Source organism: Lycium ferocissimum, chromosome 4 (genome assembly GCF_029784015.1).
Source record: "Lycium ferocissimum isolate CSIRO_LF1 chromosome 4, AGI_CSIRO_Lferr_CH_V1, whole genome shotgun sequence".
NCBI lineage: Eukaryota > Viridiplantae > Streptophyta > Magnoliopsida > Solanales > Solanaceae > Lycium > Lycium ferocissimum.
In genome coordinates, this window is record NC_081345.1 from 19,907,969 (window position 1) to 19,980,057 (window position 72,089).

Sequence of the window (72,089 nt, forward strand, 5' to 3'; positions counted from 1 at the left end):
ACCAAAACCCCAAGGCCCCTTAGGCTTCAAATCCTTCTCCAGTTCCATTTGGATATCATTAGGTAATATATTCTTTTGAAAGCCTCCAATGCTTTGTGTCCTGAGCCACATTACGGCACCTACCGTGTTATTACCTAGAAGGCGAATTCTTACCAACCAACCCAATATTCAAACACGTTTTTATTACCAGTAATAAAATTAATGATCACAAATTAAAAGTAAATACTCATAATGACTCTGTTATCAATACAAGAAAACTGAAAAGTTCCCGAGATCTAATCTAGACAGGTACAAGAGCTCCTATTACACAAGAACAAAATCAAAATAAATGGCACAACCTCTACCTGGAATGAGATGAGCAAGGTTGTACGAAGATGTCCGGTAATCCACTAAGAGAAACTTCAAGTAATAACCTGCAACACATCTACACCCAAAAAAGGTGTAGCAAGAGTAGTATCAGTACACCACCCGACTGGTAAGCATCGTAGGTCGACTAAGATTAGTTCACGCAACACAATATAAAATCAACAAGATAAACATAGAAGTCAACATACGCCCTCAAGTCTCCCAATATAGCCAACTAAGCCGGTACGAACTCACCTCTCTAACTCCTGATTATTCCAGTTCCCTTATTACCACAATAACACCAGCTACTCGACTAGTCAAGAAGTAGTCCTATTCCGTATTTCTTTTAGGGATAAGTAATTAAGCCTTATCTCCTCAATTCCACTAACGTTTACTCTCTAATTATTAGCCTTAGAGTTTTCTATATGGTTCACTCGCTAGGGTATGATGCATCTACGGAGCGTACTCATCACACTTTCACCATACACTGTGGCTCTCTAAATCCATCAGATTTAACACAGGAATTCTGGAACTTAATAATTTGTTTTTATGCCAAAACTTTCATGCATGATCTGAACCCCTTAGGCATTTTAACACACTTATAGTAGATGCATAATGCAATTGCAGTAGAATGACAGCATGCAAGCATGAGTATATGAAGGTATGTAATGCAATGCAAAGGCCCAATACACAAACTGTACATACATGCTAATTGGTGTCTTTGCCCAATAGTCATGACCTGCAGGGGACCCATGATGTCCATGTACCACTCGTTCCGGAACGAACCTCGGACCACGAGCTCACAACTAGGCCACATCTTCACCCCCTGTCAAATGTACCTTTTCATGTATATGTATATATTCATTGTCACATCACTTCCATTGATCAATTATCAAGTAGTACCTCACATTCAACCCAACTCGGCCATAAAATCGGGTGGTGCAACTGATATTTGCCTCAGACTTTCCGCTCCATGCAGTGTTCAATAAATACAAGCAATTATATGCAACGATGCTAATGAATAAACTCAATATCATGGAATGTGCTCTTGACGAGCGAACCACTATTATGCCTTAGCTCCAACCCACCCAATACGACCCTCTTACTGACAAGAACGAACAATCGTACGAATATTGCAAATAACTCAATAATTTATTGCAGAACTAAATATACCTCGGAATAATTATGCTAACCTCCGGGGTAACCTTCCTTAATAGCGACAAGTGATATCTCCTAATCAGTAACACATAGACATCTACAATTTATAGAACTTAGTATCCATTTATACACTCGTTATTACCCTAGTTACTATATATATATATATATATATATATATATATATATATATATATATATATATATATATGTACAACTTCTCTTAAACTATATGTATATCCATCCAAACTCCATGTCCGAAAACCTAATCATGATTTCTCCCATTAATTCTATATGTATATACGACTCACTAATCAAAGTCTAACTCAAGTAAACCGTAACCTACCTCGATGACGAGCAGCTATTTAAACTTCCATGAAGTATCCACTCTCCTAGCTTTTATCTGAAATCTGCGAGAGATGATTGTTCAGAGCGAAGATGTGAAGAATATTGGAGGAGCCTTTTTTTTTCTTGGTGTCAAGGATTTTTCTCAATGTCAAACCTAATAGCAGCCTTGAAGGGTCTTTTATTAGAAAGGAGGGTGAAATATAAAACTAAGTGTGGAAAAACGCGTTCACTGGTCTGTGATGTCCGCTGCGGCTGACATCAGGCTCTCTACGGCGAGACCCTGCAGCAGACCATGTCTTACTACGGCGAGACCCCTGTGGAGGTGACCTGTCCGCTGCTACGGGCCAAGCTAGCCCGGGCCCACGACTTTTAACTATTTTCGAAACTGATTTTTCTATCTATTAACCATTTAGACACCCCATAGGGCTTATCTTTTAATATCTTAGGCCTCGATTTGGTTCGGGCTTTGCGAAGTATTAAATAACGACCAGGCGGGTTGTTACAATTTGTGTAACAAATGTTGGGATATATACTATTAACTATGTGTTTGGATATAGTATTTATTGTAGACCAATTATTTATTCTATTTTTAATAAAGAGTTAAATAGATCATGTACTAGTATGTGTGTCCTTTACTTATATAGTAGATAATTTAGTGTATAGAGTTTAGCTTATACGCGGAAGATTAAATCATCAGTTCTTATAAGTATAAAGTTTATGTACACAATCTAAGATAGAAATTGGACAAATCAATCGGCATGATTGTAGCACAAGATTAAATATAATGTATCTTCATTATGGGAACGGTATAATTTCGATTTCTTATGCTAGTACAATTTGTATGTATTGAACAGACCAAATAGAGACAAGTGTTTTTGTACTGAATATATAAAACAACTTCTCTAGTTCATTGAATGTACTTCTACTCTTAATCTTGATATAATTATTATGATCAATGTGATTTGTTCATTATTTTGATTTATTAAAAGGTACGACTTAATTGCGGGTCCATATATTCCTGGTAAATTAGATAATGATAAAATACATTTGTGAAATAAGAATTAGTTAATAGAATCCATATCTCGACTTTGAGATTGATGATACCCCTTTATATATGCTTATAAGTCTCATCTGAAAACTTGCAGGTGGATTTTATATCCGTCACATGATATAAGTTAAGCGGAAATATAAAGGATTTAATTAGTCAATGAATTAAATCGTCAGTAATTTAATTTAATTGATTGGTATCTGTAATCTTAACATGGGGAGTTAAATAAGATTTAATGAAAGATTTTGAAATTCAACTAAGGAGTGCAGTTACGATTTTTTAGTGGAATAATTAGTAATTTATTTTGGTGGGATTAATTCAGATATTTTGAATTAATTCCATAATAGGAAGCCTCGTTAACTAAATTATGTGGTCCCTGCTGTGCCCGAATAATAAAGAATTAAATGGAATCCGATTTCTTGGTGGAAAAGAAAGACCTAGCAGGTTTGGGAAAAGGGTTTAAACCCTAAAACCTGTAGTTATATAAAGAGCCTTATTCCATAAGGAGGCAAAGGTTAATAGAAGTTTTACACTTTTTTCATAGAAATTCGTCCACACGAATTTCACAGATTCTGGTATTATTCGGGTTACACAGTAGAAGACTGTGAAACTGGAGTATGATCATGTGGATGGTTTTTGCTCATGCTTAAAGGCTAGATTCGTGGTTGTATTCACGCTTCAAGAGATAAGTATGAATTTTATGTTTGATTAAAATCTTGATTATGTATTATCTATATTACATGCAAGTTCGATTCTGACTATTTGCTTCCGTTATTTATGCTTGTATTCCATCAATGTGCTTCTGAGCTTGATATGGTAAATCATGTGGTTATTCTTGTGTTGGCATGATGGAATAATCCCATGTTAGATTTGTTTTCAGTATGTAAAATGTTAGTAGTTCTTTTGCTATTGATGATGACTATCTTTTTGTGGTGGTGTTTAATGTGTGTTAGACTAGATGATGAAAGCCCGTGCTAGCACGGGCTTAACACAAAAAATAGTACCACATTTTTTTTTTTTAGTTTGTCTTAAAAAGAATGATATAATTTTATATTTTGAAATCATTTAACTTGAAACTTCCCCTTTTACCTTTAATGAAATGATTTAATCCACACAAATATCTATGACTTGTTTTAGACCACAAGTTTCAAAGATCTTTCCTTTCTTTTTTAAACTTCGTGCCTAGTCAAACTATGTCACATAAATTAGAACAGAGTGAGTACCTTTTAGTAATATAATTATGAAATTTTTATTATAGGAAATATTATAATTCAATTAATTGAAAATATCAATAAATTATTTTACTTAGTCCGCTTCTCCTATATATGACTTTCCTGGTTTGGTTCTCCAATTGAAAGATTTGAAATACACCTTCTCCTACCGAGTTTCATGCCATCATCTCTTTCTACTCAACAACACTGAAAAGTGCTTTCATGTGTTAGCATCTGTTGTAGTCTTAAATTTTTAAGTATAGACCAACTTCATCATTTTAAGAAAATATGTGTATACGTTTCTTGACCGTTTATATTTCGTCTTCTTGATGTTATTCCTCATTATTTGTGTGAGACGTATGTGGGTATAAGTTTTAAATCTTTGGTTTTATGACTTCTTTAGCAGTTTTTGTGTTCAATTTAAATCGTTATTTCTTTTCATGAATTTCTCTTCTTTAAATTTTCTCTAAGCGTGTCTTTACCATTTTCTGAACTTATTATCATTATTTAAATGTCATTTTTTTTTTTTTTTTGCAATTGTCTCCTAATTGTTCACGTGGACCCCCCTCCCCTTAATTTTTTTCTACTATTGTAGAAGAGTGGACCTCACCTTAATTTTTTATTTTTTTAAATTTTAATAACTATATTAGAAGAGTGGGTGGACGGCGATCCAACCCACTCTTCTAATATAGTAGAATATATGGTGGTTTTGATTGGCAATTAATTTAGTATGTAATGTTATGTGGTTTAATCATTTTACAAACTGAAAGTTTGAGATGATGCATGATTTGAGCAATTCATTATACCGTTTCTCACTTAATCTTTTGCCATTTTTCTTAGTCTCTCTTTTATTAGAAAAATAATAAAATCTAATGAAATAGTAGCAAGAGCTATGTAAAGAAAAAACAATTTATTATTGCAATTTCTAAATTGTTTGGAATTAAGATTAGGGGGCGGGAACAAAAGGAGGATGAAAAGTAAAAGGAAACTTACCAATATGTACAGTAGAGTCAAACTTATTTACCAATATGGTCAAAATATACAAAACTTATACACTGATTATGTATATTATATGTATAAGTATGTATATTATATGTATAAATATATAAATAAAATACATTTGGTCAAATATTGTAAACTAAATCACCCAAAGGCATTACGCTATAAAATTCCCAAAAGTAAAAGGATGATAATAAAGGAAAGAGAAGGAAAAAGAAGAAATATGTAGGCAGGGTGAAAAAGGTAATTGTAAAATTAACATAGAAAATTCTCATGATTCTGCCATCGAAGATAACAATGTAGCATTGTTTTCTTCATTTTTTTCTACTTTAATTGATTTCTTTTTTCTTATATTTTTAAAATTTAACAAGTGGAAAAAATCATGTAGTCAAAACATATTTACATATTTATATATTAGAAAATATAAGAAATAAATATACATATAACCAAATATCTACTAAACAAAGTAATATAACCAGCGTAAAGTTTCAAAGAATAATTTAATAAATTGTGTTTTTCATATGAATGTCTTGCCTTTTATATTTGTTAATTTTTTGTATTTTGTATGTATTTAGTAGAAGTTATAAATTAATAAGAATTTTCATAGGATATATGAACTTATTTTTTTCGTTCTCTTAACCGGGAGAAGCGCTACAAATTCACTAGTTTATATAATTTCTAGGTTTAAAGAGCCTATCGGTTTTCCTCAGTATTGGAATTAAATGAACATAAATAAAATGAAACATGTATATAGGATTCATAAACATATTCAAACTAGTTTCGGATTGAGGCGTTTCAACTTACCATATTTCTTCTTACTTGTTTTTTTATACGATGGCCTATATCACTACAAACAAATGGGTAGTTTGCAGAGGTTAAAATTTGCAATTCGCGAAGGTAATTTGCTAAAATTGGCTAAAACTTTCGCGAATTACAACTTTTGAACTCCGCAAATAGCTAATTTTTTTGTAGTGTATACTATATATTGTCTAGTGACTTTGTGTTTTATATGAGTTTGGTACTTTTGTTTTATCTTACCCAAGCACTAAAATCATCGTAGTTTATGATGAAATCTTACTTGTATTTGATTGTAGGCTTGAAGAGTGTGGAAGATTCATCCTTCATAGGTGAACAATGCAAAAATCTGAGGAGTGTTCTAACTTTTGTCGTCACGCATTCATATCCTCCCCCCCCCCCCCCCCCCCCACCCGGCCGCTATAATGGACACTGCATTTGTGAGGTGCAGAACGACACTGGAGCTATTAGAAAATTGTTACCACATAATTAGGAGTTTGTGATTTTACACAAAAAGTAGTTGTACTATTAAAAAGATTCAAATGATGGAAATAATAAAAAAATCAATACTGATTGGGAATTTTGTCTAGATTTATGTATTTTAATAGCATGAAGCCTTGCTATTTCTTTTTTCGTTTTCGCATAAAAAGACTTAATTTTGTACACCATATTCATCAAGTTACGACTTTAACTGGAAATATAGTAAGTAATACTTTGATATATAAACTTACAAAAAAACTAAATAAAAAGATTACTGGATTTCCAATGCTTTAAAATCAAAGTGAAATGACTAAGTTTGGGTATCTTTTCTTTTTCATGGATAAGAATCTCTCTTCAGTTTCACAAAATTAAACTTTAAACCGAAAGTGTCTAATTGGAACGCTTTAATAAGAGTTGAGATGTCCAACTATAACAAGGTTTAATTTGAGTGACTAAACGAAATATCCTAGCAAGTTTAATGGGCTACCTATATATTAAGCCAATAAAAGCTTTTTTTTTTTTTGCGCGGATTGTCCATCATTTGGGGTGGTCTTTAATTTTTGTCCTTCAAATTAGTGATCTTTAAGTTTTGTCCTTCAAATTGGTGATCTTTAAGTTTTGTCCTTCGCCTAATACCCCGAGGTTGTGGGTTAATTTCCATTAAGGCAGAGTTATATTTGAAAACATTAATGACGGGGGTATTTTTTACCCAAATTTGTAATGGAAAATATTTTTAACCCTTTTCCCATATTATTATCTTTGCTATCCTCAACCCCCCCCCCCCCCCCCCCACCAAAAAAAAAAAAAAAAAGGGATCCGATTGTGAATCAAATTAATTGGGCACTGCTGTTTGTGCGGAATCGAACTCAAGTAGTAATTTAATTTCTTCATCATAAATGAAATAACCCTTCCCATTACATTACAATTTTTTCTTATATATAGGAATAAACAACTAAATCTCCATTCTCTAGTAATTATTAATTCAATCTCCATAAAATATACTCTCGTAGCCTGAAAATCAACTTTTTTCAAGTCTGCTAACAAGTGAGATTATTCCCAGTATCTACACCAAGTTGCTGGCAATACTCAACGTAATGTTGAATCCTTCTAGCAACCGGCTCGGGATTGCCACCATCACACTCAAGTGGACCATTAATGGCTCGAATCGTCGCCCCAAAACCTTGGCCAGAAGTAAAAAGAGGATGGCAAATGTTCATCCAGTACCACAAGGCAGTTTTGAATGCTATAAGACTATCTCTAGCCACGATATCGGGGTCGTTTAGGCCATCGAATCCAATGTCTTTTCCAGCTGGTCCATAGTTGAAGTTCCATGATATTTGGATTGGCCCTCGACCGTAGTATTGCTTGCCGGAGACACAAGGGTACTTTGAGTTTGTCTGATCACAATAGTCCCGAGATGCACCATTTATCTCGTTTATGTAGCACATTTCTGCATTAAAGTGAAAAAGAAATGATAGTGTGAGTTTAAAGTATATATATGATGTGATATGTTGAAAGTTGTTTGTGTAGACTGCAGTTGTGGAAATGTGTAATAATGGTATATATAGCTGTGACGGATCTGAAAATAGTCATTTCATTTTGACTAAGACGTGGTGTGTCTCTCCATTCCCCTTCTTATTTTCCAAGTTAATAATCTTGGTTTTACGAAGGATTAAAAAGCTCTTAGTTAAACTCTTATACAGTATTACTATTACATGTGTCCTTTTATATGACTCTTTTTCTTTTTCATCTATTTAATTAACTAGTTTAACAAGCCGTCTTAGCCCAAACTCAAAATATAAAGTAGATAGTTTAATTTAAAAATGATTTATATTACACCTTTTTCCGTATAATAATTAAAATTTCAAATAAGACTATTTTCAATATATAAAAATAAAACGTTCATTTCACTACTTTAGCATCTTAACTTTTATTTTTAATGAAATTATTTACTTCAAATTAGATGCGGAGCCAAAATATTAAGTTTATGGATCCTTAATTCTAACTTTTTTAAGTTACTTTTTCTAAATTAATAATCTATACATACTCAATGAAATCTTAAGACAAATAAATACTCAATGAACTCTTAAGACAAATAAAGAGTTTGAACCAAACCGCTACCGAATCTGATAAACATGTAGCCGACACTTAATTTTGCCCTGCTTCAAACTCATTTTCTGTTTAGCTTGAACTCATTTAAGATTTAATGATGTATTCTATTTTCATCCGTATTAGACACTCATATTTCATCTTCTAGAATCATCTAACGCAACAAATTTTTTCAATAACTCTAAATTTAGACTACAGTATATAACCTTAATTTTGAGTTTTTATACAAATTAACCTAATTAATGATCTCACAAAAATATCAATAAGTAATAATTAAAATACATTAATAAATTAAAGATTTTAAAATTACAGCTAAAATAATTTTAGGACAAATCTTTATAAGCTCACTAAAGAAGTAAAATATTAGAGGTTTAATATAACATATAGTATAACCTAATGAATGCTCCAGTTGTAAAAGAAAATTTGGCTCCAAAATTGCATAAATTTTATCAGAATGTATAAGCACAAATAATATATTCCCTCCATCCCAAAACATTTGTCACATTTTCGAAAGACAATTTGACTAATCTTCAGAACTAAATTGGATTAGATTAATTCAATTTTTTAAATTAAATTTTTTAGATATTGAAAAACTATATGAAAAATTCTATAAATTGCAATTCTCCTATTAATATAGTGAAATTTTTGGAAAAATATTGATTACTCCTACCGTCCCATTTTAAATGTCATACTCTCCATTCCGATCTGTCCTAAAAAGAACGTTTCTTTCTATATTTAGTAAGCTTTCCAATTCTAAAATTCTACATGGCAAGTTTTAAGACCACAAGATTTAAAGGACTACACACATCTTAAATTTAAAACAAAAGATTAAAAAGTCTCTTTATTTCTTAAGTTTCGGGTCCAATCAAACTAAGACACTTAAATTGGAATCAAGGAGTAATATTTATTTAGTTTAACCCTCTAGAAGTGAAATTTGACAAATATTTTGAGATATAAAGGACTAAAAAATAATTTAATAAGGAGAAAAAAGAGATTCACAAAACATTACTATGATATTAATATAGACCAATTACAGGCCATGTGAGAATGCTTTAAGAAAGAGAAATTTGTATTGTTAACTGAAAAAAAAAAAAAAAAAAGGACAGATTTGTAAGCAAAAAGTAATAGTGGCAACTACGCTTGTGTATTACCCAACAACAATCACCCCTGTGTATTACCCAGAAAAAAGAAAAAAAAAAACTACCCCTGTGGGTCCCTTTGAGCTGTGAGGACTACAAATTTTGTGGATCCTTGCTTATATAGAGTAGTAATGACATGTTTTTCTATTTGAATATTTTTAATTTAAATTTTTCATCCATTTTTATAATCATAGAAATGTTATGATCCACAATTAATTCTAAGGATATTTTGGCATATGCCAAACATCTTTATGTTATTTTAAATTAATTTTCTAACCAGTCATATACCATCATATGAAATCATGAGATGGAGTAAGCTGTAAGCATAAGATGGCACCTAACAAGACGACATACCACAAAACATGTAAAAAATACTGATGCTCCGTTTTTTAGTTTGTTCCAAAGTGTAGTTTCTTGTTTTAACACCTCCACCTTATCCTTTGTTTGGTTATTAATCGTGCGATAAGTTATTCCGGGATTAAAAATAGTGCTGAGATAACTTATACCCATCAGAGGGTGGAATAGTTATCCTGGCATAACTTATCCTGTGATAAAACGGTGAAATTGACTAAAAAATAGCCACGAGGTTCTCAAAACTCTTTTTCTACTACATAAGGTGGAGGACATTTTGTAAACAAATAACTTTTTCTTAAAAGTTATGCATGCATGTTACTTTTAATACAACAAACCAAACAATCAATAAGAAATAATATCAGGATAACTAATCCCAACATAAATAATCCCAGTATAACTTATCCCAACATAATTAATCCCATCATAACTTGTGTTCAAACCAAACGACCCCTAAGAGTGTTACAGACACAAAATATTCACTTTATTGCTTCTCCCAATTCATACGATGTAATTTCCTTTTTGGTTTGTTTCATGAAAAATAATACTACATTTTAAAAACAATTCAATTTTAAACTTCTTATTTTATTCTTAGTTAAATAAGTTATAGTCACACAAATATCTATGACTTATTTCACACTATAAATTTCAAAATTCTTTATTTTTTTTCTAAAACTAGTACCTAGTTGAACTGTATCACATAAATTGGAATGGAGGAATTATTAGAAGTTAAAAAGTTGAAAGGAGGATCCAAGTAAAAATGACAAACAATAGTAAACCATAGGTAGGTTGTAAGAAAAAGACAACTCACGTCCAGTCTCATGAGCGACGTGAGCAAAGAAAGCAGCAATTTCACGCTTATTATCATCAGAAGAACCAGCAGTTCCAAATTTAGGATAAGACTTTATAGCTTCAAGAAACACAGCTCTTGTGTAAAACCCTTTGCCTTCACAGTATGAAGCTGCCTGATTAGCAATTCCATTGAAGAATGATTCAGTAACAATTTCAGAAATTCCCTTATTACTATTATTGTTGTTTGTTGAAGTACTAGTATAACAAGGCCCTCCTTGACAGCCTTGCCCACAATAAGCATTCCCAGAGCCACAATAACCCCATCTACTGCAGCATAATCCTTCTGGACACCCACATTTCTGAGCCAACACCAATCTTGGAATTACAACTATAGCTATAGTACAAATACAAATAAATAACAAGATCAAGTGTTTTCTTGAAGAATAAAATTTTTTCATTTTTGGTGAGGAAACAAGAGACTTGTTATTTGATGGACTAGGCTGAGGAAGTTAAGAATAAATCATATAAGTATTTATAGAAGTAAAAAGTTGAGTCGATAATGTTGAAGTATTATTTAAGATTCAGCAATTTTAGTGTGAACTTTATGTATAGGTTGTTTTTTTTTTTTTTTAAATTAATTTGAGTGTTGCAATAAATTAGGAAGGATATGGTTATGTCATAACTCACTGGGGCCAAGCTTTTTCATTAAAAAGATCACTTGATCACAAGGAATCCTTGACGCTTTTGATAATTGCAAAGACCTCCCTTGAAATTTTTAAGAATTAATTTTAAGTTCTCTCTTATTTTGAGGTTGTTTTGGAAGCGTCACTTGACAAGATAAATTCTTATGCTTGTGTTTGATGGCTATCATATTGTAATCAGTACAACCAAAGAGATTCCAATTTCGTACAATTAAAATTATGTGTATATATATGTACTTGTGTGCAGAGGCGAATTTAAAATTTAAGTTTATGAGTTCTGAATTTTAATACATGATACCAGATTCAGGTTTTTTTTAGGGCAAATTAAGTTACACATTTGGGCGGTCAACCAAAAATAATTACATACGCTAGCTACATATAAAAAAAATGTACATTATATATTATGTTTAACATATATATTATACATTAATCACAAAGGATAGCTATTATTTTAGTGGCGGCTATTTATATCGATTTCCCTTTGATTTCTTAACACAACCATAGGATTTGGTCCAAAGTTATTGGGTTTTGTCGAACCTGTAACTTGTATTGTAGATCCGTCATGCGTGTGTATGTCTGTGTGCTCGCGTTGTCTAATTTTTAATTTCGTTAGTTTCAGTAATATTTATATTTCATGACTAAGAATTGTATGACATACTATAATAACTTCAATATTTGCATGGTACTTAACTCTGTTTTTCTGAAAGACACATTTTCACTTCCTAGATATCCGAATATATTTTCATGTCACCAAATGATGTTCTTTCCTGCAGTATTAAATAATAGTGTCATATTTTTCAACATTAGTGTTGATAACTCTACGAGTGATCGAAAACATAAAGCTTGGAACTAAAGGAATAACACGTAGCCTGGTAAGTAATTTTTCTTAGGCACATTGCGTTGGTTCTCTTTTGAAGCTACGTCAATTTCAATTATTTCATATGCCGCTTACAAAGGCGTTTTTGATATTGTGAAGACTGGCACAGTGACTGCTATAATAAAAGAAACATAAGTGGGCTTCACTGGTCTTCTAAGCAAGCAATTATCATAGAATTGTCTCAAAATCATTTCAAGGGTCCGACCTAAAGCAGTAACATTATCATTTGTATCTCCGAAAAGTTTGTGCCTGTATGGACTATGGTACGGGTTGGAAATTGGAATATGATAGACAGTCCGAACCTAGATAGATCTCTATGAGTGTATAACTATAGACCAATGTTATGTAACGTATGAAATTGAAATCAATCAAGCAAGACTTTGAAACCTTTTGATAGTGTTTGTGTTATTATTTTCTTCAGAATGTTTACTCTTAAATAGAAGTCTTGAGTTCAAACTCAAGAAATGAAAAATATTTCACTAGAGTGTATTTTTTTCATAAGTGATTAAATATCAAATATAAATATGAATTAATCAGAACAAGTAAATTTTAAATATCAAACCGTTAATTATAGTTAATATTATCCTTCTGGGGTGGCTATTCTAATAAAGCCATGTGAACTTTGACTTTTGTACCTGCTAGAAAAAGACATGCTGGTGGCTAATGAAGCATTGTGAACTTTGACACTTATATGCTAGAAAATGTCTCCAATGAAAAATATAAATTCTGCAACGTAATATTAGACGGTACGACAGCAAAACTAAAAAAATTTCTCAAAAGAGTTCTAAATAATCTTTTGTTTTAGATTAAATATTAGTCTTTAACTTAAGATATAAGTACTGAATAAAAGTCATAATAAGAAACAATTAAAGTAGAAGGTAGGTCTAGTAGTTATTTGACATTCCTCAACATCCTAAAGCAATCAAGGCCCTACTTAACTTATCACTGCCTTCATCCAAATTTGCGAATTAAGTACTTCACGCTTATCGAATGTCAAATTTAATTGGTTGGTTCACTCATTGAGCCAAACGGCTTATAACCTACAATTAGTTCTCAAAACATGAAAGCAGGCACATTCATCAAAAGCCTTGATAAGATCTGTTTAATCAGTAATGCATCAACTGCATGCATGAATAAGCAAGGACCTCATGACATAACCATATCCTTCTTAATAAATTAAGAGACTCAAATAAGTCAAAAGTCAACCTACCCCAAAGTTCACACTAAAGTTACTGAATTTTGAACAATTTTTAACACTACTAGCTCATCTTTTGCTTCTATAAATACTTCTATCTTTTATTAGTCTTTTATTTAATTTCTTCCATACTCACACCAAAAATGATTACTATTTTTTCTTCAAGAAAGAACATAATTTTTATTTATACTATAGCTATAGTTCTAATTCCAAGATGGATAATGGCTCAGAAATGTGGGTGTGCAGAAGGTTTATGCTGCAGCAAATGGGGTTATTGTGGCACTGGAAGTGATTATTGTGGGAAAGGCTGCCAAGAAGGGTCTTGTTATACTACTACTTCAACAAACAACAATAATAATAATACTAATAATAATAATAATGAAATTTCTGATATTGTTACTGAATCATTCTTTAATGGAATTGCTAATCAAGCTGCTTCAAGCTGTGATGGCAAAGGGTTTTACACAAGATCTGCATTTCTTGAAGCTCTGAAATCTTATCCTCGCTTTGCAACTATTGGTTCCTCTAATGATACCAAGCGTGAGATTGCCGCTTTCTTTGCTCATGTCACCCATGAGACTGGACGTGAGTCATTTTCCTTACAACTTATCACATGCTTTATATAATTTCCTTTGAACGTGTTTTAAAAAGAATCAAAATCTTTAATCTAAAATCTCATACAACTTATCACATATAACATGTGAACAGAGGCGGATTCGAGTTTTGAAATCTATTGATTCCTATATCATTTTCCTTACAACTTATCACATGCTTTATATAATTTCCTTTGAACGTGTTTTAAAAAGAATCAAAATCTTTAATCTAAAATCTCATACAACTTATCACATATAACATGTGAACAGAGGCGGCTTCGAGTTTTGAAAGCTATTGATTCCTATATCGACTCAAGTTAATACTCCCTCCGTTTCAATTTATGTGAACTCATTTGACTGGGCACGGAGTTTAAAAAAGAGGAGAAGACTTTTAAACTTGTGGTGTTAAATGAGTCATATATGGTTTGTGTAACTATAAATCATTTCATAAAGGTAAATTGTTTCTAATTATAGAAAGAGGTCATTCTTTTTGGCACAGACTAATAAGGAAATAGGTTTATCTAAATTGAAACAAAGGGAATAATATATAATTAATAATAACTAAGTTCACAATCAAATATTTCGTGTATTACTTAATACATAAATAGGGTCTAGACAAAAATTATTGAATTTACGTGAACTTATAACTTCTAAGCTAGGTTTGCCCCTACTAGTGCGCACGTTACTCAACTAACAACATAGAAATTTTATTTTATGCCAAGCGTGAGATTGTCGGTTTCTTTGCTCATTTGACGATCATGAGGCTGGACGTGAGTCATTTTTCTTACAACTTATGATAAGCCTTAATTTCCTTTGAACTTGTTTTAGAATGAATGACAATCTTTAATCTTCAGGGTGTGTTTGGTATAGATATATGTTTTTCAATTTTCTCATTTTTGGTTGATCAAATTTTTTGATTTTTTTTTTTCCTTCTTGGGAAATGACTTTCCTAATTTAAGTAGGAAAAAATAAATTTCATAAACGGCATTCCGTATTGATTGTCTACCCTACCCCTAAAACTCCACCACCACCTAACCTAATTCCTTACAACTTAATTATCACATATAACAAGTGTGCACTTTACTCAACTAACACCATAGAATATTTTTCTTTTTTGCAGACATGTGCTACATAAGTGAGATAAATGGTCCATCTAGGAACTACTGCGACGAGCAAAACATAGAGTACCCTTGTATCTCCGGCAAGAAATATTACGGTCGAGGACCTATCCAACTGTCATGGAACTTCAACTACGGGCCAGCGGGAAAAGACATCGGATTCGATGGCTTAAACGACCCCGATATCGTGGCTAGAGATAACATTATATCATTCAAGACAGCCTTGTTGTACTGGATGAACACTTGCCACTCTCTCATTAATTCTGGCCTAGGTTTCGGGGCGACGATTCGAGCTATTTATGGCCCGTTTGAGTGTGATGGTGGTAATCCTCCGGCTGTTGCAAGAAGGATTGACTATTACACTGAATATTGTCACCAACTTGGTGTAGAGACTGGGAATAGTACCTCTTGTTAGGAGAATAACTGATATGCTTTCAGACTGAGATATTCAACTTGAAATGATTAAATACTGACTATACAATACAAAATTGTCAATCTAATAAAACGGGTTCTGAAGGAAGTTAATACTTGAGTTCGACTGTTTTGTCTAAATTTTTCAAAATTATATTTGCATAAGATAAAGAAGTACATGAACTAGATTATACACGGATGTAGTCATGTAGCAACAACAACAAAGATTCCATTAGTGGACAATGTTTACTATAGAAAATTTGCCTCATTTGCCTCTATCCATTGTTTTTAAGTTAAGAAGCTAAGGGACAATCCGTAAACGAACAGAAATGGTATGTATTCTGCATACATCAGACAATAGAATAATATTCTGCATACATCAGAAACGAAATCGTTAAAAAAGGAACAAAATATAAAGTAGAAACAAGAACATACTAATAGATATATAATGGTTGCCAATGAGAAGAATTCATTTTCCTCTATCCCTTGTTGAATTCAACAAATGGCTGGAAGAGGAATGACTCACCAAGAAATCAACTCTCTGTCATCAAATTTGGCTCGTTAACTGTTGAGCGCATGATAAACCGTAGTTTAACCCCTATAAAATTAAGGACACCCACTGATTATGTGGCTTGTCCTTCACCAATTTAGTAGTTCTACTTGATGATTTTATGAAATATACACTGTTTTTTTTTCTTTCTTTTGAAGGGGAGCCTTGGCATAACTGGTAAAGTTGCTGCCATGTGACCGGGAGGTCACGGGTTCGAGCCGTGGAAACAGCCTCTTGCAGAAATGCAAGGTAAGACTGCGTACAACAGACCCTTGTGGTCCGGCCCTTCTCCGGACCCCGGGCATAGCGGGAGCTTAGTGCACCGGGCTGCCCTTTACACTATTTTTTTTTTTTTTTTTTTGTTAAATTTAGTCTCCATTGATCATTGATGTGCAAAATTAACAATTAGAGTTTGGCATCCCAAACTTTGTACATGATCATTGAGAATAGACTATTAAGGTTAGTCCTAACCAAAAAGAAAACTAAATGTACAAAACTTGAGGAGGATCGTATATGATGTGGGCTGGTTTGGCTTTTTTGATCCTAAATGAAGGTAAATTCCATTTGTCCATGTTAACAAGACCCTTGACTTGATTAGGTAATCCTACAAAGGAGTTGAAGACATGGATTGAATCTGAGTTGTGGCTCAAACTTGCTAGTTTATCAGCAGGTCTTTTGGCCTCTCTGAAGCAGTCTAATATTTCAAATCCATGCTCTTCAATTAGTTCTTGGATTTCTTCTATAATGTTGAGGATCTTCCAGGGTACTTTCCACTCCCTTCTGATGCATTTGGTGATGAGGAGAGAATCTGTTTCTCCAATAGCTAGCTTGTATCCATTTGCGGCACACCATTTGAGTCCAAACAACATAGAAGCTGCTTCTGCCATATTGCTAGTTCCTGGTCCCAAGGGAATTGAATAGGCAAAAATAACATTCCCTTGGTTATTCCTGATCAGTCCTCCACCTCCACTTATGCCTAGAAGACAGCTTCCATCACTGTTCAGTTTCACATTTTCAGTGGTTGGTTTGATCCACCTGATAATTTTGGAGGTTCTCTGTTCAATTTTGCTTCACATGCTCTACTAATTGTGCTCCAATCTTCTCCCAGCTTAGCTCTTCCAAATTTGCTATTTAAGATCTGCAAAAGTTTATGAAATATACACTTAAACAGTAGTAAACAGAATATTTGAAATCTCTACCAATACTAGTAAGGATAGCCCGTGCTTTTCCCGGGCCCAACATGAATAAAGTTATATTGTTTTATATACATTGTACATAAATCTGTAGTGACAATATGTACAACAACCAAATGTCAAGAGTTAAAAGGTTGTTACGATATATTCTGCTCAGAAGTGAAGCGGAGAAAGTATTGATTGGCTGAGTGTGGCTCGATTGATCTGCACAACTGTAAGGATCATCGATAAAAATTTATCCAATTTGTTGGCAAATAATCATTTCTAAATGAGAAACAGAAAAGGGGAAGTAGAATGATGAATGAATATGAATTTATTCTCTCACATCCTTACAGATGGGAGGATTGTAAGTCGACAACACCGTTGTTTTAGCAACCCTCAAAGAAGGGAGAACTGTGAGCCGTAACAGTGTTGTCAACATAAACTTAAACCTATTACATGCACTCATAAGCATCAACTCAATAAAATACTCAAGAATTGCGAAAACTATTAATAGCTGCCCATTGTCCTCGATATTTTTGTCATGTATCTCAGATTTTGACTTTTCGGATTCTTCTTCTTCGCCCTCATCGTTTGAGCTTTTCGGCTAGTTTTATTGATGAAATGAGAATAAGGAAGCCAGTTTTTCTAGCTTTATAATGATGATAAATATGCTGCAAGACCGTATGAATCTTAAAAAAAAAAAATAATAATAATAATAATAATAATGTTACAGGAAGCTTACCTTCTTCTTGTTGTAAGCATTCATGAGCTTTTCATACTCGGCCTTCCTTTTTGCAGCTTTGGCTTCATATGCTGGTTATTTCTTTCAACAGGTAGAACCAGTCTTATAAGTGAACTCATTACATCAAACAGGTAGATGTTGTCCCAAAAAAAGAATGTCATGAACCCATTCTTAGTCAGCAAAATAAATGCTTATATTTCCACCGCCAAGTAAATTTATTCACCAATGCTAATTGACTCTTCTTCAATGAGAGTACTGAAAGAAGTTTGCAACTGGCTAACTGGTATAACCATAAAACAGTATGACATGTATGAAGTGATCATGGGACCGAATTGGCAGGTTGAATCACTAATTTTAGGAAATATACTGAATTACGTACAGCTGCGCTCATAGATTTCAGTTTTCTTCTCCAGCTTTGCCGACCTTTTATTTATAATGACAAACCAAGAAGCAATCAATTGCTAAACCATCAAAAGCTTACAGCTGATACAACCTTCAATAGGGATTTTCCAATTTAAATGTCTTCCACTCCAGTCGGAAGAAAACATGTTTAGCAGAATTGTTTTTCCTACACATTCATGCACATAATAATGACAGAGCAGGTTGGATTTTAGCAGAACTTTGACCTACATTAGGATTCCATTATAAGTTTGGACCTTACAAGAGCATGGTACATTAAATGGATACGATACTAACCTTTGGATATGCCGTTTGACCACAATCAATCACTTGCTTCCTACAAAGAAAGACAAAAAGGTTACAAATTATAAACCCCAAAATCAGTTTATCAAATTCAACAGACTCAATTAATACTTTGGAATTTGCTCCGCAGTAGTAGGTTCATCAATTCTTTTAGCATTCACCATGACAATAGCAATCTGAAATTCCTCTCTAATCCTTCATTACGGAAGGCATCCATTGGCATGGGCGGAGCCACCTTCGGCGAAGGGTGGTCAGGTGCACACCCTTCGTCGGAAAATTACGCGGTGTTCATAGGTTAAATGTTAGCTACAATGAGTATAAATTTAATTTTGCACACCCTTAATACAAGTAAGAAGAAAATTTGCACACCCTTCACCAAATTCCTGGCTCCGCTACTGTCCATTGGCTATAGCAGCAATAACCTCTCGAAGTTGGTGAACTCCATTCTTCCAAGCATTTACATGAGCTACCTTACTTTTTGTTGGTTGCTATTTTTCCTGACCATGGGGTAGTTTATAGTTTTTTTATACTTTATGTACAACTTGAATACGATATAATCTGCAGGACTAATGCCTTCTTCAGAAAAGAGCAAGCATCCCTGCTCAGCCAAACCAGCTGCTGAGATGAAACTTTGAGACACGAAATGTATAGACTGGTATCCGGGGGGGGGGGGGGGGGGGGAGAGGCACCATTACTAAAGCAACAAACAAAAAGGCAAGCATAAAAAAGTAGTATGAGTTGAGGCTGCTGCCCTTCATGGCGCTTTCAATGTGCAGTTGAGCTTCAAGAGAAAACCTTTCCTTCGACATAACATTCTATGTTTATGTTTTCCAGTTCATATACTCAGCTATGTGAGACATCTAAATTACGGCATACGGTCATATGTGACTTGGAATTAGACCTCCTAAATGTAGGCAGTAGTAGCTGCGGCTTTAAGATACTCTTCCTGACAAGAACAGGAAACTGGTTTACTTCCACAAAGAGTAGTTTCCAGCGTAGCTTTATTCTAGACTGTTATTTATTTGTGAGTTAAAAGAGTTAACGGTTTAACCTACTATAATTCTACTTACAGTTGAAAGAAGAGAAAGGAAGATAAGTGACTGTCATGGTGAGTGGAAAGACCAATTATAGCTCTTGAGAGCAGCAGACAGCTCGATTAAACCGATGGTAAGACGAACAATATGAATATCATAATCCAAAAATCCATGTAGAAACTGAAGATCTTTTTTTTTTTTTTTTTTTTTTAGACAAAGTGATCTGAAGCAAAAATATTTATAACTTAACACCATAATTTAATTCATTCTTTTTATTTTATTCACATATCCTAAGAAGAATGCATTACCTTTTTTGAGCTATTAGATTACACGGCTGGGCCAACTTTTGAAACATCATGCTTAAAGCTATTTTTGATCAGACAATAACTGATTCACGAGTCTAACAAGAGACAAAAAAATTAGTAGTTTCTTCTTTTGGTGCAATTTCTCAAACACCTCTACCGCAGGTCCGGATGTCAGATAACAATTAACTCAAATCCACTGTCACTGCACTTTGAAAGACTTAAAACAGATGGAAATGAAGGTCAATCCATGCAAACAACGAACCAGAACACACAGAACAAAGGTGAAACAATTAATCACCAATTAACTTAAAACTTTAGGCGAAAGTAAGTTGAATCTTCCATCGTAAGATTCAAAACATAAGAAGAAAACATTCTTCAAATTAAAACTAAACATAATCTTAAATCTAAATAACACTGATAATCAGAAAAGATGGGATAAAGAAAGGAGAAATGGCAAAAAAACCTCACCTAACAAGTCTACAGGCAACGCACTGACCAGGTACAGAGAAGAATGAAGCGACGAAGCAAAACGGGATACCTTTGAAATCAAAATATGGAGATATCAGTCTGATGTAATCGTGAAGCTGGAGAACGTGTCAAAACAAAAAAAAAAAACGGAATAGCACGCGTCGAAGAAATAGCAATTACATCTGAAATTCCAAACATGCCCTCCCGACCCTAAGCTCCTCCCGTTAGCGGCTTCTATATAAGTAGTAATACACTTATAGTAAACAAAATGTTCGATATCTCTACCAGATCACATCACTAATCACCAAAACATTCACAAGAAAATATGTCAGTCAAGATTAGAAGAAAACCCACCAAAAAAATGTGTCTATTTCATGACTTAATGGTCCTGGAATAGTTTAAAAACAGCAAAAATCTGGTTGAATAAGAACTACAACAAAACTATTTTATTCCGACAACCAAAAGTATATATAGATGCAACTGACGTTGAAGTAGGTAAGCAGATTACTCCAATTGGTTCCACTCTACTTTCAATTACCAAACCTGTAGTTCATGAAATTAAAAATCAAGATTATGACAAAATTTCTTCAAATGTTCCATAATCCCAACAAGCTATTCAGGAAGTTTGACTAATTCAAGTGAAACAAATGAGTAAAAACATCTCCTTTCATCATTCTATGCCATTGGAGTTGTAATGCAGTTACAGAATTGTCACCCAAAATGGGGTTCAAATCCTACAACTCTATCCTAGAAACAAAATGGGGGATAAACCAAAGGACTAAAGTTCATGTAGAGGCCTTGGTAGCAGCAGATTTCTTTTTCGAATTTTCAGTCTTTTTGTCAGAATCAGCAGCTTTCCTCTTGTCCTTCCTCTCCCTCTTCTTCAATGCAGTCAAGCGGGCCTTCAGCAAAATTGCATAAGATGCTTGGAAACGCTGGTGATCTTTTGCTCCAACCTGTTAGTCCAAGTGCATCATTAGCCACAAGAAGTTAAAACATCAAAACATAAATAATAATCATATAAACTACAAAAGCAACAAGCAAAACATGAATACAAATAAATGGCACCACCCATAAGGTGCTTGTGTTACAGATGTAATTGGTTCTCTTTCGTAGAGAACAATATTTTGGTTTAGGTTCTCTTCTTTTTGGTATACGGCTTGTATATGGGATTCTCCCAACATTAATAAAATTATTTACCTTATCAAAAAGAGCAACAAGCAAAACAGGAATACAAATAAAATGAAGAAAATTTAAGACAACTGAGGTAAAAACAACTTAAGTTGGTGTACTTGTCTCCATTATAGGATGTGGAGAGGCATTTAGGAAGTAAAACTGGAAAGGCTAGCTTAGCAGACACACCAGATCTATATTAAAGGGACTAATAACACATTCTTAGACACATGACAAGCTGTTTCAGCTCAAACTTCATGCCATACATATGTACCATGTGGAAAACCTTGTCCACTTCTCAATTTCAAGAACAAACCAAAGATTATTTGCATTTGCAGGTGAGCAAAATTCAGAACAACAGTGTGAAAAAATGGCAAACGCTCGCAAATGCTTTCAGCGCTACAAATATATTCTATGATGAGTTGAAGTGCCACAAGAAATTTACCCAAGGAAAAACCCACTCAGTACCTTCTGGATAGATTAAAATCTGGCTCATCAAGAAAAAACCTATACAAACCCAACATGTGAACTGAAGAGACGAACTGACTACAACTTTCATGCTATTTTTAGCAGTGAAAACTTGACGAACTTAAAAATGTTTATATTTTGAGATGCTGATGACCTTAACCATGTTATTTTAAATCACAAACTCCATGTTAAAATCAACTGAAAAATACAGATTTCAAATCAACTGAAAAATACAGACCACTATCATATTCCAAGGCTCCAAGTTCTCCCGTTCCAACTTCTATTCTTCCCTATGGGACTTGACGATATGTCGTCAAGGATTCTGATCTCCACTCCCACCTACTACCATCATATCCCGTCCAAATAAACCAAAAAAAAAAAAATAGTAAACGAAGAAACACACTCACGTGCATATTATAAATAAGTTAACAAGCAAAACATGCGAGCTGCCCAACTGCAAGACTAAATATCTTGTACTCACTGACCATATTTTAAGTAATGGTATTTTATTGGAACTGGTGTTTAACATGTTTAGCGAGACCTTCTTTTTTAATCAAGTAATTATTAATTACAACAAGGCTAACTTGGCCATATACAAGAGGTATACCGAAAAAGGGAAACCCTACAAAATATGATTCTTCCCAAAAGACACCCAATCCTCTATACAAATCCAATAGGCAATTACTTAGACAAAAGTCTTGGTGGTGTTCAAGTTCTTTCGGTCAAACAGGGAAGGCATAACCCTTTCACATTGAGAGTCACCAGGATTTCCAACATTATTTTTGCCTCAACAGGAAAATACATAGATCCTTCAGATCATTGATTTTGTTACTAGCAAGTAGCAAGTACTAATCCAAACCCCATGTAAAGTCTCCCACGTAACCACTCACTCAATAGTAACTCCATTGTCCCCTGCTTCGGAAAACTTGTGCCAAAACGTAAACAAAATCGAGTTTTTGCTGTCGAATTTAGATGCTAGATGCATCAGAAGCACCTGCAGATACTAGTCTACATCTGTCTTTTTAGTTATTAGTAAGGAAAATGTATAAGATTTCTTAAACCAGAACTATAGAATCACTTCTGCATAAGTACTAGTAACTATACATTTTTCTCCACCAAGTAATGCTCAATCAATCTCCACTTTTCTCTGTTCCTTTGCTTGTTTTCTTTCTCCTTCCATCTTAATTTTTAAGTTGGACATCGTAAGAGGTAGTAGGGGAAAGAGATGACCAGAGGCATAAAATAAGTAGGAAGGAAAGTGCCTCTACAATAATATAGTGTTTTTGTTTAATACGAGGAAGCAAAAATAAATTATCCCTTTAGGTGCCCTAATATTTTATTACAAGCATGTACGTTGACTATTAGTTATCAATCAGGTAAACAAGGACCGCAACTATCATTCTCTTTGCACCAAAAGGCTAACATCCCCTTTTTGAAATTTGCTGCTCTCAATCTCAAAGATAAAGACCAGAAGCTAGAATCTATCTAACTCGTATTTGCATGTCTAAACTTATGCTTAAGAATTAATTCATATGAGAAACTGACACTCTCAAATGTTCCTATCAGAGAACATAGTGTTTATCAACAAAGCAAAAAGAAGGCATAACCACACTCCAATCAAAACTAAGCAATGGAAAAGGATAAAATACTTTCTACTGTGATTACCATTGTGGAAATATTCTTTTTCCCATCAGTTGCTCGGATGAGGCACTTAAATTCAATATTTTCGCCAGCTGTCTTCATCTTATTCCTTTGGGCTTTAGATTTATCAGAAGCTGTAGATACAAAGGACAAGACTGCTCATTTAGTATTTCAATCTACAGCTTTATCTTTAATCAATCATAACAACAAAATACAGAAAGACCAATGAAGACAGCAAACTCACAGTGTTTAAGAGTAACCCAAACAGAACCATGTTCAGTAGTTCGCTCAAACATGCTTGTCAGTTCATTGAGAAATGGATCTGGCTGTAATCGTACCTGACAAATTCAGATCAATAACTGTCAACTTATGTTCTACCAAAAAGACGGACAAAGCCACTCCTTCAAACTCCCTAAAATAAGCAAAAATACCATACAATTTTGTATCCAAAAAGAGGAAGCACATTGAGCTCCATTATGTGATTTTGATATAACCAATGTGAGTTTGCATTGTGAGTTCCATCCAAATAAAAGAGGAATGGATACAATAGGTTAATAACTTGAGAGCATGTAAGGATGAATTATATGTGTAGAGTTAGAGGATTCATGGAATTAGGCTTATTTCTACTCTGTCTATAACCCATGTTATCTTTTCTTACTATGAAATATGGAAATATCAATCTTCCAAAGATCAATCCACCAAATATTACACAAGCCTATCACCAGAATAGAAATTTATCTCGTCAACATCCCTCGAAGAAATAAATGAAAGCTAACCTATGGAGTCTCCAAAAACTTGTATAATACATGCCTCCAAAAGCATCAAAAAACCGCACCATCAAGCCTATCAGCCTCCTTTACCAGATAAAGGAGTAAGGATAACATGGGTCCTTTATCCAATAAACCGCACCTATAGGATTCCACAAATCCTCTAACCCTATACATGGAATTCATCGCTTCATACTCTCCTACACACACTACGTCAGCACCTAAATGCTAAGTTGCGCGGACTCTTCACTTTCGATGTGGCACCCATGTCGGATTCCCCAAAAATACACTACTTTTGGAGAATCAGACACGCACCCGTCGACATTTTTGAAGAGTCCGAGCAACATAGCCTAAATGTAATGTTAAATCATAAACGGGAAAGGGTTCCATCAAACCCAAACAAGTTTGGAACTGGGGTGCAGTTAATTCAATCAACAACCACATTTGAACTGGCATTAACTAATTTCCTCAATCAATATACTGGGATTCAATTTACAATACATAACCACTCAAGAACACTAAGAATCTAACATGAATTCTATACTCTACAGAACCCATAATTTCATAAAAGAAATATATTAAATTGGGGATCAAAACAAATCTCTAAACGGTTTAAACAAGAAAAAAATTAACATCAATGTACAATTTAATCAGAAAACCTAACACAGATATGTACGAATTCTTTATACAAAACATTGTTTGAATTTCAGATTTGATTCAAAGCATTAAACAAAGGAGTAGTAAGATCAATTGATTTTGACGAATTGAAGTTTGGGTTTACCATTTTCGAAGCCCTTTTTGTTTTGTGTCAAAATTTCAACAGCAGCAAAACCCAAATACAGCGCGATGAAGAGGAAGACGGAAAAAAAGTGAGGTTTATAAATGGGTCAAAACCGTAAAAATATATATTTCTTCTCCTGCAAGGACCAAAAAAAAAATGAACAAAATTAGCGAATTACAAGGAGAAAATAAGACAACTAACAATTACTAGGTAAAGATTAATGTAATAAAGTAAATCTCACTTAATTCCTAAACTTTAAGGGCTCATTTAGTACGAGGGATAAATAATCTCGGAATTAAATTTGAGATGAGTTTATCACACGTTTAGTTGGGATAAAATCGCGGTATAATTAATACGGATTAGTTATCACAGGATTGTAATGTTATTTTATCCCTGTAGGAGGACGGAATAACTAAGTTGTTTCTCAACCAAACAACCCCTAAAGGTTGGGAAATAATACCCCACATGCTTTTCGAATGAAACGATAACCCACTTGAACGATATATTTCAGTGAACTTGAAAATTTTAATACGAAAAAAGTATTACTATCTCTCTCTCTCTCTTCTTCTTCATTTTTTTTTTTTTTTTTTTTTTTTTGGGATATGAAATTTTAATTCTATGAAATAAGGAGAAGTGGAAGGCTAGTTTTTGCCTTAATATTGCTACATATATAGGACTAGTTTGTTATCTTTATGGAGAAATGCCAGACCTTTTGTCGATCCAATTTGCTATCTTTATTCTTATTGACCGTGATAATGTGATTGCAAACTGCTTATTGCTATAAGTACAAATATGAAAATTATAAATTAAGGCATCACATTTTAAGTTCTCTAACTACTGAAATTGAGATATTAATAATTGTGTCTGGTTGTAAGGCCTTTGATGATGTAAAACACGTGATAAATTTTATGATCATGATCTTTTAAATGTTGTGAAATAATTAATTTTTTTCTAACATATATAACTAATATACCCTTGCTCAAAATTCACATTGGAAAAAAAAATGTTACAGCTTAGCTTACTTCCAAAGAGTTGATTCTCCAAGCTATCCAACTCGCAAAAATTCTTAGACTAAAAGTTTGTTACCAATATTCATTACTAGAATAATGATCTTATACCAAGGAGTAAAAAGATATCAATAACCTTTTTCCTTGACTAAAATTGTAAATCTCACCAGAAAATATTGCTCAAGGGAGTATCGGTTTCAGATGTGAGGGGGTTATTATCTTCTAACCCTTAAAGGTTAAGGAGGTTAAGTGAAACTCATTGTAATATAAAGATTATTTATGTATAAGATAATATTAAATTGTTATTTCATAAATAATATATAAAAATAATTATGCAGTCAATCATAATATAGAAGAGTCGTTTGGTTGGCCCATTAGTTACATAATTCATGTATGAAATTCTGCATAAATAATAATACTTTGATGCAACATAATCTTATACAAATTTAAGAAAGTATTTGATCAATCGCATAACAAAAAGTAACATCCATATAATTAATGTCGTATTGGTGTGGTATATTAAGAAGAAGTAAGAAAAAATACAAAGTTTGAAACAAATAAGCTATTTTATCTGACTATGTGGCGATTATCTGTTGAAAAATATCCACTTTTGAAGCTAATTTTTCAAAAAAAATTTACTCTCACGTGCCTAAAAAAGAGTAAGGTATGCGTACACTCTACACTCCCCAAATTCTACTTGTGGGATTACACTGAATATGTCATTGTTGTTGTCGTTATGCCTAAAAGAGAGTGCTTTCACGCTATTTGCCATGTAAGCCTTTAGGAGGGGTGAAGGCAATCAAAACACCATGTTCGGAGGGGTAATTAGGACCAACAATAGTACATGTGCTTACTAAACAAAAGGTGTCAAGTTTAAAGGGGTCCAAATTTTTAAGCCTTAAATTTTACTATCTACGTTCACTTTTACTTGTCCGCTATATTAAATATAAATTTTCGCTTTTGCTTATCCACTTCAAAGATAATCCTAGAAAAATAGTATTTTTTATACTTTTCCTTAACATTAACTTCTCATTCCCCAAATTATTTCCTCAAGTTCATTGAGAGAATATACACTAATAAATATTGGTATTATAACAAGAGGAGTACAAATTTTTTTGTGGATAAGTAAAAATGATGAGATTATCAAATATTCGATACCCCCTTCGTCGCAAAGTGTCATCTTAGCCGCAAAAAAAAATTGTTCAAAATAAGTGTCACCTTAGAAATTCAAGATAAAAAAGGTCATTTGTTTCCAACTATGCCCTTAGCATTAAAGAAGTAGCCCTGTGTTTTTTTCAGAAAGAAGTAGTATTCACTCAATTCTAAAAAAAAAAAAAATCTAATAAATAGGGGTGGTTTAGTAAACTCCACATTATAATTTGTATCTGTTGATTTCTTAATTGGACGTGATTTTTACTCAAATGACACTTATTTTGGGATGGAAGGAATATAAGTCCGTAGGTATTTCGCTATGGAAGTTTGTGCTTTTTGAACGCTTGTCAATTATTCTAAATCCTGAAGATAATATTGTAATGTGCCCTTTTTTTCCTCCTCTCATCGTCAAACAGATTTTACTAGCACTATGTTTAATCAAAAAATAGAGGGAACGGTTAAATTTATTTAGGCGTTTAAAGGATACGTGATTTGTTTCCTTATCAGAGATGAAATAAATAATTACAGAAAAGAACGTGATATTAAGCATATAAAATAATTGAAATAAATAATAATGAAATAATTAAGCCTAGGCTTGATTAATCCCCAGAGCAAATCCCTTGATGAGCTTTATCAGGTGGGGACAGCATCAAAGCTACAACAATATTCTGAAGCAAAAGAATAACTTAAGAGGGTCAATTTAAATAGCAAAAGCTTGTAAGAATAAAGTATAGTATTTTGTATTCGATGATTACTTCAGAGCCAGAGAATCCCTTTCATAGTACAACATACATCAGCCTTTTAATAGTAACCTAATAAATGTTAATAATGACAATTTAATGCTGAATAATAACATACGCTTCATATCCGGACAGACTGTATACAGCTATCATTATATTAATGACCCGGTGCTATTATCTTTGCAATTCTACTCCGGGTGCCTTCGGTGTTCCCTACCCGAATTAAATGAAGCAACGTACAATCGCTTCGTCACACACGTTCTAATAACATTTTGCCACATGTAAAATTATATTTTGCCATGTATACAGATATTCCCCCTCCCTCCCCCCTCCCCCCTCTCCGTATAACGAAGTGAAACCGAGAGTGGAATTGAAAACATCACCGATCCACCACTTAATGGTGGGAAAATGAATCGACCCCTTAATTTATTCAAATGAAAAAACAACAGCCAATTTTGAAATTAATGCACCTGTTGCGAAGCGCCGGCAACCCTTCAATCACCACGATTGACATAAAGCTGTCATTCATTGGAAGTTGTGTCCCTTTGGCCTTTGAATGCCAAACATTTCATCTTCCCACTTTAATTATAAATAAGGCAAGAAATCAGCCACCAAACTCAATCAAATCTTTTCTATTCTTAAAGAAAAAAAAATTCCTTCTTCAAAAATACTTCCTTATTCACTCATATTTTTTCCGTCTTCGCCAAATTTCAACCACATCGGCTCATACTGACAATCCCTCGACTGGACGCCATTTTGGAAAAGCTCCAGTTTCTCCTTCAAATCAAGAAATTAATTTGAATTCTCTTGTTTTTGACATTCTTCCTACCGGGTTCAAATATCATGATGACTTTAGTGATGTCGATCACCATCAAAGCGTTGAAGAGATTGAGTCATTTATCACCACTGATATTATCCCCAAAGTTCATGCAGATTGCAATTTTACTCTCGAAATTGCAATCGCTGCCATTAGTGATGGGGCCAAGATGAATCATCACTTGGATGGTTTTTCCATGATTTATACTTACCTTTTTACAATAGGCTTCAGTCTTCATATTCCACAAATAATTGAGGACTTCTGTCACCGATACCGTGCCTATATGGGACAAGTTGCTCTGTAAATCTGGCGCATTGTCTATTGTATCCAATTTTTGGCAGATCAAGCCGTAGTTCCTTTCATCCTTGATCACCTGATGCACTTATACGCCCTCGAGTTTTTCGGGGATGGTTAGTTCATTTGTACCCCCGAGGAAGGCGCAGCCTGGTTAACCTTGAGGACGCTTTTGATCGAGGTTGGCTCCATAGGTTTATCATGATCCGGACTAGTCACCTCTACCGATTTGAGCTTGAGCCCTTCCTGGAAGCCTGGAATCCCACTCATGAGTCTTTTTTCTTTCATTTCATTTTCTTTTTGACACCGTTAATTATATTCATTTTACCCTTTCGTAATATCATCATACTTTCGTACTTCTTTCTTCAGAGCTTATAGTCCGGATCTTTGAACGGGTGGTAGCATTATTGAGTGCTTCTCCCAATTTGATTCGCTCCTAGAGGAACATGACGGCTGACTGGTGGAGAGGGAAGAACGATGATGAGATGAACTTTACATAACTCCTTTATCTTTTTTTCAGTCTCTCCTTCCCTATTTAAACATTTCTGCAATTGCAAATCTTCCAGTTCGAAAATCTATTCCCCGGAGAGTCCACACGTAGAAGGTTGCCCTATCTAACATCATAAATACTACTTCTTCCAGCCGGAAACGCAAACCAAAAGATGCCTTTGTTTATCCGGTGGGCATCTAAGCTACTCGAACTTGGATGCAGGTGTCCGACACGGGTATGGATTCAAAGGTCGGATCTTTCATGATCTAAATTTTAGGATTCGGGGATACATATCTAGGTACGGGCGCGGGTGCGGGGATACGGCAAAATAATAAATTAAAAATCTAAAAATATGCATAATTCTGAGATATTATGTAGAAAACTTACATGTAACTTGTGCTTGTAGAGTGTAGACGTGTAGTGACTAAGTCTTTTATTTATGAGGACCGAGAAGCCTATGCCTATCTCTCCAAAATGGCACTATTCATCAATTTTCCTAGAACTCACACAACAAAGTATTAAAATAAGATATTATAAACCTATTGGAATAAAACAAATAAAACTTAAAAAATATATATCGAGATATAAAGCAAATGAAATTATGAAACATACCTTTAGAAGTTTGAACTAAACAAACTAACAGAGAGTCAGGAGAGTCACAAGTCAAAAGTTTTAAATAATTAGCTATTCAAATTATGAAATTAAGTTAGTCAAATGACCACCAAAAGTGTTACACAAATTGCAAGTTCACAAACCAAAAATAATATATAACATGTACATTTAAACTAATCTAGACTTGTCGCTTGAGGCACTCTACATGAGTACATTCTATTCAAAGGTCATCTTCCTCAATCTCTTCAATGGAAGCTTCTTGCAAATCTTCAACTTCCTCTTCAAAGAAGATTCCTTCTAGTTGAGGTTCGTCTATTGACAATTCAACTAGATCATCGATACTTTCATCAATATTAAAATGATCTCCACCTAAAATAACACCAAAATGAATTTAGAAGATTGTGAAAGAAACTTATCATGCTAAAAGAATTACTCAAGAAATATCAAACGATGGATATCTAGATATACCTTTATCCCAATATTTGCTTGGTCCACTTGTATATTTTTCCTTTCTTCTAGAGAGCAAGCGAAGATTATAATGCAAAAACACTAAATCTCTGGCTCTAGTAGTAGCTAGCTTGTTTCTTTTGATACTATGGATCAATGAAAAAGTGATCCAATTCCTTTCGCAACAAGATGAAGAGGCCGGTTGGGAAAGCAATTTGTAAGCCAAACTTTGTAAAAGTGAAGCATTTACACCATGGTTAGCCCACCAAGATAGAGGCTCCTCATACCCCATAGCATCAAGCACATGAGGTTAACCAAGTAACCGTTCCCGTAACAAATGCTTGTCCTCCCGAAAAAGCTTGCTTTAAGTCTTTTGGAACCTTAATCTTTCAAAGCATTGGACCCTATTTTGTGAAATCTCTATATCTTCATTAGGAGCTTGTCTTCTTATCCCATTGCCTTCACCTCTAAGCCACGATTCATGATAATATTTCGGAATCAATGAATGCGCCATACAATGCAATAGAGTATTACTTTTATTCCACTTAGCCACAAGAATTGCATAAATGGTATCAAAAAAATTCGATTGGCCGGTAATAAGATCTTTCCCCTCATGCTCAAATACAATCACCTTCACCTTTTCAATCGTTGTATCCCACGTATCATAAATAAGGTGCAATTTTGGACAATCAAGTTCGGCACTTCTAAGCATGGACACAATTGGCTCCGTACACTTCAAAAAGTAAGCAACAGTATCCTACCATCCGTCATCCATCACAAGAGATTTTATGTTGCGTGTTTTAGCTTCAATTATTTTATCTCCATTATAATTCTTCCATTCGTCATCCATCACCATTTTTTCCAATGATGATTTTACTGTTCTAATACGAGAAGTCATAATAATATGGGAAGCAAATCTTGTTTCCGCAACTTTCAACAAAGACAACTCCGAATGTTTTTGGAAAATGGCATGCGCCATGTCATGATTCACGACAAATTCTTTAAGCTACTCACTTGACCATTTGCGATTATCAAAGTGAGTTGATTTGTCCGAAGGTTGGCTCAAACTTTTCAAAGCAAGATTTAAACAATGAACGACACATGGTTTCCAAAATATGTGCGGAAAAGTTTTCTCAACAATAGAACCAGCAAGCTTCATATTACTTGCATTATCGGTGATAAGTTGGACAACATTTTTTGCATCGACATCTTTTATGGCTTTAATAAACAACTTAGCAATAGAGTCGCCATCCTTGACAATCCCAGTAGAATTGATCTATTTCAAGAATATTGGTCCACCACTAGATGCTCCCATTATATTTATCAATGGTTGCATTTTAATATCCGACCATCCACCCGAACAAATCGACCATCCTTTTCTTTTCCATGTATCTCTAATAGGTTGTAATTTTCTATTTATATTAGCCTTTTCTAAGGCCAAAAGACTCGTTCTTAACCTATTAAAAGTTGGTGGAACATAACCAGGTATAGGGTTCGCTGCCAAAAACTCCAAATACTCTTTAAAGTAAAGAGAAGTTGCAAGATTAAATGATAAACCTGATGCATAGAACATATGAGCCGCCAACTTGTCGGCTTTGTTTCTGTTACGTATGTTAAAAGATTAATCCAGTGCTCCACCGGTTGAACCTTTTCTTTTTTTTCCTATGATAAACCCGAACCTTCCGGAAGAGACACATAATTTGCTATTTTTCTTTCATTCTATTGTGCATCTGATTTTTTTCTTTTCAGCTTCTTCATTCTCCATCTTCAATATTGCACATGCTTCTTGACTAATCTCTCTACATACTGCAACCCCAAGACCAGATATCTTTAGAAGATGAGCTTTAACTTTAGAATATGAACCCGTGACTTTTTTATTACAAAAATTGCAAGACCACATTCTGTTTCCACCACCATTAGGAAGAACAAAAAGAACCTTTACATGATTCCATAAAGGTTTGTCATCAAAATCTAATCCAACACTTTTTGTTGGTCTTGAAATACCCTTTCCTTTGTGTTTCGTAGCTGCTGATGATGCCATTTTAACAGATATTGGATGAAAAAAATTCTGAAATTCTTTGGCTTTTGAGAGAAACAGAGGGTCGGATGAAGGGGAGAGAGAGAGAGAGAGAATAGTTCTTTTGTCTATTTTCTTGGGCTTTTGGAGGGAAAGTTGGTGTAGAAAAGTCTTAAAGATATATTTTGGCTTTGCTGATAAAAAAAAAAATTAAAAAAAAAAAAAAAGAAAGATAATTTGCTGTGAAGGGGGCTTTGGCATGATGTTGACTTTTTTGACCAGAAATTTCCTTCCGACTCCCCTTTTCAATGAAATAGTACAAATATTGCATTAATGAGATCTATACCCACTTGGTTTTATCATTTTAATTTGAAATATTTTTTTGTTATTATAATATAAATATAATTATTATTAAAATTTCAAACCTCAAACCCCAATATAATAGTGTATATATCTTTTTATCGGTTAAATTAGTCTGATAAAGTCAATCGTTAGTTTCAGTTGAATATATAATTACATTTCAAGTATTTCGATAGTTCATAACTTGTACTAATAGGAAGAATCAAATGATCTAATAAGACGAGATCCCTAATATCATAGTGTATATATATATAATTACTTGTTATCGGTTAAATTGTCCGCGTGTGTATCTTGTCATCTAAATCAAGTCAATCGTTAGTTTCAGTTGAATATATAATGACATTTCAAGTACTTCGATAGTTCATAACTTGTACTGATAGGAAGAATCAAATGATCTAACAAGACGAGATCCCTAATATCATAGTGTATATATATCTTGTTATAGGTTAAATTAGTCAGATCAAGACAATCGTTAGTTTCAGTTGAATATATAATTACACTTCAAGTATTTCGATAGTTCATAACTTGTACTGATAGGAAGAATCAAATGATCTAACAAGATGGGATCCCTAATATAATAGTGTGTATATCTTGTTATCGGTTAAATTAGTTAGATAAAATCAATTACTTTCAGTTGTATATATATACATTTCAAGTATTTCGATAGTTTGAAACTTGTACTGATAGGAAGAATCAAATGATCTAACAAGACGGGACCCCTAATATGATAGTGAATATATATCTTGTTATCTAACGATCTAACAAGACGAGTTTCCTACTCTAATTGATTAATGTGATTCGTCTAAAGTTATGTAATCTTAATCGTTAATTAATTAATTATATTTCAAGTATTTCGATGGCTCAATATTAATTGGTGGTTATAATCAAATATACTATAACAATACAAGTCTTTGAATAATTCTAGTTAACTGTAAGTAATATAAATTAAATTTTCTTAAATTCTCTAATTGTTGATTTAGTTATCTAAAATTCTCGATTATTCTTCAATGTCGTTTTTCTAAATATGTGTCATAACATAGCATATAGTGGAGAACAAAAGGATCAATTTTATTCCGTACAATTAATAAATTTATCATAAATATAATTGGTGGTTATAATCAAATATACTATGACAATACAAGTCTTTGAATAATTCTAGTTAACTTTAACTAATATAAATTAAATTTTCTTAAATTCCCTAATTCTTGATTTAGTTATCTCAAAATTCTCGATTATTCTTCATTGTCATTTTTCTAAATGTGTGTCATAACATAGCATATAGTGGAGAACAAAAGGGTCAATTATTTCATACAATTAATAAATTTATCATAAATATAAATTAATTTATCAAAAAATTAACATGCTAATTCCTCTTTTCTATGAGAAAGAAAATATTCATAAATAGCATAATTAGGTTAATTAATAAAATTTGTTTACTTAGAGCGTATACTTATTTGTAATATATGTGAAGTTTATTTAAATGAAAAATGTGACTTCAAATCATAGCATATACAATTATTTTTAATTTACAACTAAATAATTGTTTATTGTTTAGATTAAAACTCTAACTATTATTGGTACAATTAAAACTCTAATTTTAATTTTTACCAACTTAAACATCTTGAAGAGATAGTATATACTCCCTCTGTTTCAATTTATTTGAACTTATTACTATTTGGGGAGTCTACGAGAGCACTCTTTGACCACATTTTTCTTACATTTTTTCTAAATTATCTGAATTATAAATTATCATGACTTATAGTACTTTTCATGTAATTTTTAAATATGTAAATTTTAATTTTACAAACTTGAAAAGTCTATGTCAAATTTTATGGCCAAAGTTATAAAGTTTGAGCCTCGTACTCCGAAAAGGCTCACATAAATTGAAACGGAGGGAGTATAAGAGATCTCTATATGTAATGTTTATCTCATAATTATGGTAAAAAAATATTTATCTCATAAGTCATAAATCAACGTGGCAGCAAAAGGTCAATTGAAATTAACAAGGGCTAATTAGCTGCTTCTTCTTCTTCTTCTTCTTCTTCTTTCTTTCGTTCTCTGTTCTTCATCTTCTTCCCCAACAAAACGTATTCCATGTCTCTGTTTTTTTCCTCCCCAACACGAGACCCATTCGATCCTCCCTAACACGATTCATTCGATCTACCCATCCTCAGCTTCTCTGCTTCTTAAAAGAACACCACAAGCTCTTGATTTTAGAAACCTACAACACGAACAAGAAGATTGACCAAGAAAAAAAGCTTCAAAGGAAACAAAAAGACTAGTATAAATTACTACATAGCAGCGGAATTGAAGGTATTTCGTTTTCCATCCCTTCAAAAATTTACTTTGGGAAATCAAATCTCAACTTTTTCCCCAAAATTTTGGTCAACACACCCGATCTCGGTTCACCGGATCCGACACAGATCCCATACCCTTACCTGTGTCAATGTCGTGTCGACACAGGTGCGGCGCCGAAACTGCCGAGTCCTAGTAACTTAGATGGACATTCGTTCCAAGTTACGCAGTCGTCGCTTGCTCATGGAAGCTTAGAGCAAGTTTCAATAAGATGCCCCTCTAGGGGTAGTTCTTATTGATGATTATGAGGAGATGCGAGCTGATGGCACCCTGAGTCCATGCCTGATGATTCCAGTAAAGCGTCCGAAGAAGTCAGGACCCCTCCTGTCAACCAAAGATCCAAAGAGTCCTACTCCTCCGATTGGCGACACATCACAAAGAAGCTTTATTCCTCCTATTGAAGTAGGGACCTCGGGTTCGTCTCCTCGCCCCAAGCCTTTGGTTGCTAGCCTGGAAGCGTTCTTGGCTCACCTCGCCAATTTATTCCTTCGGGTACCTAGTTCATCACTTCTTCCGATCTTTTATGCCAGTCCCCAATATCTTCGAATAACCTCTTTGCAATTTATGCTTTTAAGGGACATGTTATTGCTACCTTCATCGCTGATCATACATGCTCACTTGCTTCTTTCTATCGGGAGGTTAAGCTCCAGGAAGATAATGACCGTCTTCGGGCAGAAGTAGAAAGATTGCAGGTCGAGATCCGAGAATCTGCTTCCCTCCAGCCTTCTCTGAGGATGCGTTTGGAAGATGCGGCCAATTCATTGTGGGATCGGGAAAACTCTTTACAAACTCTGTCTTCCTCTTACGTAGGATTTCAGAATAAATTTGCCCGTCTTGAGGATGATTTAAACAATATCCGGGACCAGCTTCTTATGTTGAAGTTTCCCGTGAACACTTGAGGGCTTGGTGTCGGAAATTGTGACTCCATCATGATTTAGTCATTCTCGAGACTAGGAGGGATACACTCGAAGAGGCAAGTGCTCCTGATTGATCTCCCAACGGTGCTTCTTGAAGCGATAATTGATCTCCCAACGGTGCTTCTTATAGAATTAATCTTGCCATAAAGGAATTCTTTGCAAAATATCCTTTTGTCATTGTCTCACCATAGTTATATAGGAAGAATTTTTCACTTTTATTCTGAGGATAATAGATGTTTTGAAGCAGCAGTACCTTTGGTACTAATCACCGGTCTGGTTGCATTTAATGGACGTCTTTTTGTTTTTGGCTAAAGTAGCATGAGTTTTGTTGAATTTTTGTCTATAATTTTGAGACTTAATGCAAAATAAATCGTAACTTATGTAAGTAGTCATTACTTACCCGTATATGTTATTTTTCCAAAGGTGTTCCATTCACTACTTTTGTACGTTGCGCCATAATTCTTTTGGTGAAATTCTTTATTTAGTGGACTTCAAAATAATTTTGTTTTTTTTCTGGGATGAGCTGTTAATTATTTTTTAAAGTTTACCTCGATAATCTTGGACTCAGTTGATTACAAGCCTGACTTTTCAAGATTAAATATCCAAGAGCCTGTTTCAAGAACTTGACTTATTCGGGTTTTTATGCACAAATTTTTTCAAATTTGCCTTTTGTGAGGGGTCTTTTACCTTCATTTATGATTTGTTGACCAGGAATAAATCATCCGGTTCAATTTTCTTTGAATAAGGCTTTATAAATATTCTAATGAATCAGACGTCTCCGATTCATTTAGGCATTATTTGCTTTGAATGCAAACTTATCATTTCGTATACTACTTGAAATGATTAACCATTCAGTCGATGTTTTTGACTGAAAAGAGGTTCATTCAATCAGCACAATTGTTTTTCTGCTATGAGTCTGGCAATCTGAACAACAAGTTTATTTCAATTTATACTTTGACTTTGCATCTTGTACATAGTCCCGAGGTCTTACAATATTTATCTTGAAAAATATTTGTAGACATCACTCTTGAGTCAATCAAAGTTTCTTGTAGCCATTCTCCTTGGAGTCTTTCTTAGAATTTTCATCAAACTAAAATTTCCTACCATCATTCGGAGTGACATACTTGTTGCTGCCTCATTAAAAAGCCTTGCCGGAAAAACGCTTATTCCATTGTTTAGGGATAAAAATCGGTCGAAGGAAAAAGAGTGCAGCACGTGGTTTGTTTGGTCCTCCGAATCATTGTTATGTTCTTCTTTTGCTTCCAGGGTCCATTTTCTATTTTAATTGAGAAGTGCTTCAGAAATGACCCTTTGATCCTTATTTTTCCATCGGGCTTCGTCCTTTGCAGGGCTACGTCCCTGGATCAGCCTCTTTTGTTCTTGCAACGTAAAAAAAACTTTATTATAGAATGGTTCGTTCATATCTTGATATGATCCTACTTGTCACTCTTCACTTTAAGACATCCACCCAAGGCCAAGTCATAGAACTTCAAACTCTACAAGCGGCGTGGATGACAAGGATGGCATGGAAGGCCTTTGGAGGCTCTTACAAGCCACACAGGATGGCTTACGATGTGTGGAAGGTAGCTTGGGCGAGGCTTGGAGAAGAATCTACTAGAAAGGAGGCCTAGAACTCAAAAGTGGCTAGAAGTGCAAAGGGGTAGAAATGTAAATGTGGCTAGACGTGCAAAGAAAGGGGCATAGATGCAAATGGTCACAATTGCAAGCTTTGAGGATTGGGTGATGGCTATATGTGCAAGACGGGTCTTTTCGAATTCCAAGTCAACATCCCAACTAGCCAAACAAGGCTCTTGCCCCATTAATGACATTTTTGTAATAACTCAGTCTTCTTTAGTCTACGAGTATAAATACTAGACTTAGACATTTCATTTACTAGACTTTGATGATGAATATTTGAGAGATACTCATATTTTAAGTAATAGATTGTTAGGTAGATTCTAAGGCTATGTTAGTCATATGATGGTGGATTCAATTGTTGGTTGTAGAACCTTTATTTTCCAATGAATTCATGAAGATTGTTCATTTGTGGATTTCAAGTGAACTTCTTGCCTTGATTCATATTTCTTTGGTTCTTGTGGATTCGAGTTCATATTAGAAGGATCTAGGTTCCATATACCTAGGTTTGTCTATAGAATTCTACCATTCGGGTCAAGTATTTATCTCTATTCCTCATCCCCTTTCTTTCTATCCTTAATTTTCGCATTTTGAGTTGATTTGGGTTCATCCCCAAATCGATTCGTATAATATCTTAAACTTACCTCCGTACGATTTTGGCCCAAAGATGCCGGTGTGTATTCTGCAACAATTTTTTTTTATTAGACCTTCCTTTTTTTATAACCTTAAAGGTTTCGTTGCCGGCTATTCTATTCAACAAAGCTTCTTGCTGGAACATGAAACACTCCCCTGGAATCTGGAAATTCCAATTGCTTGAGTGAAACCGATACAACAATGTTTAAGTCTTGAATCCATGACTTTCCTAATACGGCCTTGAAACCCTCATCATCATCGATTACTCGAAACTCTACCTTTCCTTCTCCACATCTGGAAGCTACCACTAGTGTAACATTCCGTAAATCCGAGTTAGGGGTGAATGTGAAATAATTGGGTTTTAGATTTCATCTTAGTTATATGGATGCCTTCAGGATAAGTACAAGTGTTAAATGATCTTTTTATGGTCAAACAAGATGAGGAAGTTCGTTAGAAATCCTGAAATTCGTCTAAGTCTGAGACAGTTTTTAGTTATGTGCGGTTTTTAGGTATTTGTGTTGGGAATTCGGGAAAACTTAAAACGTGAAAGTTGTAGGCCTTTGAAATACCTTACCAACGATATATTATAAAGGCCAAACAGAGCTCTGTACAAGAATTTATGTCCATTTTTCCGAACACTGCGCAGAAAAAGACACAGGCTGTGTGATGGCCACGCGTCGCGCGCGTGAAGGCATGTGCGATGGCTCAGCGTCGCATGCCAAGCACACAAAAACACCCTTTCTAAATATCAAGTCTGTAGGGGGTCCCACGATGTCCACGCATCGAGGGCCCATCGCGGAAACGACATTTTTTGGGTCAAAAGTCGGATTTTCGCTTTTCTTTCTTATATTTAATCTTGGGGTTAGTTCCTAAACATCTCTAATCACAAAAAATCAACCTTAAGGCCTCCCCAAACCTCTAAGGTGAGTTCCTACTCCATCTACATCAATTCTATACTAAATTCACCTTTTCTCGACACTAGTTCATCTCTCCAACTACTAGATTCTTGAAAACTCAAGAAGAAGGAGATAAGGGCGTGTGGAATTGGTTTAAGAGGTAAGACTTCTGATTTTCTTAGCTCAATTGGATTGGTATAGAGCATACGATACGATTAGAATTCACTAATGATTCACAGAAGGATTCAAGAACTAGTTTTAAGGCTAGATAAACCCTAGTTTTTTTTAATAAGGGTAGAAATCCCTAGAATTGGTTAAAGTTCTAAACTTTGTTATTAATAACCGTTGTAGTGTGATTGTTGAACTTAGAAGGAATCCGGTTTCTAGCTTATAGCGGGATTAGATGTATGTCTCTTTTGAACATACTCTTTCAATCGGTTTTTATGAACTCTTTGGTTGTGGTTTGAGTGGATGAGGGACAAGCTCATATTAAACCTTGTTTGTACTATATTATATATACGTACTCAGGATTGCTTTCCTCTCTAAAAGGATGATTGAAGATTAAGATATAAAGCTTTGATATTCGAACTTGAGTTACCCCATAAGGGATGTTTAAACTTGATAATTGAAAAGCTTGACTATCACATTTAAGTGCTCTATAATGGATTGTGTTGAACTTGAAACTTGTTTAAAGAAGTGAACCCGGTTTTCAAAACTGAAATGACTTGATGTACCCTCATAATGGGATGATGAAAATAATCCTTAATGAATAATGTGACTATCATGATATGACTTGTGATTCGGCTTCCATGCCATGATTTGAGTGATTCGGCTTCTATGCTAGGATGGTGATTCAGCTCTTTTGCCATGAAGTATATTATTTGTGTTTGGCCTAGCTACTAGGGAGGAAGGGTAGTTACTATGGATCCTAGTGGGGTTAGCCTGGCCATCCAGGAGGAAGAGTGGCCATCGAGGATTCGCAATCACGTTGTGATCTCTGCCTAGCTATTCGGGAGGAAGGGTAGCCATTGGGGTTGATAATGTAACACCCCATACCTTTAAATTAGGCTATATTCATGATTCTAGACTTAGAAAACCAGATAAAGAATGTGGAAATTGGGCAGCAAGTGCCACTTATCTTCCATGTTCATGTTTTTGGGAGTTGCATTAATTACTGAGAAAGCTTCAAATAGCCTGAAACTACGTAGCCACCATAGGATGAGGATCGCTCCACCCATGTTTAGGACGATCTCTCATAATGACTGGATCCTTTCATAATATTATTAAATCTCATGTCCCTGGCAAGGTATGAGTGTTCTGCTGGTAGGACACAAGTACCAGACCATGTTGTCGATTATATTTACTGCTCTCCCTACTCACGATACTTTACAAATGCTAATATATATATATATATATATATATGTACTCATGTTCATGATCACGTTTCAGTTCATTCTCCATTATGTTATTTTCATGTCCCATGTTATTTCATTCAGTTGCATTACATACCAATATATTCAATGTGCTGATGTCCTTTTTATTGCCCGGGGGCCTGCATTTCACGATGCAGGTACCGATTTATAGGACGCCATATCTGCTCAGTAGGATTCGCTGGTATCAGCTTATTGGTGAGCCCCGTCTCATTCGGGGTTTTAGTCAGTTATCTTTATTTTATTAGTTAGAGCAAAGACTCTCAGGATGCCTTCTAATTCGTGCATGTACATATTTTCATAATCATGCCTGCAAAGAGGAAGACTTCTAACAGCCAAAGGGCAAACAAGTAATCGCAAGGACAAGAGGCTATCCAAGCCACTTCGATCGAGGCACCTCCTCGCCGCAGACTACACCACCAATGACTACTACTCCAACAGAGACTCCAGTTCCTCTGCTCTGAACTAATGATACTGATGTTAGAATCACCATTAATATGCTTACTCGCCGGTAGCACTTGTGCCCAAAGATCGTGAATGGTCAAGTTCGTGAATAATGGAGAGTCTTCTAAGACTAAGGACTTTCTCAGGATGAATCCCCTAGTCTTCATGGGGACAAAGAAAGATGAGGACCTTCAGGACTACATTGATGCTCTTTAGAAAATCTTCAGGATTATGCCAGTTACGTAAAACCAAAGCAGCTACTTTTAGAGCTCATCAGCTACAGAGCATTTCTAACACTTGGTATAAATCTTGAGAATTATCCCAAGGTAAGGATGCACCTGATGCTACATCGGATGAATTTGCAAGCGCATTCCTAGACCACTTCATGCCAATAGAAGTCAGAAAAGCTAAGGCTGAAAAATTCCTAAAGCTTAAGCAGAATGACAGGCCATTTCAGGACTACCATTTGGAATTTGTTAGTCTGGCTAAGCATGCTCCACTTATGATACCAGACAGGAGGGAAAGAGTGAAAAGATTTGTTGGTGATCTGGATCCCCATTTGTATGATGGGGCCAATATTGTTGCACAGAAACTGGGGAATGACTATCTCCAAGATAGTTGTTTTCGCACAGCGGAAAGAGACAAGGTTAAAGGAGGAGGAAGCCTTGCAGAAAGAGAAAGACAAGGAGTTCAACAAGAGGGTCAAGTCTACCGGACAGTTCAGCGGTAATGTGAATAGGAAATTCTTTAAGAACAGGTCAGCAGAACCTGCTCCATCTACAACAAGTGCCCCAGTCCCTAAGTTTTGAAATGATAAAAAGCAAAACTTCAGACCATCGAGTTCTTATTCTCAGCTAGTGTAGGTCAGTCAGCCTATACTATTCCATCTTGCAGCAAGTGTAGCAAGAGACACTTAGATAAGTGTCATATGGGTCCAGATGCGTGCTATGGTTGCGGCCAGGAGGGCCATATTCAGAGAGATTGTCCATCAGCTAGACAGGGTACCGAAGGCTACATAGCACAGTCCAAGAATTCAGCAGTCCCTCGTAATAATCAGGCCCAGCAGGGGCACAATGTAGCTAAGTCTCGAAACGCAAGCGGAGGACGAAACCGTTTGTATGCGTTGACAGGTCGTCAGGATACAGAAGCTCGTGTAGATGTTGTCACAGGTACACTAACAGTTTTCACTTTTGACGTATATGCCCTTATTGATCCAGGATCCACCTTATCTTATCTAACCCCATTTGTTGCTAAGCAGTTTGGTATTGAACCAAAAAAATTACATGAACCCTTTGAGGTGTCCACCTCAATGGGAGAGTCAGTCATAGCTAGGCGTATTTATAAGGGTTGTCCGATTTTAGTTTATCACCACAGGACCATACCTGACTTAGCAGAATTAGAAATGGTAGACTTTGATGTGATCATGGGTATGGACTGGTTAGCTTCATGTTATGCCATGGTATGTTGTAAAACTAAAGTTTTAAGATTCGAGATCCCTGATGAGCCAGTCATAGAATGGGAGGGTAATTCAGTAGCACCCAGGGGTAGATTTATTTATTACTTAAGAGCCAGAAAAATGATTTCCAAGGGTTATATCTACCTAGTTCTAGTCAAGGATTCGGATGCCCAGACTCCAACTCTCCAGTCCGTCCCAATTGTAAATTAGTTTCCCAAGGTATTTTCTGAAGATCTTCCAGGATTCCCTCATGACAGGGAGATTGACTTTGGAATTAATCAACTTTCCGGCACTAAGCCGATATCTATTCCGCCGTACAGAATGGCTCCAGCAGAGTTAGAAGAGTTAAACGCCCAATTGAAAGATCTTATTGATAAGGGGTTTATTAGGCCCAATGTTTCACCTTGGGGTGCGCCAATTTTGTTTGTCCGAAAGAAGGATGGTTCCTTACGTACGTGTATTGACTACCGCCAGTTGATAAAGTCACCATTAAGAACAAGTACCCTCTTCCCAGAATAAATGACTTATTTGACCAACTTCAGGGTGCCCAATGTTATTCCAAGATTGACCTCAGATCAGGCTACCATCAGTTAAAGGTTAAGGAAGTTGATATTTCGAAGACCGCTTTCAGAATCCGTTATGACCATTTTGAATATCTTGTTATGTCATTTGGGTTGACAAATGTGCCAGCTCCTTTCATGGATCTTATGAACAGGGTCTTCAAGCCTTATCTCGACTTATTCGTCATTGTCTTCATTGATGATATTCTGGTGTATTCCCGTAGTGAGGCTGATCATGCAGAACAACTCAGACTAATGTTACTCTTAAAGATCGCGAACGTTTTGCAAAATTCTCAAAGTGTGAGTTTTGGCTTAAGTAATTGCGTTCTTAGGCCATGTGATCTCAGGTGAAGGTGTTAAAGTTAATTCTCAGAAGATTGATACAAAGAAGGAGGTGGCCCAGACCCACCTCAGTTTCTGGCAGAAGAAGTTTTTTGGGTCGGGCAAGCTATTATTGACGTTTCGTAGAAGGATTTTCCTCTATTTCTGCTCCGTTGACTAAGTTGACTCAGAAAAAGGTTAAGTTTCAATGGTCAGATGTTTGTGAGCGAAGCTTTAAAGAGTTGAAAAAGAGATTAATTTCTGCTCCAGTTTTGACGCTACCAGAAGGAACCGAAGGGTTCATGGTTTATTGTGATACTTCAGGAGTTGGTCTCGGATGTGTCTTAATGCAGCATGGTAGGGTTGTTCCTTATGCGTCTAGACAGCTTAAGACTCATGAAAAGAAATATCTGACTCATGACTTAGAGTTGGCAGCTATGGTTTTTGCACTTAAGATATGGCGTCATTATTTGTATGGAGTGCATGTTGATATTTTCACAAATCATAAAAGCTTGCAGTATATCTTCAAGCAAAGGGAGCTGAATCTTAGGCAAAGGAGATGGCTCGAGTTGCTTAAGGATTATGATGTGGATATTCTCTATCATCTGGGAAAAGCAAATGTTGTAGCCGATGCTCTTAGTCGGCGTTCCATAGAGAGTTTAGCCCATGTTAATGAAGATAAGAGAGTTATGACCAAGGAAGTTCACCGTTTATCCAGTCTTGGAGTTTGACTTTTGGACTCCGAGGATGGCAGTGTGGTTATTCTGAATAGAGCTCTTTCCTCCTTAGAGGTTGAAGTAAAAAAAATAGTTTAGTGATCCCTACTTGTTGCAGCTGAGAGAGGGGATTCACAAGTATAAGACGACAGCTTTTGAACAAGGAGGAGATGATGGTACCTTGAGGTACCGAGGCAGATTCTGTGTTCCAGATATAGATGGGCTCAGAGAGCGAATTATGTCAGAAGCTCGCAACTCCAGGTATTCCATTCACCCACAGGTTTGTAGGTGGAACGATATGAAGAAGAATATAGCACATTTTGTGATTAAGTGTCTGAATTATCAGCAAGTGAAAGCCAAACACCAGAGGCCTGGTGGCTTGGCTCAGAATATTGATGTTCCTGTCTGGAAATGGGAAATGATCAATATGGACTTTGTATCAGGTCTACCTCATTTATCTAGAAGGCATGACTCTATTCGGATAATCGTTGATCGATTCACTAAGTCGGCGCACTTTTTGCCGGTCAAGACCGCAGATTCAGCAGAAGATTACGTCAAGCTATATGTTAATGAAATTGTCAGATTACATGGGACCCCAGTGTCTATTATTTCAGATTGTGGTACTCAGTTCACAGCGAACTTCTGGAAATCCTTTAAAAAAGGATTGGGTACCAAGGTGAACCTCAGCACAGCTTTTCATCCTTGACAGATGGTCAGGCAGAGCACACTATTCAGACTCTTGAGGATATATTTAGAGCATGTGTCCCAGATTTCAAAGGTAATTGGGATGATCACTTACCTCTCATCGAGTTTTCTTATAATAACAGTTATCATGCTAGCATTGGGATGGCACCGTTTGAAGCTTTGTATGGGCGAAGGTGTAGATCACCAATTGGTTATTTCGAAGTTGGTAAAGCAGAGTTGTTAGGACAGATTTGGTCTATCAGGATATGGAGAAAGTCAAGTTAATTCAGGAGCATTTGAAAATGGCTCAGAGTCGCCAGAAGCCTTACACAGACGTGAGGCGAAGGGACTTAGAATTCCAAGTTAATGATTGGGTGTTGCTTAAAGTCCCACCCATGAAGGGTGTTATGAGATTTAGGAAGAAAGGGAAGCTTAGTCCCAGATATATTGGACCTTGCTGCACCTCGCGAAAGGTCGGTCAAGTAGCTTATAAACTTGAGTTGCCACAGGATTTAGCTGATGTACACCCAGTGTTTCATGTATCCATGCTGAGAAAGTGTGTAGGAGACCCATCGTTGGTTGTTCCTACTGATATTATAACAGTTAAGGATGGCCTAACCTATGAGGAGATCCCCGTAGCCATTCTTGATCGTCAGGTTCGCAAGTTGAGAACTAAGGAAGTGGCCTCAGTAAAAGTGTTATAGAGAAGTCAGAAAGTAAAGAAAGCTACATAGGAAGCCAAGGAATACATGAAATTCAAGTACCCATTTTTGTTTGAAGAGCACGCAGAGAACGCTCAAGGTAACTTTCCATAGTCCATGTCATGTCATGTCTCATGTTTCTTGCTCATGTCATGTATCTAGTGCCCATGTTCCATGTTTTGGTATCCATGTTTCCAGGTAACTATGCCATGTTAATTCAATCTCCATGTTTCATGTCATGTTTCCTTCACCTTCATGTATTCAAGCCATGTCCAGCCATCTTCTTAACCATGACTCATCATTCAAGGACGAATGATCCTAAGAGGGAGATATTGTAACACCCCGTACCTTTAAACTAGGCTATATTCATAATTTTAGGCTTAGAAAACCAGATAAAGAATGTGGGAATTGGAAATTTCTCTTCAGTTGTCAGATGGGGATTTATGCCCCAGAATACGGGACTATCTTTCAGTATACGGCCTATCTTTCAAATCGTAATTTGGCATCTAAATCACTGTGCATTCTGGAATTTATCTTGGGGAATATATATTGTTAAATACGGACCGTATTTTAAAATACGGCCCGTATTTGATGGTCGTATTTGGGAAGGAGTGCTACAGTGTTTCTGTCTTGTTAAATATGTTTAATTACGGTCCAGGTTTACGGTCTGTATTTCCCACTTTGCACCAAAAACTATAAATACCTGGTTTTCAATTTTAAATTTTATTTTCATAAGTCCCTAAACCCTAGAAACAAGGTATTCTTCTCCCAACAATCCAAAATATCAAGATAAGTCTATTCAAGCCCTTCCAAATCAATTCTAACATGTGTTCTCATAATCTAACAATGAAATCATTGTTCTTAACATAGGGTTTTCAAGAAAATCCATTTAAAGGACTCAAGACTTAAACCTTGGAATTCTTCTTTCAAGTTTAGATTTTTATTTCAAGCTTGGAGCATTACCAGGTATGTAGGGTTGCTATCTATGTGTGAAAAAATCATTGTTCTTCCCCACGCTTCTCCTTCCATAAAGTATGAAGCTTTACGAAAACTAGGGTTTTTAACCATGTTCATGATAACCCTAGGTCCATGCCCCATGCTTTATTATGTATTAAATTGTTATAAATTCTTCATTGTGTTCTTGATACATCATTATGATTACTAAGAATCTGTCCGTGATCCATGAAAACTCATACCTTGCATTCCCTGAGTTCTTACATGCAAGTTTACGAACTATTATGATATTTTCAAGAAAAGCTATATATGTTTTATAAGTTCATGCAAGACTAATACGAATGATATCCATGTACATGCAAGTTACGATTCATGAAAAGCCATGGGCAACAAGTGCCACTTATCTTCCATATTCATATTTTTGGGAGTTGCATTAATTACCGAGAAGGCTTCAAATAGCCTGAAACTATGTAGCCACCATAGGATGAGGATCGCTCCACCCATGCTTAGGACGATCTCTCATAATGACTAGATCCTTTCATAATATTATTAAATCTCATGTCCTTGGCAAGGTATGAGTGTTCTGCTGGTAGGACACAAGTACCAGACCATGTCGTCGGTTATATTTACTACTCTCCCTACTCACGATACTTTACATATGCTATATATGTATATGTACTCATGTTCATAATCACATTTCAGTTCAATCTCTATTATGTTATTTACATGCCCCATGTTATTTCATTCAGTTGCTTTACATATCAGTACATTCAATATGCTGACGTCCCTTTTTATTGCCCTGGGGCTTGCATTTCACAATACAGGTATAGATTTACAGGACGCCATATCTGCTCAGTAGGATTTGCTTGTATCAGCTTATTGGTGAGTTCCATCTCATTCAGGGTTTTAGTCAGTTATCTTTATTTTATTAATTATGCATGTAAAGGTACGCTGGGGGCTTTGTCTTAGCAAGTACGTTTTCTAGTCAAGACTCATGATTAGAGGTTTCATAGACTAGTCATTTTAGTTATGTTAGACATGCTATAGCCATCTTTGGCTCAACTCATGTTATTTCCGCATTCATGTTATAAAGAGTATTTTATTAATTTTATGACTTCATGTGTGTTCGTAAAAGCCCATCATGTTCTCACGTTATATTTTCACTCATGTTATGCCTCATGATGATTTAGCTAGCCATGTGGTTTGCTCGGTCACATGCAGTAAGGCACCGAGTGCCGTGTTTCGCCCAGGCCATAGTTTAGGGCATGACAGATAACCCTGATATGGTGCTTGTATGCCGTTTAGGGAACCTTAAATGGTCGTCCCTTCATTATGTTGATTTGGGCTCATCTGCATGTGTTATACTTTGGTTGCATATGAGTGGCTTGTTGATGATCTTGAATTCGCGATTGAAAGACTTAAATATGATAAACGACATAACGAGTTGAAATTGATTTACTTCCTCTTTAACGGTTTTCCTTAATGGCGTGACTAATTTGGTGATTTATGCTATCTCTGAAATTAAACTGCTTTTATTGACACCGTTTTACTGATCCTTATTACATTATTTTGTTATATTAACTATTGTCCCGAAGACACTCACTGAGTTCCCAGTACCCAGGCATACCATTGTTGTTTTTTATGGTGTGTTAGGTAACGTTGAGGAGCAAGTTCGTGATACGCACACAAATTAAGAGAGCTTGCTACTTTCTGGACTATTTGGTGAGCCAACATGCTTCTTCATAAGGCACCATCCTATCTTAGTTATTGTTTTAGTTTTCGGGCTGCGTCCGTAGATTATGTTTTATTTATCATATTAGAGGTTCCATCGATAGACGTTATTTCTGTGGGTGGTTGTTGAAGTCATTGCTTGACTTTTTGGGAGTTGCTATGTTTTATAACGATACATTTATGATAGACTTCCGCTGATTTTATTATTTGATGGTGATCATAAGTTAGTTAGCTATTTATAACGTATTGATATAATTGTTGAAAGATCATTGAAAAAGATTTGACGTTTATTGATTTTTTAAGGTGCTTCTGGCGTTGTTCTTAGAATCGGGTGCCTGTTACGCCTATGTGGGTTTTGGGGTGTGACAACTAGTTCCATAACTCCGGACTGAAATAAGCTAACAACTCTTTTTTCGAACAACTCCAATTCCCCCATTTCAATTAGTTGTTCTATAACACCACACTGAATAAGATTCCTTATGCTCCTCGGCGTTACTGTCATTCCTGAGACCACAATACCATTTATTAAAGGCGAAATCACCAAATAATTCGGGCGAGGCAAAATGTTTTGTATGTTTTTATCCTTTGCAACTTCCTTTTTCAATTTAGTAGTTTCCTTCTTGAACACCTCCGTCCTCACTACTGAAAGTACCCTTTCTAGTGAAAGCTCTTCCTTATCTGAACCTGACCAATCAAAACAATCAATATTTTTTAATAAAAATCTACAAATTCTAAGTCTGAGCTCCAGGGATAATCCGACGCCCAGGTATACCTTCTTTTCCCATTTTCGAACCGAATGGACAATTTGTTCCCTTTCTGATATTGTTTTAGATTGTCCGGGCCCATCAATTATCATGTTGATGACATGACGAGTCTTAACTTGATTCTTGCTTAACCGCATCCCTATGCTTTCCGTAGTTATTTTTATCCCTATCACTTAAGAATTCTTTTAAGTAACCATCTTTCAACAGCTAAGCGATCGCGTCCCTGAGGTGTCGGCAATCAACTGTCCAATGACCATGAGTTCCATGATAATCACAAAATAAATTCATATCCCTCTGACTTGGATCCGTTCTCATCGGTCTAGGTCGCTTTGCGCCATCGATTTTATCTATCGCCGCAATCAGCTCTACTAGATCGATGTTAAAACTGTACTCCGAAAGCCTCGGGTTCTCGATTTTATTCGTGACCGAGTCAACCATTGCCACCTTAGGCTGAAATCCGCGTCTGCTTTGACCGGATTCAGCTATCAGGAGCCAGTCTCTCATAATGTCCATCCCGGCTTCGTTCTAGTCTAGTCCGAGACCTTTCCTGTTAACTCTATGGTTGTTATCTGTCCTTTCCAATTTTGGAATCAAAATCAATGTTTCTTCTTGGTCTGTCATAGCTTCAACTTTGACCGATTGAACCAGCTGACAAACCCAACTGATCATCCTTCACCCGAATTTTAGACTCGTACCTATTATGAACATCCTCCCAAGTTGTGATAGGAAATTCCAATAGGTATTCCTTTAACTTTAACAAAGTACTTGAGCTTTTTGGGTTTTACCCTTTAGTTAATGCCTCTACTGCCCATTCATCCGGAACAACTGGAAGCAGCATTCGCTCCTTTTGAAACCGGATAACGAATTCTCGGAGCAATTCGTCATCTCCCTGGGCAATATTAAATATATCCGCCTTTCTTCTAACAACTTATTTGCCTCGGCATGTGCCTTAATGGAGGCATACGCAAGCATTTCGAAAGAGTGAATAGAATGCTCCGGAAACAATGAATACCAGGTCATTGCCCGCGGTAGAGTCTCACCAAATTCCTTGAGCAACACTGACTCAAATTTCATCCGGTTGCATATCGTTTCCCTTAATAGCACATGTGTATGAAGTCACCTGCTCCTGAGGATATGTAGTCCCATTGTATTTAGGTAAGTCCGGCATCTTAAGTCTTTTTGGAATGAGTTTAGGAGTTGTGCTTGGTGGGTTCGACAACTGCACGTATCTTTTTTAATATGGCCCATTTAACACTGATGGGGTTCCCGGAATCTGATCTATCCGGGAATTAAACGCCTTAAATTCCTTTTCGCTTTTATCCAACGGGCTATTTAATTCTTTCTCATTTTTCTCTAGCCGGTTAGAAAGAGCTTATAGGTACTGTATTACTTCAGGTGCGCCCCTATTGCCACAGCTACACCATTGCCTTCTTCTCGCCGCGCATCCGTGTTGGGCTGATCTCCTCTAGCATTATTTTTTCCTGCCTGCAAATCCACAATGTCTTTCTGCTGTTTTTCCAACAACTCCAATATTTTAGCCATTACCGGATCTGCTTTTGCAACCACTTCTTCTTCATGATCATCATTTGGAACGAAATCATCGCTAGTGTTTTTGGATCCACGAGGTGATTCCTGCATCTGTTCGTTCCTGGTCAAATCTTGTTCTGCGGTTTGAGTCCTTCCCTGAGTGTTTACAGTGTTCAATACTCCATCTGTTTGGTTCCCAGTATTCGTCATTTTTCAAGACTTATCTGGTGATAGAAAAATAATAATTTTAAGTATAAAGGTTAGAGAAAAAAAACAATATCAAAATTGTCCTTAGCCCTATGGTGGGCGCCAAACTATTTAACCTAAAAATAGAGGGAACCGTTAAATTTATTTAGAGGTTTAAAGGATACGTGATTTGTTTCGTTATCAGAGATGAAATAAATAATTAGCAGAAAAGAACGTGATACTAAGCAGATAAAATAATTGAAAATATCAGATAAAATAATTGAAATAAACAATAATGAAATGATTAAGCCTGGGCTTGATTAATCCTCGGAGTAAATCCCTTGATGAGCTTTATCCGGTGGGGACAAAGATCAAAGCTACAGCAATATTCCGGAGCAAAAGAATAACTTAAGAACGTCAATTTAAATAGTAAAAGCTTGTAAGAATAAAGTATAGTATGTTGTATTCGATGATTATTTCAGGGCCAGAGAATCCCTTTTATAGTACAAAATACATCAACCTTTTAATAGTAACCTAATAACTGCTAATAATGACAATTTAATACTACTTTAGTGCTGAATAATAATGTTCGCTTCATATCCGGACCGACCGTATATAGCTATCATTATATTAATGATCCGGTGCTATTATCTTTGCATCTTTGCAATTCTACTCCGGGTGCCTCCGGTGTTCCCTACCCGAATTAAATGAAGCAACGTACAATCGCTTCGCCTCATTTTGCCACGCGTTCTAATAATATTTTACCATGTGTAAAGCTATATTTTGCCATGTATACACACTAAAAAATGTGTAGAGTGCTTAATCGAGGAGAATAATTTGATAGCTTAGCGTAAATGTCTTTAAATTTTCGTATTAATACCCCCTCAGTTCACTTTTACTTGTCCAATATTCCAAAAATAGATTTTCTCTTTTACTTTTAGCATATCAAGATAAGACAAATTTTTTTTCTGTTTTACCCATAGTATTAATTACTCACTTTAAATTATTTTTCAAATCCAATAAAAATATGCATCAATTAATATGGGTACATTGGTAAATTATGCACTTCATTTATTATTTCTTAAACAGTGTGAAAAGTCCAAAGTAGACAAGTAAAAGTGAACGGAGGGAGTATCTTCATTCTGCAAAAAGTTTTTAATAACAAACAGAGAGAAAAGAGGGTATAGATCGAATTATTTGGGGGCAATTTTCGTAATTAATGTACTCCTAATACCTATAGAGAAACAAAAAAAGTCCTAATAATCCCCATATATAGTCTACAATGTTACGCTGTAGGGTACAATCCGCCCAACCACTGTACCCTTTTCTTCTCAAATTGTCTTGTCCTTTTCGTTTCGTTTTACAAAACCCTTTTTTGACACCATGAATATCAGCATTGTAGACTACCATGTGCAAGACAATCGCTACAACCTCTATGATGTTTACTACTACAACGACAAAATCCAAACAATGGTTACTTCTGACCCAAACATGGTCACTCAGTGGATAACAGATGTCGAGTCTGCCTATGGACCTTTTCTCAACGTTGGACTTGACATCGAGTGGCGAACTAGTTTCAGCATCCATCAAAACCCAGCCGCGACTCTACAGCTATGCATTGGTTGTCGTTGCCTCATATTCCAACTACTCTACTGCATGTACATTCCACGTTCCCTCGTTACTTTTCTCAATAACAATGCCTTTTATGGGGTTGGGATACAGGGTGATGTGGACAAGTTGTGGGGAGATCACGGGGTTATGGTAGGCAATGTGGTGGATTTAAGAGGTTGGGCTTTTGATACATATGGAATGAGGGAGTTGAGGAATGAAGGGTTGAAGGGTCTGTGCAGTTTTCTTTTGGGAAAAGAGCTTGAGAAGCCTAAGAGGATTAGTTTGAGTAGGTGGGATAATGAATGGCTGGGCATGGAACAAGTGCGATATGCTTGTCTTGATGCTTTTGTTTCCTATGAGATTGGAAGGCATTTGGGCACTGATTAAGCACTTTTTCACTTTGGGTTTAAGGGTTTTGATGAAGACACAACTAGCTACTTTTATGGGCGAAGATTTAGGATTAATATTCATATAATTTAAGTATAATTTCTGGCTTCTTGTTTTTGAAGTTGTTATTTGGAACCCCTTATGTCTAGTAAATTAACGTTTTCGCTTATTAAATACTGTGTATGCCATTTTGTATGTGTGTGTTTCAGATTTAATTTTACATGTTTATGACCTTTTGCTTCTCAATTAACTCACGGTTTATCTCTTTGTTTAGGCAAAAAATTTCCTTTCTTACAGAGGTCTTTCTGGATTTCTAGTGCTAATTTTCAATTTATTCAGTTTTCGTTTCGGATAATTAATCTATGTGAGTTGGTTCCAGGTACAATGAGCACCTTTAGAAGTTGAAATTGGAGATTCGTGCGGTGTTAATTAGTTGAACGTTTTCAACTCGGAGATTGTCCTTTTTTTTTTATATATATATTTTGTGTTTAGAGATTTAAGCCAGGAAATCAAAGGGTTCTATAGATCAGATGCAGGACAGATGATTTTTTCTATCCAAAAGTTAAGTCCAACGTAAGCTTAATGGTGTGAACAACTCTTTCCCGACTCCATGAGCTCTTTCCACTCTTTGATCATGGAGAGATCAACCAATATATCTATCACCCGTTGCATTGTAGTGCCATAAACAATTTGTTTCATTACAGAATACTTTTTGTTGTCTATAAGTTATCCTGAAGCTTCTTATAGAAATTTGTATCAAAGAAACAGGAGATTCCTGGATTTAATAGATAAATGATTCCATCACCGTGCCTACAGTTAGCTCCAATTATCATGGACATCAAGATTAATAATAATGTGAAAGGGAAGCAAAATACAATTTAGCTAAAGATATTCCTTAGGGAATTAAGGTAAAAAGCAATAAAAAATGCCGACATTCTGGTGTCGCGCACCAAGTTCCACAAGTTAACAACATCAGAACTAAACTCCTGATATAGTGCAGCCCAAGTGAATAGTTGTTGTCTCGTAGCTGGAACAAAAAACACCTGATATAGTATAGCCCAAATCAATGGGTGGTGTTTCATAATTGAAACCAAGTTTCTGATGTAATGCAGCCCAAATCAATAGGAGAAACATATAAAAGACCAAACTTTGACAGACATGAGACATGTTATGTATCACCGGAAATCTTTGCCCTTTTTCCAGCTCATAATGGTGGGATCTAATTACCCATGTTCTACTTCTTCGATCACGGATGGCTCACTGAGCGAAAATGAGAACTTGCTGGATCATAAGCTGAATCAGTAGAGACGAACACATCACAGATTACAGTTAAGAGAGAATGATAGATCATTTGGTATTTCCAGCCTATAACGGAAAGAACAATTCCTTCCTAACTCCACAAGCTCTTTCGCTTCTTTGATCATGGATTTTGTAACCAACATATCGATAACCCGCTGCATTGTAAAAGTATAAACATTTCGTCTCAAATCAATACACTTCTTGCACAATTCATAAGCAAAATCAGGATCATCTTTATCACGGGCCAGAGGAATAAGTAAACTAAACGTCACATGATCAGGAAGACAACCACTTTCCCCCAACTTTGCGTACCAACTTTTAGCCAATTCCAAATTTCCATCTTTTGCATAAGCTGTAATCATTGCGTTATGACTATGAGTATCAGGCTTTACTCCCTTTTTCTTCATCTCCTCAAACAGTTTCTCAGCTTCTAAGACATGATTATTCTCAACCAAACCGCGTAATCGCGAATTATAACTCCTAACATTCGGAATCACTTCCGTGTTTTCCATCCAAGTCCATATATTTTCAGCTTCAGAAAACCTATTATTCTTGTAAAACCCATCTAAAAGCGTATTGAAAGTAATAACACAAGGGTCAACTCCACTTTTCTTCATCTTATCCATTATCGGAACTAACGAATCCAATGAACCCATATTGCAGAACGCCTTAATCATCGTATTATACGAAAAAATATCAGGCTCAATAGCCAATTTCCCAGGTAATTCTTTGAAAATCTCAGTAATATTATCATATTTATTCGAATTAACAGCAGCTGCCAATAGAGCATTGAACGACATGACTGTACGCTCACATTTTAAGTGAGGCATTTCGTCGAACAGTTTCTGGGCATGGTCGAACATACCAGCTTTTCCATACAACCAAATGAACCGTACAACGAAACGCTCATTTTTTATATCTGGGTAAATTTTTTGGTGTTGGATGACATTTTCAATAGCAGAGAACTGATGAGTTCGGATGAGTTGGCGTATGAAAGATTCATAATTTGTAAAATGTTGGCGGAATTTGGGATTGTTTGAGGACTGCTTGAATTTATGAACAAGGGATTGAATTTCTTTAAGATTAATGTCTTTGGCAGTCTGGAAATGGGGTTTGGGGGTCTTGGTGAAAACATCATGGAGACGGCGGTACAGAGACGGAGAAGAAGAAGCCATTTCTGCTACATGTTTCATGATTTTCTTTTTTTTTGTTTATGTTTTAAATTAAACTCACTACTAGTGTACGTACCCGCGCGATGCGCGGATCATTTTTTTTTAAAAAAAAAAGAGGAGAGAGATAATAGAAATAGACGTGTCTAAACCATGTGTGGCATATTATAAATTTTATATTCTCATTTTTTTTGGATCACTTTATTACGTACAAACATTTTCCTATAGTATATGTAGCTGCCACTGCTTCTTCACATATTATACGGTCTTTTATATTCAGGAGCTAATATCACAATAAGAGGATATATCACAAACCTGATGATTATTATGGACGTTACTCCAAAAATGAAGGAATCTCTGGGAAGTAATATTGTTTGTTGTCTTGGTTTCAAAGGAATTTCTGAAAGCAAATAATATCTCAATCTTCTAGCTGCAAAGCAAAATAGTACATACAATTTTTTATTGCTAAAAGATCCAATAGAAGAAATAAAAAGAACAATTATTGAAAGAAATCGACTACACAAGTAAATACATAAAAATCCCAAAGTGGCTATTGACAATTGATTCCACGTACCAGACAACCACAAAAACTCAACTTTCTCTGAATTTGTTCACACATCATATTAGATTCAAATTTTATTTCAGCTCCTCAATGTTAGTGTAATGACCCGCACGTTGTGCGAATAGTATTAAAAAACAAATTAACCACATCAAAATATGATGTTGCTCATTTGAGCATATTAAATTTAATTGTTATATCCACTTGCCAAATGCCATATTAATTTTCTAATGTATTATTTTAAATAACAACACAAATGATGGTCATGTTATTCACATCATGCTAAGCAATTCAAAACAATATTTCTGATACAAAAGCTTTTTGCGATTTAGAATATCATTAGCCTTAATTTAGATATGTAACAAAATACATGATTAGGACTAAATGTACTCAAGAGTTGAATGTTTAAAAAAAAATGGAAAATAAAGATTTTCAACATAGACTAAACAAAAAAATTTGAGTTAGTAAAACATGTGTTAAAACGACACAAGAACAACAACCAAACATTTGCACAATGTCGATTTTCACTCACAGGATAAAAGAACGCTAAAAAATTTAACACACAACATTTTTATATGAACCAAAGGAAATATGTCTAGCAGAGAGAATCAAATTTATTAGTTCCTTAAATAAAGTCTAGGCCCCATTGATTTAGACAGTCCCATTGACTATCTCATTTATTCATTATTAATTATTTAAGAAAACCATTCACATTCCCCGAAGCTTGCAATGAAAAAAACTCTTAACATCAGCATACATGACTAAGAATACAGAGATTTAATTAATAAAAAAACGCAAGCTATATAGCATAATTATTCTCACGAATTAACTACATGCAGAATCCTCAACCTAATATTCATTTTAAGACATTTAGCATTATATTAGAACGTATATGACAACTAAAAAAATATATATGCATGAAAGCTCCATTGGATATCCAAACCAGAACATGTATTAAATTTTAAGACAATTTTAGATGAAAGAACACCATTTATTTCAAAAAAAAAAAAAAAAAGTTAAACTGCTAAACATTAAAAAAAAAAAAAAAAATTAAACAAACTTTGATTCATATAAAATATTGAAATAGAAATGTAATAACGGGAACGAACCTTCAAATTCTATTCAATTTTTTTTGTATTAAGTAACCTAATAAATATTGTATTATGGGAATGCTCTTACCATTAAAGCTTCAAACAGTACTGCCGGTAGAGATGCCGTCAAACATTTGAACCCAGCTTACTTAAGATGCAATTTACTTTTATAGAATAATGTCTTTCCAAGTTGTCCTTTTAAGATACTCCATGGGCATCACTTAATCTCTCACTAAAAACCTCACTTGGAAGTTGGAACAATTACAAACAAATAAATTCCATGCAGAAGAGAGTAAAAGAATGCATGACAAAACAATAGTGCTCATAGATTTAAAGGCCCCCACAACCCCTCCCCCCCCCGGCCCTTCTTCCCCACCAAAAAAAAAAAAGAAAAAAAAAAAAAAGATTTTCTAGTGAGACCAAAATCTTCTCAGTTCTCGCCTTCTCCCCGGCAAGGAATATTTAGACATACATAAAGCTTAGGAAACAAATTCTCTTATCAACGTGCATATTCTTTTTAAAAATTTAGAGGAAAACTCAAACTTTTATATAAACTAACAAATGATAAATACCTATCTTTGGCTTACAAAAGGACAATTTTCATAATACTCCTCATAATTCTGCATCAATCATCTTAGACTCCTTTGATGCTCACAACAACCATACAAAATATAGTCATTTCGTTCGAAACTTTGCCTAAACCCTCCTCAATTCCAAATCATCATACTCACATTTATGTACGACATTGTAGTTGAAACTGAATACAAATATGAACTTGAAGACAATATTAAATCTGTCTCCTAATTAACTAATGACGTTACAAAAGATTAGTGTATGAAATGGGAAATGGGGAACGTGGGTGAGGCTTGGGTTGGTTGTAGTATAAGAAGTTATTTATAAATTTTAAAAACTGAATGTTAAGAGCATGCAAATTTTTAAACTGGTTATGTCACGGAAGTTGTAGTTATAAATTTGAAGGATATGCAGAAACGTGGTATTCTTGACCACTACTTAAAACTAATTGTTCAGTTTTTTTAGGGTAAAACCGTAAAAAAAAAAAAAAAAAAAACACCCAAATTCAGATTTCTTTAGTTAATTATTTTTTAATTTTAATTTAAAAATAATAACTACTTATAGATTTTTTTTAGATTTAAAGTTAAATATAGATTAAAAGACAATAACTAATGTTTAACTAATTAACTATTTTTTGTCCTAAAACTACCACGTGTCATTATCCTACGCTGACACTTGTCAAAATCTTAAGGCAAACTATCCTCTTTTTAATAATATATAGATTTTTAATAATATATAGATATTGGAAAAAAACAAGTAAAAATGTAAATGTATAAGGGTCAAAAACACACCCTAACTATCACTTTTTTTGAGTTTCATATTTAAACTATCATAAGGTTGAGAAAATTACATAAACTATCACTATCTATTTTGCAAAATATACCTGAACTAAACGTGTGAACTCACTCTCCAAAAGACAAGTGAAGCTTAAATTTTCTCAAAAAAATTATCCACATGGCATAAGTAATGCTATGGTGGCCCCTACATGGAAATTAAAAAATAATATTTTTTATTAAAAAAAAATGTACATTTGTTTTTTTTTTAAATCAGCATTTTTAAAAAAGACAAAAAACTGGATTTTTAAATAATAATTTTTGTAAAAAAATATCAAAAAATTTAGAAAATCAGAAAAAAAAATGATTTAAAAAATGGAAAAGTTGATATTTTTTAAAAAAAATGTAAAAACTAAATAATTAGTTTTCTTAATTTTTTTAAAAAATAACTTTCCATTTTTTTAAACATTTTTTATATTTTTTTACAAAAATTATTATTTTTCAAAGGGACAATACTTGGCAACATTTTTATATAAAATGGAGAGTGTAGATCACATGTCATTCAAGAATAATTTGAGGTGTGTTTTGCAAACTATATAGTGATAGTTTAAGTAGTTTTCTCAACCTTCTGATAGTTTAGGTATGAAACTAAAAAAAAATGATAATTGGGATGTGTTTTTTACCCTTATCTCTAAACAGAAAAAGGTTTTAAAAGGGGGGAAAAGGTGCAAACATACCCTCTAACTTTGGGAATTATAACAGATATACACCTCGTTAAAAAAAATGGATATATACCCTTGTCGTGACACAAATGGCGTAAATATACTTTGTCCATTGACAAAATTTCTTTTTAAAATTATTTAGCTGGTTTTTTAATGATAAAAATATCGCGTGACTTAAAATAAGTCTACCCATTATTTTAGTAGACTTGTTTTTTTAAAAGCCATGTGATAGTTTTTCCAGTGGGTCGATGTTCGTTTTAAAAAAGAGTAGACTTATTTTCTTAAAACTGCTTAAACGAACCAGACAAACCACTAAAAAAAAATTGTCACGAGACTTTAAGAAAATAAGTCTGCTAAAAAAAATTGACACACTTATTTTTTAAAGCCATGTGACTTTTTTTTTAATTAAAAATTAGGTAAATGATTTCTTAAAAAAATTTCCGTTAGCGAAGAGGGTATATTTGCACCGTTTATGTAACGGCAGTGGTATATATGCACCACTTTTTAACAAGGGGTATATCTTCTCTAAATCACAAAGTTGAGGGGTATATTTGCACCGTTGCCCTAAAATAATTACTTCTCGCATTTCAAAATAAGTGATACGTTTACCTTGTCCTTTTTTTAAAATAAATGGTGTTTTACATAATCAGGAAGACATTAATGATCTTCTCGCAATTTTATCCTTATTTAAATAATGAAAGTTTTACATAATCAAGAAACTACTAGTACTAAAGAACTGTATATCTTTTTCAAGGTAGTTATTAAGGATATATTAGTAAAATCACATCTTACTTTATAGGAATGAGTGATTTACTTAAGGAGTGTGTCTAAGCTAAAAACACTACTGATTCTGGAATGGAGGATTTAAGTTTACACTTCTTTTTGAGTTCCACCTATTGGACCTAGTTGCCCTTAAGAGCGACTAAGGTCTAATGGGTGAAAAGAGAGATATTTTTAGTGTCCGTTTGGCCATGAAATTTGTGAAATTTGAAAAAAAATATTTGTTGTTTTCCAAGTGAAAAATGGTATTTGAAATTGTTGTCGTGTTTGGCCATGAATACAAATTAGAGTCGATTTTGAATTGAGAAAATTGTCAAATGCCCCCTTAACGTTTAGTCGAATTAATTATGACGCACCCAACCTTTACGGGTGACCTATTTCCCCCTTGAACAATTTTAAAGTGAATTAATTTCACCCTGAAAAGCTATAACCAGATCTGCCTCAGGTGGATGAAATACACGCGCGTTACACGTGTATTTTACAACTTAAATATTTTTTTTTTCATCTTCTTTTAGTTTCTTTTCCTAATCTATCTTCTTCCACCATCCACCACACCAAAAATCACCATTAAAAGACTTGGCCAAAGAAATTAACTTTTCTATGTATCTTGAGCACTAAACAACCTTTGATTTTTTATTTCCCTTTATCTTCACCAATGATCTCTTTCGACTGTTCCAATTTCTTTGATCTTTCAATTTTGCCATGCTCTATAGTCCAAAAATCAATTCAAAGGGAAAACTGAAAGATCGAAGCTGAGCATAGCAAAATTGGGTTTTGAATTAATTTGCAGTGGAATGAAAATTGAGTTTCCATTCAGTTGTAAAATTTGCGTTTTCAAAATTGGGTTTTCAAAGATCAAAGATCGAAGTTGATTTTTTGGACTATAGAGCATGGCCAATGCTCAAAAATCACCTCTTCTTTCAGTTTTTCTTGATTTGGGTTTTGAATTAGTTTGTAATGGAGTGAAATTACTAATTGGGTCTCTTGATATTTCATTTTCTCATCTTGTTTTTTCTAAAAAATGATTTGTGATTAATGAAAACTAGTTTGGAAGTTGTGAAACTCGAAGGGGAACGAAAGACCTAAAAAAAAAAAAAAAAAAAAATCGCCGGAAATTGCATACTTCCAGTGAGGGGAAGTGTGTGTAACAAAGAAGAAGAAAGGGGTAAAAGATAAAGAAAAAAAGGAAAATAATAAGAAAAGGCAAAAAGTAGAAATGTTGAAAAGTATTATTTTAATATTCTTATTTGCGTCTCATTCGCTCATATCTGAAAGATGAAAGAGTGAACTACACTCTCTGTGCCACCTCACCATCTATGGTGAAATTAATTCACTTTAAAATTGTCCAGGGGTTAATAGGTCGCCCGTAAAGGTTGGGTGCGTCACTAAACGTTGAGGGGGCATTTGACTATTTTCTCATTTTTGAATTTTTATGAGTGATTTGGAGTGAAACAGTGAAAACAAGTTGAAGTTGAATTCCGAAATTTTATGGTCAAACATGATTTTCGAAATTCAACTACAGAAAAATAGTACTCTCTCTTTCCCAATTTATGTGATACACACTTTTTAGTCTATCCCAAAAAGAATGATACATTTTTATATTTAAAAATAATTTAGCTGAAAACTTCCTCTTTTACAAATGATTTAGAGCAACAGAAACATTTATGACTTATTTTAGGCCATAAATTTAAAAAGTCTTTTTTCTTTTTTAAACTTTGTGTCTAATTAAACTATATCACATAAATTAAAACGGAAAGAGTAAAACATATCCAGGGCCAAACGGTCACTGAAATTGAAGTTGGACATAACCACATGCGAAATTAACTCTATACTTTCCAAGTTGATGCAACCTACAAAAGAAAGGATTCAAGTTGGCTTTAAGCTAGTACTGCCTAACCTATCATGCAGGGGCTGAGGTAGGGTTTAATATATAGATTTGGTAGAATTTAATAACTTTGATCCAAATGTACGAGATTAAATTCAAAACTTAGTCATTAACATTTGAGATCATAGTCCTATAATCCTTCTAGAACTCATAGGGTCGTTTGGCAAGAGGAATGAAATTATTAGTTTCATGGAATTAAAATTATCCCATGTTTGGTTGGAGAATAACTCCTTTGATATCCCATTAATCCCATCTATATAGGATAAAAGGCAGGATAAGTTATCCCACATAAAGGGTGAGATTAGTTATCCTATTCTTTCTCTCCCAATCCCATCTATATGGAATAACTTATTCCTCCTATCCTAGAATGAATTAATTCAAATCTTGAGCAATTGTGAGTAAATTAAATTTCTTAAGGAAATATAATTTCCGTAGGCTCGGAACTACATTTTTGTTTTAAACGTTTTCTAATTTCAGTCTATACTTTGAGTAGAGCGATAACACTTTTTAAAAATCCCAAAAATGGCTAGCCGCCGTCTCCATGATGTTTTCACCAAGACCGCCGCCAAATCTCAAGTCCTTACTGCCATCGGCGGCGCCAAATCCAAAGAAAGCAAATATCAGTACCAAATTCATAAATTCAAGCAATCCTCAAACAAACCCAAATTTCGCCGCAACTTTACAAATTATGAATTATTCATACACAAACTCATCCGAACAAAACAGTTCTCAGCTATTGAAGATGTCATCCAACACCAAAAAATTTACCCAGAAATTAAAAACGAGCGTTTCGTTGTACGATTCATTTCATTATATGGAAAAGCTGGTATGTTCGAGCATGCCCAGAAACTGTTCGATGAAATGCCTCAATTAAACTGTGAACGTACAGTCATGTCATTCAATGCTCTATTGGCAGCTTGTGTTAATTCGAAGAAATATGATAAGGTTAATGAGATTTTCAAGGAATTACCTGGGAAATTAGGTATCGAGCCTGATGTTTTTTCATATAATACGATGATTAAGGCGTTATGCGACATGGGTTCATTGGATTCTATTGTTTCGATAATGAATGAGATGGGAAAAAATGGAATTGACCCTGATGTTATTACTTTCAATACGCTTTTAGATGGGTTTTACAAGAATAATAGGTTTTCTGAAGCTGAAAAAATATGGACTCGGATGGAAAAGATGAAAGTGATTCCGAATGTTAGGAGTTATAATTCGCGACTACGCGGATTGGCAGAGAATAATCAGGTTGTAGAAGCTGAGAAATTGTTTGAGGAGATGAAGAAAAGGGGAGTAAATCCTGATACTCATAGTCATAACGCGATGATTACAGGTTGTGCTAAAGATGGGAATTTGGAATTGGCTAAAAGTTGGTACGCGAAATTGTGGGAAAATGGTTGTCTTCCTGATCTTGCGACGTTCAGTTTACTTATTCCTCTGGCCTGGGATAAAGATGATCCTGATTTTGCTTATGACTTGTGCAAGAAGTGTATTGATTTGAGACGAAATGTTTATACTATTACAATACAACGGGTTGTTGATATGTTGGTTGTACGATCCATGATCAAAGAAGCGAAAGAGCTTGTGGAGTTAGGAAAGAATTGTTCTTTTCGTTATAGGCTGTCAGTGCCAATAACTGTAATCTGCGATGCCTAAGTCTCTACTGATTCAGCTTAAGATTTAACAAGATTTCAATTTTGATGATTGAGCCATCCGTGATTGGAGAAGTAGTGGAGTTGAGGACCATTATAAGCTGGAAAAGGGAAACGATGCTTAGTGATGCAACATCTCTGTCAAAATTTGGTATTTTATATGTTTCTCCTATTGATCTGGGCTGCACTATATCAGCAACTTGTTGGGTTTCCGAGGAGTACAAATAACCTCTGTTTTTTTTCTTTAGATTTGGCGAGCATCTGGAATAACTAGTGAATTACAACCCTATTGTACATCAATTGGGGCATTGGTTTTTGCACCGGCATCTGTCTTTTAAGTTAAGTCATTTCCTAAGACGGCTCCTCTTATTTCCAAGTTGCAGCGGTACCTCACGAATTTCATACGGGGGCAATACTATAATGGGCATTTGTGAGTGTTTGGATGCAAGTGTTTTGTTCATATTCCTGCGCAGTTAAGAAAAAATTGAATTATGAAACAGCAACTATTGATTTGGCCTGCACTATGTCAGGTGTGTCTTGTTTCGATTATGAGACATCAACTATTGATTTGGGCTGCACTATATCAGGAGTTTAGTTCTTATGTTGGGTACGCGACATCAGAATGTAGGCAATTTTAACATGCTTTTTACCTTAACTCCCTAAAGAAGTTTATCTTTAGCTAAGCTTTTTGCTTCAACGTCACATTTTTATTATTATTTTCAATATTATTTGCTTTATATCTTGATGTCCATGATAACTGGAGCTAACTGTAGACACGGTGATGGTATCGTCTATCTACCAAATCGTTGGATTTCCTGCTTCTGTGATACCAATTTCTATAGAAACTTCATGATCAACTTATTTTTTTTGGTAACTATGCATATTCATTACCAAGTAACAACTGTACAGCACAAAAAAAAAAAAAAAAAGGGCTACCAGACAGATCCTAGTGCCACCAAACTAACTAATAAAATTTATCAGCTAGTCTCTAGACTCACTACACCTATCAACGCAGAGTAACAGCCTTCCTAAACAATCAACTCATCACCAGATTCTACTAAGGATGGTAGTTTAGCTGCTGTATTCTGCTCCTCAGCTTCACATCCGAGTGACCTCTGTAGCATATTTCCTGTACAATCAATCTGGTTAGAAAGTGTACTGTATTGAAACAAATTGTTTATGGCACTACAATGCCTTGCACATGATCTATGTGCTATATATGTAAGTAAAGCTCATTACTGGACGTCAAACCTCTATACTGCATACAAATCTTCTTAATAACAACAACAACATACCCAGTGAAATCCTACAGTGTGGGGTCTGGAGAGGGTAAAGTGTATGTAGACCTTACCTCATCTCGAAAGGTAGAGAGGCTGTTTCCGAAAGACCCTCGGCTAAAGAGAAAACATGATGAGAAAAGGTTAGATAAGCACAAACAGTTCAAAGCAATATGAAAATGAAACTAACGAAAGCAACAAAAGCCATGATAAAGCAATCTGAAAAAAAAAAGTAGCTACCACAGATAAATACGATTTGTGGTATAAGAAACAACATATAGTTGCAAGAATCAAAGGACAAGAAAATGAAGATCGAAATTGCGACTACTAGTACGACGGGATACGTGGGGCTACCTACTGGCCTTCTACCTTAATCTGAGTCCTCCATAGCCTCCTATCTAAGGTCACGTCTTCGATAAGCTGGAATTGCGCCATGTCCTGTCTAAGCACCTCTCCCCAATACTTCTTCGGCCTACCTCTATCTTTTCTGAAACCGTCCATAGCCAACCTCTCACACCACCGCACTGGGCATCTGTGTCTATCCTCTTCACATGCCCAAACCATCTCAGCCGCGCTTTCCGCATCTTGTCCTTCACCGACGCCACTCCCACTGTCACGACCCAACCCCGTAGGCCGTGACTAGTGCCCGAACTGGGCACCCATACGCGCTCACTAACCAAATTCGGCATACAGACGACTTGTACATTTATAAATATCAAACGTGGCTCCAACTGACGCACACAAACATATATACTGCACAGAAGCCGTCAAGACTGTCATAATATACATAACGTATCAAGCATACATACACGCAGCCGATAAGGCTGCCACGGCGGATGGGCCGCCCAAACACAGCTCACACAACGCATCCGAACAAAAAAAAGCGTACATAACCCACATCTATGTCTACGTACCTTAATACGTAACACGTAATCATATGACGGGACAGGGCCCCGCCGTACCCCTAAATAAACATAAACATATACATCGGAAGAGTATATATACCCAAAATATTGGCTCCAGAACAAAGGAAGCACTCCGAACAGCAGAATGGAAATCCTACGCCGGTGGATCACCAAAACGTGTATCTGTACCTGCGGCATGAAACGCAACTCCCGAAGAAGGGGGTCGGTATTTTAATATGTACTGAGTATGCAAAGCAGGAAATACAATAAGCAAATCTGAGTCATAATCAAAACGGAAGTACAGAAAGTAAGTGCATAACAGCCAGAATACCAAGGTACTTGCATCTGAAACGCAAATCGTACATCAGAGGTACAAAAGACAAATATGATAATCAAAATGCCAAAATGCTTCGCTTTCTCTGAAAAACATTTTTGTCTCATATATATACACGGACAATCAAACATATTATATGAGCTGACATTAGCCGATGTGGGATTCGCCTAAATCAGTGTGGAATTTGCCTCACCACTGGTTTGCCCCACCACCGGTTCTGATACCAACTGATCATAATCCAGACTGTCAAAATCACATATCATATGCACACATATCATGTCCCGGCTCTCTAGGGAGGGACTCGGCAAATAAGATCATGCCAATGTCATGTATACACATACCGCGGTCAAATACCCAGCGGCCAATGTCACATATACACATACCGCGGCCAAATACCCAGCGGCAACATCACATATACACATACCGCGGCCAAATACCCAGCGGCAATATCACATATACACATACCGCGGCCAAATACCCAGCGGCAATATCACATATACACATACCGCGACCAAATACCCAGCGGTCAATATCACACATACCGGCCCGGGACTCGACGAAAGAGGTAATAACAAAATGCACGAGCAGAATCGTAGGAATTCATATGCAATGCAAGACACTTACAAAGACCCAATAGCATAATCAAAGCCGACTGTTATTTATAAGCCAAAATAGTAGTCAAATCAGACTTTCTTCCGAATATCACTCGGGAACATGTCAAACCTAACCCGAAACCATAGTTACGTATCGAATCATAAGTATACGAATCATTATTTCGGACTCACGACAAATATATAATCATACTCGGGGGTCGGAAAGGTAGTCATATTGAATTCTTTCAAAAGCCATCAGAATTATACAGAAGAAGATCGCGGGACCCACGGACGAGCGTCAACCCAATCCGGGCCCGCTTACGAAAATCATAGTCATCATATGTTGTCGAATTATTATTACAAACTCAAAAGATAAGTAAACTGATCGTACTTGAAATCGGAATAATAGTCATATCATATCCTTTCAAAAATCGTCAGAAGTACATAGGGAAAGTCGCGGGGCCTACGGAGGGGTGTCGACTCAAGTCGGGCCCGCCCATGAAAATCATAGTTATTATACGTCATAGAATCATTTACGAGCATATCAAAGCCATCCGGTTATGTTTGTGAAAGTTACGGACGTTCGTAGTTTTCGGAATCATTTAGGAACAAAATTCCTTTAAAAACTAAACTTTTATGCAACTTTTGAAACTTAATCATACAAAAGACATAAGGGCCAATATTTCATCATATCAAGCATACGAAGACCCAGAAACAAATAAGAATCACAGACACGGTCGGATCGCGAGAGTAGAATTTCCTCGAGGCTCGTGTCATAGCCTCGTTTACGACTAAGGCATGCCAAAAGAAGGAAGGGCTGCTTTACATACCTCGTACGCTCTCAAGCTAATCCAAACTCCAACCTATGTCTCGGACTCCCGAGGTCTACATAACATCAATAAATGCCAATGTCAACTATAAGTATTTAAGAGTTCATTTCCAAACTAACACATAATTCTACGGAAATTTGGGCAGCATTTCCCCTGTAAATAGACCAACCCCGAGAATTTAACTCGGCCAAATCAACAACAACACCAACAACCAAACTAGCTGTCACACCCCGACTTTACTAGGGTGTGATGGGCACCCGACCCCGTATACGGAGCCGAGCGAACCCGCTGACTCATATTACATACGTAACCTCTTTAAACTTGGTCATCGATAAGAAGTGGAAAACATAGTAAAACTTTTACATTTTCCTTGGAAAATAAAATCTGGCTATGTAAAATATGTAACACAAAATGTAAGGACACATCGGCTACTGGAGCCGCTGACAGACTGACTCCCCATACCCACGACTGTGTCTGCAAAGTCTCTAACTTCGAACAAAACGTCATGGCGCATATACTCTGACTCGGCAGCACTCCAGGACAAGTGGAGCCTACCAACTTCGCTGGAACATCCTCTATGCTAGCTTCTGCTCGTCTGGGTGTACCTGCGCGGCACGAAACGCGACGAAGAAGAGGGGTCAGTACGAGCTATGTACTGAGCATGTAAGGCAGGAATGGCTACATAGTAAGAGATATAAGCATGAATAATAACGGAATATCATATCGTGAGGTAAAGGAATAACCTGTGCATATGAACAACATATGCATGGAAACATAGAACATATCATAGGATAACAGAGTGACCTGTGCATATGAGTGCCCCTGGGGGCGGATGCCATGCATGCTTGTCTTTCCTTTTTATAAAAAAACCATTTCTTTTCATAGACATAGAAAATAGATTTTATATCATGTCATGTTATATCATAGCATAGCGTACCATATCAAGTCATAGTGTATCATATAGTATCATAGCACCGAACAAATCGGCTCGCCATTACATTGCGCCGAAATACTCCGGCTCGCCTATAAATCCCGTCCGGATGATAAGCCACCACAGTGTGGCAATGAAACATGTTTCCTTCCCATTCCCCCACGTATCCCCCCCCCCCCCGATGTCCCCATATTCATGTGCATATCATATAAGCGTACAGAGAGCCCAAAGAAAGTCATGTATCCATCCATCGGAGCGACGTAAGGTCGATAACCTCCGATCGCATTATGGAGTAAACGGGGTCGCTTTGTCTCACCCCGAAGGAACAATTATTCTAGGACGAGACTATCAACGAAGGACATTATTAAGAGAACATGCAAGCACATCATGTCATGTCATAGTCATCATACGAACATATTCTTCCCGGACATCATCCATGTTATCAGAAAACATATTCTTAGTCATATTCATGGTAAGTACATATTCTTAACATATGCGTCATAGCCATTTTCTCATACCTAGCATCTTCATCGTCATCATGTTAATATCCTCGTTAGCATAGTTACAGTACTTGTCATTTGACGACGGAATAAGGATCAAAAGTTTCCATTGGATTCTACTTCAAAATAAGTCAAATGGAACAATAAGGAAAATTCGGGAACGATGGGGCCCACCTCGGGTCAAATGAGGCGGCGTACCAAATTTACGTACATTAAAATTCATGATGTCACTGGTGAGGGTCTTAAGGTAATCGGGTCCTATTTGCGCAAGTTCTAGATGTTTAGGAAGTTTTTCCAACATTTCGCACCATTTCTAATTCAATTCTACTAAATGAAAAAGGAAACTTTAGGTGCGGATTCCGAGAATAGAAATGTCCCGAGGCCCGTGTCCAAACCTATTACATCTAAGACATGCCAAGAAAGAAAAAGTGAAGCCTTACATACCTTTTCCGCCTTGTACGCCGCTCCAAATTCAAATTTCCTAATTTCGCCCAAAATCTACAATTTGGTCACGTATACCAAACATTGGTTATAAGACTTTAGGAATTTAATCTTAAATCAACGCTCGTCTTGACTTCTCAAATAGATTCACTTATATTCTCACGAATTTCTGCAAAGATCTCCCCGTAAATATACCATCCCCGAGAATATAACTCGCCAATGTCAATCAACAACAATCCGGAATTCAACCCGCCAAACTATCAACAATACTAACAATTATTCTAGCAACACTTCAATATTCAATTCTATTCAATTCAACCCAAAATCTTCCAAATGCCATAAGAACATTAACAATACATTTCTTTCTTTCAAATTCATCAACCATGCCAACAATCCGCATGTTAACGACATTATTTTCACAAACACAAGAAACTACATTTGAGACCACATTGTGTCTAAATCAGCCCGCAACCAATTACAACCTCAATTTGCATCATCAAACCTTCATTTTCATCACATAATCCACAACAAGCAACAAACAACATACTACATAAAATTAGTTCATTATGTTTCACCAAAAGCAGCCCCTACACGGCCAAGTTTCATCATACATAAATTCATGAGGTTCATTTATTCCTTCACATTACAACATGCTCAACTATCCATAACACAACAATCCACACATGCTAAGTAAATTAACTCCTTACTCCTACATAACATCTTATACACACGGCTACAACTATATACATATTTCCATAAATTTGCCATCTTTTCCATACATTAAAACAACAAGCAACACACTTCTTGAAATTAATCCATCATTCTTTCATGCAACAACACACACACACGGCCAACACCATGCATTCACGGCCACACCCACAACTTTCATATTTCATGAATTTCATCCATGTTCACACTCCACAACATTCACAAACCATGCATACATATGAAAATGAAGAGTAAACCTTACCTTCTCCACTCAACTTCTTTCACTTGGCTGGGGGGTCGAAATTGCCCAATTTAATGGTTTGCTTCGTTTCAACAACCCTCCCCATGTTAACGAGTGCCTTCAACTTAATTGAAATACTAGAAGAAATAAATTTTTTTTCTTGATCAACTCCATGGAGTCACTCCTCCATAGCTATGGCCGAATGGCCCCTTAAGTTTTTCTTCCTCTCTTTGTTCTTGCCTCTCTCACCAAATGTGTCTTGAATTAAAGATGAACTCATATATATATAACTCATATGTAGGCACATGCCCTCTCTCCATTTCTCTAGATTTTCTTCTTTTTCTTGAAATTTTCCTTAAAACTAAAAGATGATTCCTAGTCTTGTCATGTACACTTTGCCATGTATTTCCATCACACGGCCAATATGCCCTTTTTGGAACCTTCATGAACTCCTTTTGTGAAATTCCCGTTTTACCCCTCGACTTTCCTTCATATTACCATTTCGCCCCTAGCCTTCCACATTGTTTCCATGACCCCTTCGTGAATTTCCCTTTCTTCCCTTAACCTTTCTCAACATTTCCATGCTACCGATGTTCACAAATAATATTCATAACCCCTCGTACATTAAAATTATTTTAGAACATAGTCTTGTCCTTAACTTTTCACGTCGACTTTGAAATTTTCAAACGTACAAAATACGGGCTATAACACTAGCAACATCAATAATCGATCCGAAAAGCAATATAACATTAGTAACCCTCTTTTACATCATTCAACAACATTCATAATATTCAATTCAACGGCTTACATTCAAGCCAACGTCAACGCTCATACATTCCAATACTAACCCGAACTCATACCAACAACACTCAAGAACATTGTAAACAATTCACACAATATTTCCAACAATCCAACAAATACTCCAATTTACCCGAAAACAGTCCCAAACCCGAGAACAATATCCATAACACATTTTTAACTTCCGAATCATGATTTGCACCAACAATCCACACTCTAACAATGTCATTCCCCATAAATACACAAATTACATCAAATGCACAATAATCTCCAATTCAGCCCACAACACTTACAATATCAATTTGCGTCATTAAACTACTATCGTCAACATAGAATTCATAACGACAACAACCAAAATACTAATTAACATTAATCCATTCCTTGTCACATAATATGGCCCATTTTCGGCCAACACTACATATATACATATTGATGATTCTCATCCATTTCTTCACTCTACAACACTCACAACATGCTAACTAGACTTTAATTCATTGCTTCAACACAACACAACACACACACACTTACACGGCCATGCACTACACACACAACCTCAACTCCAACATGCCATATTTCATGAATTTCCTCCATTTTAACATACTACAAATACACATAAACCTTCCATAACTCATAAAACAAGATTAGAACTTACCTTTCTTCACAACTTCACAACTCGGCTAAGGTTTGCGATTGACGAAACGGATG

At 35.4% G+C, this 72,089-nt stretch overlaps 6 protein-coding genes across 6 annotated transcripts; 3 read left to right on the forward strand and 3 right to left on the reverse strand.

The window, feature by feature from the left end:
• Nucleotides 1-7,247: 7,247 nt before the first annotated feature.
• LOC132051742 (endochitinase PR4-like) lies at nt 7,248-11,287 on the reverse strand. Its single transcript, XM_059442938.1, has 2 exons — nt 10,792-11,287; nt 7,248-7,831 (listed from the first exon to the last, which is right to left on the reverse strand). The coding sequence occupies exons 1-2, from the start codon at nt 11,228-11,230 to the stop codon at nt 7,419-7,421; spliced, it is 852 nt and encodes a 283-aa protein (XP_059298921.1). The 5' UTR covers nt 11,231-11,287; the 3' UTR covers nt 7,248-7,418.
• Nucleotides 11,288-13,683: 2,396 nt separating this feature from the next.
• Nucleotides 13,684-15,788, forward strand: LOC132054437 (endochitinase PR4-like). Its single transcript, XM_059446442.1, has 2 exons — nt 13,684-14,130; nt 15,259-15,788. The coding sequence occupies exons 1-2, from the start codon at nt 13,689-13,691 to the stop codon at nt 15,669-15,671; spliced, it is 855 nt and encodes a 284-aa protein (XP_059302425.1). The 5' UTR covers nt 13,684-13,688; the 3' UTR covers nt 15,672-15,788.
• A 5,404-nt stretch (nt 15,789-21,192) lies between these two features.
• On the reverse strand, nt 21,193-25,614 carry LOC132051743 (signal recognition particle 14 kDa protein). Its single transcript, XM_059442939.1, has 4 exons — nt 25,474-25,614; nt 24,170-24,263; nt 23,950-24,059; nt 21,193-21,599 (listed from the first exon to the last, which is right to left on the reverse strand). The coding sequence occupies exons 1-4, from the start codon at nt 25,474-25,476 to the stop codon at nt 21,429-21,431; spliced, it is 378 nt and encodes a 125-aa protein (XP_059298922.1). The 5' UTR covers nt 25,477-25,614; the 3' UTR covers nt 21,193-21,428.
• A 26,851-nt stretch (nt 25,615-52,465) lies between these two features.
• LOC132054438 (3'-5' exonuclease-like) lies at nt 52,466-53,611 on the forward strand. The gene has a single exon (XM_059446443.1). The coding sequence runs from the start codon at nt 52,703-52,705 to the stop codon at nt 53,315-53,317; it is 615 nt and encodes a 204-aa protein (XP_059302426.1). The 5' UTR covers nt 52,466-52,702; the 3' UTR covers nt 53,318-53,611.
• A 557-nt stretch (nt 53,612-54,168) lies between these two features.
• LOC132051744 (pentatricopeptide repeat-containing protein At3g13150-like) lies at nt 54,169-55,839 on the reverse strand. The gene has a single exon (XM_059442940.1). It carries the CDS (start codon nt 55,807-55,809, stop codon nt 54,634-54,636), a length of 1,176 nt encoding a protein of 391 aa, XP_059298923.1. The 5' UTR covers nt 55,810-55,839; the 3' UTR covers nt 54,169-54,633.
• A 6,812-nt stretch (nt 55,840-62,651) lies between these two features.
• LOC132051745 (pentatricopeptide repeat-containing protein At3g13150-like) lies at nt 62,652-64,563 on the forward strand. Its single transcript, XM_059442941.1, has one exon. It carries the CDS (start codon nt 62,691-62,693, stop codon nt 63,828-63,830), a length of 1,140 nt encoding a protein of 379 aa, XP_059298924.1. The 5' UTR covers nt 62,652-62,690; the 3' UTR covers nt 63,831-64,563.
• The last annotated feature ends 7,526 nt before the right edge of the window (nt 64,564-72,089 follow it).

What these genes read in the sequence shown, in the direction of transcription:
- LOC132051742 (XM_059442938.1), bottom strand. Translation starts at nt 11,230, where the DNA reads ATGAAAAAATTTTATTCTTCAAGAAAACACTTGATCTTGTTATTTATT. An exon ending in CGTCGCTCATGAGACTGGAC is followed by an intron (nt 7,832 to 10,791) that starts GTGAGTTGTCTT and finishes ACTTTAATGCAG; the next exon opens with AAATGTGCTACATAAACGAG.
- LOC132054437 (XM_059446442.1), top strand. Translation starts at nt 13,689, where the DNA reads ATGATTACTATTTTTTCTTCAAGAAAGAACATAATTTTTATTTATACT. An exon ending in TGTCACCCATGAGACTGGAC is followed by an intron (nt 14,131 to 15,258) that starts GTGAGTCATTTT and finishes TCTTTTTTGCAG; the next exon opens with ACATGTGCTACATAAGTGAG.
- LOC132051743 (XM_059442939.1), bottom strand. An exon ending in TTGGGTTACTCTTAAACACT is followed by an intron (nt 24,060 to 24,169) that starts GTGAGTTTGCTG and finishes TTGTATCTACAG; the next exon opens with CTTCTGATAAATCTAAAGCC. An exon ending in AAAAGAATATTTCCACAATG is followed by an intron (nt 21,600 to 23,949) that starts GTAATCACAGTA and finishes TTGGACTAACAG; the next exon opens with GTTGGAGCAAAAGATCACCA.
- LOC132054438 (XM_059446443.1), top strand. Translation starts at nt 52,703, where the DNA reads ATGAATATCAGCATTGTAGACTACCATGTGCAAGACAATCGCTACAAC.
- LOC132051744 (XM_059442940.1), bottom strand. Translation starts at nt 55,809, where the DNA reads ATGAAACATGTAGCAGAAATGGCTTCTTCTTCTCCGTCTCTGTACCGC.
- LOC132051745 (XM_059442941.1), top strand. Translation starts at nt 62,691, where the DNA reads ATGGCTAGCCGCCGTCTCCATGATGTTTTCACCAAGACCGCCGCCAAA.